This window comes from Telopea speciosissima, chromosome 4 (assembly GCF_018873765.1).
Source record: "Telopea speciosissima isolate NSW1024214 ecotype Mountain lineage chromosome 4, Tspe_v1, whole genome shotgun sequence".
Classification (NCBI taxonomy): Eukaryota; Viridiplantae; Streptophyta; class Magnoliopsida; order Proteales; family Proteaceae; genus Telopea; species Telopea speciosissima.
Window position 1 is genome coordinate 70,896,291 of NC_057919.1, and position 53,472 is coordinate 70,949,762.

Sequence of the window (53,472 nt, forward strand, 5' to 3'; positions counted from 1 at the left end):
GTTGATTGCATGTCTCCTAGACTAGTCGCCCTCATGTCTTCTCTTTAGCAAGGTGTTTCCGTGTTTGAGATTAGTTTAGTTTAAACTTTATAAAAGGTGGAGAATTGATTTCCTTAGAATTAATTAGAAATTAGAATAAAGTCCTCCCCCACCAATATCATGAACTCGACGAGAACCTCCAAAGACTTGGCTTTCTTTTCTAACTCCCAAGTTTCAAAATCAAAGGGGGGCCGGGGCCCCCAATCCAACTCCATCTTGTCTCCTCACTACATCCTCATTCCTCCCTTCAACAACCAAAACTAATATAAACATTTTTCATTGACATGAGTTTGTCCCGTTTGTAATTAAAAAATGGATTAATGACCAAAAGTATTTTATCCCATTCAATAATTAATTAATTGATTAACAAATCACGCTATAAGCAAGGTTAAGTTACCCCTTAATAATAATGCAATTATGTAAATTGGGGGTCCCCACTGCACTAATCACGATAGATATCCATAGTTGATACGTACATTGAACAATTCAACATTCCTAAGACATATATATGCTTGAGATATGGTACTGTACCACTTACTACTTCTATTACTACATTTAATGTGTGGTTTCACCATCTAACGATCTTGAATATCAACCATTATATGCATTTATTAAGCAGTTTCAATTTGATTTTGATACCCTTAACGACATACATCAATTACAAGGCTGGACATAGGAGGGTAAGAGAGTCTTTTTCAAAGGAGACCAATCTTAAAGTTGGACACAAGGGGTTAAGAGAGTCTTTTCCAAACAGGAGGAAAGAGGATGACACATGCTGAGCACCCTTGTGTACTCAGCCTTTTCCCAAAATGTAATTTAAAATATAAGAAAGAAAATGCTACCTGGTCGCATGTAGTGTGTGGCCCCTACACCTAGACACAACGCTGCGTGAAATGACCATCGTATCCTTAGGGATTTCCACCTTTCCATGAGGGTGCGGTGGTCATATCACACTGTGCCCTATCTAGGCGTAGGAGTTGCACGCCAACCAGGTTGCATCCTTTATTTCTTACAATAATTTTATTTTAAGGAGTGTGTTGCATAGAGGGTTTTTTTTTTTTTGTTCATTTGTTACACACTTTGAATTAATGCCCTTGAATTGGTCCAAACTCCAAAGACAGACTATAGATCCAAGTGGCCAAGTTACGGGTCCCTTCTTGAGTCCACACCAGGGGTGTCAAACGGTTGATTCAGCTCAGTTTTGGGAATGAGTGAACCAAAACCAAATCATTAAGGAACTTTGGTTTTCGGCTAGTTTTGGTTTCAGTTTATTTCAGTTTTTCAGTATCTGGTTAATACCGGTTTAGAACAGTTTGTTTTCAAGCTTGAACCACAATGAAATCTTAAATTCTTAACATATATTGTGTGAAAAGATTTGATAAAAAAATATTTTAAATCTTCTTCCCAAGACAAACAGGTGAACAACCATCTAGGAATAAGGAAATTGATTCAATATATATATATATATTTGGGTAAGAATTAATTCGATATGTTCATGCCATAACCAGAACAAAGAAGAATAAATTGTAAGGAGAAGATAACTAATAATATTGAAATGATAAATTGTAAGGAAAAGCTCGATAACTAATGCTGAGATCAATGAATAAATAGTGTCACAAATTAAATCCTTGTTTATCATTGTAAGGGGAAGATAAGTAATATGGATAACTAATTAACAAGAAGATAAGTAATATTGATATCACAAAAAGAACTTTATTATCATATCATTCAATTAACTGCCCGACTAATTTTATATAGTGAACAAGGAGATCAATAAAAGCATTGTAACAAATCAAAGGAATTGGGTGTGACTTTTAGACCGATTATTAAAGATATTAAACACATAGCTACTTACTTTGATGCTTGTGTGTTTCATTATATTCCAAGGGTTGCGAATGTTTTGGCAGATACCCTTGCCAGGAGGGCCCAATCCCTTAAAGATAGGATTGTTTGGCCTTTATCCGATCCTAGCTTTGCTACTCCTGAGGGATAAAAAGCTTGCTGTAATCCGTTATTTCATTTCTTTAATGGAATAATTTTCTATCAAAAACAAAAAAAAAAACAAATCAATTTTCCTATTAATAACCTCATACTCATATATTTATAACAATTCACCTTACAATCAGATCCCATCATACCCAGTCCAAAATCAGTCCGATAAGAATTGGTTTGGTTGGTCTGAGTTTTTCGATTCGGTAAAATCCATGGAACCGAAAAACCCAGACCGAAAAATAAAAATATAAAAGGGAAAGGGAATTAGGCAATTAGCTAAAGAGCAATTGTAACCGTGAAGCCAAGAGAGGCTAATTAAGGACACGTCATTTATGCCACATGTAAGTGTGGGCCACCATGATGATAATTCAAATCAACTCAACGAGTCGTTTCTATGCACTGTTAGTCGTTAAGAAGTCCATGTACTTACTTTTCTTTTTCTCTCTCTCAAACTTTGACGAGTCTCTCTGTCTTTTGGGTGCTAGAGGATCCGGTGGTAACTCGTTCCCTATTATTTAAGGCTTTAAGTGGCGGCAATCATTCTCTGTTTCGCTCTCTCTCTCTCTCTCTCTCTCTGTGATCGCAGCAACGATGGGGAAGGCGACCCATTCTTCGTCTTCGTCGATTGATAGCAGCAAACATCCAACGCTCTCATCTGCATCATCGTCTCTCTACCAGCAACCCAAGAGCACCGACAGAGACTTGAGCACCGATCTTCGCCTTGGACTCAACCTTTCAACTTCTACCTCTCTTCTTCTTCTTGACAACCTTTCCAGTTCCAGGTACAACAACAATGCAACTATGCTATGCTACCTCAAACCTTACTTCCTTTTCCTTCTTCTTCTTCATTTTCTTTTCTTTGCTTTTTCAAAAGAACATTCTTTCTCCATCCCCAAACCCCTTCTTTCCTCCTTTTTCTCAATTATAGATAGATAGATTCATTCAAGCCCCATTTGGTTTCTTTCACTTTTCCTCTATGTGATCGAATTTGTATAATTATACTAGAATAAGTACCCGCATTATTATTATTATTTTTAAAATTTCTTTGGTATGATGTTGAGACTTTGATCCACCCACAGAGTCCACAAGGCAATACCTTAATTACCTTTATTTTTCTTTCTTTCGATCGGGTGGAAAGGGGAAGGGGAAGGGAAGAGAAGAGGGGTTTGTTCATTCATTATCTCCACTGATCATTCCTTCTTATTTCGTAACCGATACACATTTTGGGTGTTCTTCTTCCCATTTGAGATATATATATATTTTTAATAGCTTCTTAATTTCCTTGTTGGAAAGAAAAAGATTGGTCGATGTAGCACATAACTGTTGCATTCTCTAGTTTGAATATCATCTCTGTCTCTCTTTCTGTTTTTTTAATCTTTATTTTTGTTTTGTTGTTGTTGTTGTTGTTGTTGTTGTTGGGTGGAAAAATCAGGAATCAAACATCATCGGATTGGCCACCGCTGAAGCCGCTGCTGAGGAGTAGCCTTGCAGAAAGAAGAAGAGAAAGTGAAAGAGAAAGAGAAAGAGAGAGAGGAAACAATAATGGAGAAAGAGCAAGAAGCTTCTTCGTGAAGGTATACATGGAAGGCATTCCAATTGGGCGGAAGTTGGACCTTTTTGCTCACCATGATTACGACGGCCTAATCGCCACTCTAGCCCACATGTTCAGGACCACCATTCTCTGTATGTTACAACAACAACTAATTAACTAACTGCCTACCTGCCTTAGTGCCTTGTGCTACAAGCATTTCTTTGTTTTTTAATTAATTAATTTGTTTCTTCTTTCTTAATTAGTAGGTAATGCGCGCCATCTCTGTTACTAATCTGAATTGCCATTAATTTCAACATGATTTTGAAAATTCTTTCTTTCTTTCTTACAGACCCTGATATGGATAGAAGAGTGCATTCTGAGAAAGATAACGATCATCATGTATTAACTTACGAAGACAAGGAAGGGGATTGGATGATGGTGGGGGACGTTCCTTGGGAGTAAGCTCTAATTAATGAATTAGCCTCTCACCTCTCGATCCATCCAAAATTGATTTAATTTTTCTTTTATTATCAATTATCACATTTAGAGTAGAGTGGTTGTAGTTTATTAAAATTCCCTACCTTTATTTCTTTGCTCTCTCTAGGATGTTCCTGACCACTGTGAAGAGACTCAAGATCACCGGAGCCGACAAATGCTAATATCTTAACCAACTGATGATCGTGCATGTTTCAACATTTTTCCTCTCTCTCTCTCTCTCTCTGTCTCTGCATTTTTGACTAGCTGGTTGGGTGATTCTTGATGGGAACCCAAAACAAACAGTACTAGCTAGCATGGAATTTGTTAAGTTACAGATGTACAGCCATACACCCAAGTGACACAGGCATAGGAATTTCAGGTTTTTTTTTTTTTTTTTTTTTTTTTTCTCTTTAAAATCCCTTTAGGCTACAAAGTTTCAGTATATTATGAACTTGGTGGAAACTCATATGACAATCAATGCATGAATGTGGAAAGAAAGAAAGTGCTCAAGCTATTGAAGATAAGTTAAATCCATTAAAAAGGGAAGGTGTGTGTGTGGGGGAAGAGAGTTGAAGATTTTCGAGAAGGTGGGTGTATGATATGAAAGCAATGGGCTTTCTCTGTCTCTCTCTATTTACTCTTTTCCTTTAATGAAACGTTAGCTTTATATTTTCTATGCTTGGTTGTTGTTGTTGTTGTTGTTGTTGTTGTTGTTGTTGATGAGTCACGAGTGAGTGGTCCTACTCCGCTCCGCTCCCTCTTCGTATCAGAAATTCAGAATAGCAGTACTACTGTGGCATTAACCCAACTTTCAGTCTTTGATGATTAATAAATGGGGACAACCACAACCACAGCCTAATTAAGGAAGCTACTCCCAATCGAGTCTCAGATGGTTGCATTACTGCTGTGACCCACTTTAATTCTCAGAATACTTACGTGGGGCTACTGGCTTGGCTTGGCTTTGCTAGCTTTCTAGCTTTAGGTAGCAGAGACAGCAAATGAACCCGGCCACAAGCGTGAATACACACACACACACACACACACACACAAATGTATGTAAAATTAATGAATGTACTTCAACATACTGTGTTTTGGTGATCGAGTAGCCCTTATGAATTTTTTTGGCTAATGGTCAGCAAGGTTTGTGTTAATAAAAAGAAAATATGATACAATCAAGAACCCTCTAGCTGGGCTCGCCTTTCATTACATTTACAAAAGACCAGTTCCACGGCTAAACAACCGTTGAAGGTGATAAACCTCTAGGTGAATCTGTAGTAAGGATGACTCATCGCTTCCCACGCTATTCTACTTGCAATGAAAGATGGGGTGTCGCTCCACTTGTCTGTTCTCTTTCTTCTTCGCTGCATGGTTGGCTAATGCATCCGCAACCAAGTTTCCTTCCCGATAGCAGTGTGTGATCCGCCAGTGAATGGTGTCTAGGTATTTTAATGTTGCCCACCAGTGTTGTCGAAAAATCCACAGCATATTTCCTGTGAGTACTGCGTTTACTACAGCTGTAGAGTCCGTTTCAATCCATAATTTCTGTATTTGCAGCTCTTGAGTTTCCTTAAGGCCTGTGAAGAACGCAGATAATTCTGCAAAGTAATTTGTTCCTATACCCTCATATGATGCGTAACACCTTACCACAGCTCCGAGATGGTTTTGGATGACTCCACTTGCGCCAGAATGTCCAGGATTTCCCAACGACGAGCCATCGATGTTGAGCTTCCACCATTCTGGTGGTGGTTTTCTCCATGAAACTTCCAATATTCCTTGTACTGGGGGTGGTCTGGTGTTAATTTGGAATCTTCTTGCCAACATGAGATCATTGATCCTCTTCACCTGGGCACCCTTTGAGTTGGAGCAGCTCCTGACTTCTTTGATGCAAAGCATTACTATTTGCGCCGCCGTTCTGCTCGAGTAATCGAATCGTCGTCGATTAAGTTCCAGCCATAGCTGCTGGCAGGCAATTACCAACAGGTCTTTCCATATATTCGAGTTGCCCTTATGAATGAATGAATGAATGAATGAATAAATGAATTGAGTGAGTGAATGAATAACGACAGTTAGTTTCTGTATCTCTTCAAGGACTGACTAAGGAGATAGACTATTATTAGTGCATATATCCATATCTTTTATCTATCACACAGACAAAAAAACAGATGCAAATAAAATTCATTGCATGTGAATTTGAATTGCCGCCATTATTTGCTTTAATTTGCATTCATTCATTTCGATGGTCGAATTAACACTTTAGCAGGGGAAAGAGTAGACCATTGACAGACTGGAGTACTACCACATTTTATTATTCAAAATTTCGAAATGAAGTATTTTTTTTGGTAAGAAAACATTCTATTCAAAATTTAGAAATGAAGTATTGAAGTGTATATGAATGAGAAAGGATCATACAAATTTATGTCATTAAACCAATATAATTCAGAATCCTGGCATGCTGCCGGGCTGCTCAGTTATGTGTCTGTCACTCTCCCCACCCTTTGGAAAAGACACCTGCTATTTGGGTCCTCTGTAGCGCGATTGGGAGTGTAGTGCACCATCCGACCGCCCACAGTGCATCTCTGGCAGTGGACTATGCTGATTTCTCTGCTAACATAGTCCCCCTTTAGTCTCCGAAAGGGAAACACTCAAGGCACACCATGGCAATCGCATGCTAGAGCATTGAGGTGGGCAATTGGGATGGTCTTCAACAATTACCAGTACACATCGAGCCCAAAATGTAAAAGACCAGAAGGGCGGGCTCAGTTCTTTTGTTTATGGTGGGCTTATATTTGACTATTGAAATCCAAGATATCTTGCTTTGGGGTTTGGATTGAAGCCTCCACAATTCGGATCTTTAACTCCTCCAGTTCCCCAGTCTCTCTAACAAGGTGCACAATGACCACCCTACCCCTATCCGGGTGGGGTCTCCCCCCCCCCCCCCCTCTTTATTAGAGGGATTGGGGAACTGGGCTGGACAGGGAAGGGAACTGTGAAGAACCTGATGAAAACTAAAACCTTTCATTATTTATTACGGAGTTAGAAACCAAGGGTCTTGGTGCTCAAGGAATTGCAAAAGGATTGAAGCATGGGTTCAAAGTGGTTGAGGTGTGGATGAGCTCGGTAAAATTGGCATCTTTGATTCCTAATTCCAAGAATGCTCCATGGCCATGAGAAAGTTTCAAAACTTTGTTCATCATTTCATGTATCAATAATATAATAAAAGTAGCTGAGTCACCAGTAATCCCCACAGGAGCAGAAACCACCAACAAACCGGTGAAACCTATTGATATCCCTGACAATAATTTCTCTTTTAAAAATCTCTGAGACATACTTCATAACCGTATGACAGTCTCCGCAAGTTCTTAGGTTCTTCTTTATTCGAATTGGGGCTCCCACGGGAAGGGTAAGAAGCCCAAACGCAAGGGCCAGTTTCTCACTGTGATACCACAACCTCTGCTCTTTGAACTCTTCTGCGTCATTAACCGCAAATTGGTTCTCAGCTACATATCCTTTCTCCTTTATCAATTCCGCCATCTTGCTTAACATTTTATAGATCTCATCTGTCCGAGAATGAGATCGATCATGCACTGTAAACACGTAAGTGATGTTTTTAATGTCAACCCAGCTGCACCCCGGTTCCTTTCTTACCCCATTCATTCCCATCAATCTTCTTATTTCATTTGCTTCTTCCAACCGTCCGTGACGCATATAGATGTTAGCAAGGAGCACATAATTCCCTGGGTTATTTGGCTCCACCTCAAAAAGCTTCTCTGCAACTTGTTTCCCCATCTCAAGATTCCCATGATTCCTGCAAGCTCCAAGCAAGGCTCCCCAGATTGATGGGTCTGGCATAACCGGCATCGATTCGATGAAGCTCTTTGCTTCATTCAACTGACCAGCTCGACCAAGCATGTCAACCATGCAAGCATAGTGTTCCGGTCCGGGTTTCATCGCATGCACTCTGCTCATGGAATTGAAATACCCGAAACCATCTTCCACACGCCCAGTATGGCTGCAAGCTGAAAGGACACTAACAAAGGTTATATGGTCAGGTTTGATCCGTTCTGCCAGCATCTCCTCAAATAGTTCAATCACCTGGTCTCCACGGCCATTTTGTTGGTAGGCCGTGATCATGGCTGTCCAACAGACCACAGTCCTGTTCTCGATCTCCTCGAACACTCGGAGCGCATCAAACAAACTCCCACATTTTGCATACATGGTGATGAGTGAGCTTTGAACGCACGTATTCCCCATGAACCCAGTTTTCAGTATCTGATCATGGATCGAAGTCCCTTGATCCAATGCTGCGAGACTTGCAGAGGCATAGAGGGCCGTCGAGAAAGATGCCTCATCGGCTGATATCCCTTCATTCCTCATGATCCAAAAATAATTGCAAGCTTCCTCAAAGCAATCGTTTTGGGCCCAACCCATGGCCATCACATTCCATGTCACAACATCTCTAGCTGCCATGGTCTCGAACAACTTGATTGCATCAGCAAAGGACCCGCTTTTACCATACATGTCCACAAGCGAGTTCTTGACGTAGGGTCGAAGTATGAGACCATGCTTAACCACAATCGCATGGACCTGTCTTCCAAGATCCAGGCTACCCATGTCTGCGCATGTGCTCAACATGCTTGAGAAGCTCACCTCATCAAGAGTCACCGAATTGTCCTTGAGAATCTCCATGAATATCCCAAGAGCCTGTTCATGATTCTTGTTCTGTGAAAACCCCACGATCATGACGTTCCACGAGACTAGGTTTCGCTGAGGCATTTCATCGAACGTTGTCTTTGCAGAGACCATGTTGCCACACTTGGCGTACATATCGATGATGGCACTACCAACGAAGATATCAGTTTCAAACCCATGTTTATGGATCAGTGAATGCATTTGTTCTCCGTGAGCAAGAATCGCAGTACTGGCGCAAGCGGAGAGGATCGCAGAGAAAGTGAACTGGTTTGGGGAGAGGCCCGAACTCCGCATTTGGTTGAAAAGACACAATGCTTCCAAGGGTTTGTGGCGACGAGAGAATTGGGTGATGAGAGATGTCCAAGTGATGATGTTCTTGGCATCATTGTGGGTGTGTGAGAATGTAAGAAGGCTTCGATGGAGATGTCCACACTTGGCGTAAGTGTTGAGGAGGTTGTTGAGGAGAAAGGCGAGGGAGGTGTAGTTGTTGGTGATGATCTGGGTATGGATTTGGGTTGCGTGTCGAATGTTTTGGATTTCACCGGTGGCGTTGAGGAGTGAGTTCAGATGAGTGGGAGAGGGGGTGGATGTTGTTGATGGGTGGTGAGATCTACGGAAAAATATGATGAGTGGTTGCAGCAAGCTCTGTTTTGAGGGAAGAATGTTCGAACTGGACCTCACTGTTCTACTACTTCTAGTGATACCAATGCTGCTGAAGAGAGCTTTCATAATATCATCAGCATCATCATAAATTAATATGGTTTATAAAGTGTAAGTAAGTAAGCAAGCTCGCTCGCCCCACCCCAAATTGGTTTTTCTTACAAAATAAACAACGAATGGAAGAGGTATACATACATAATACATTCAAGAGGATTTCCACAATAGTGCTCATCTGTTTCATACTTTTACACAAATGCCCCACATACATTTTGAGTTTCCCCTTCTCGCGCAGCCCAACATAAGGGTCATTTATCCCCAAGCCCAGCCTGACCCAACCATAGGTTGGGATCTTTGAGCTCGATTTTGGCCTATGCAAACTCGATAAAATCCCAGCCAGGCCCAAACCATTTGGAGAGAGAGAGAGAGAGAGAGAGAGAGGTTTTGATTCGGACAAGTCATCCGAGTTGAGTCAAAAAACATGAAATCAAGTCAGGTGTTATGAAGACTCATTCAAGTTTAAGAAATGATTAGACTAGATTCGAGTCAATTCGAGTTTTAATTGACTTGGTGTTTTTTATTGAGTCACGTGAAACTCACTGGGCTTGATTTTTTTTTTATTGTGCCGTATACTATTCATAGCCCCTTGTTTTTTTCTCCACCCCCCCCCCCCCCCCCGCGGGGGGTTTTTTTGGTGTATCATCCTTTTCATACTTGTTTTTGTTTATGTTGTTGAAGTTTCCCCATTGTTAACCATAGCCTGTCCCTTTTCACTTGGAGAAGGAGAAGGAAGATATTCAAAAAACAAGAAAAAAAAAAAAAAATGACTCCCAATCCACCAAAGTTTTAAAAAGGTGAGTTGAATAAAAAAACTTGATTTTCCAACTATAGTTAACACTTTACAATTTATAATGTAAAACATTTTAAAAGCCTTATAAAAATTATCCAAAAAATTTTAAAAATTTGTCACTTCGATTGAAGTAGATCAAAATAATACGAAAATTCTTGATATCACATATATGTATGTTATAACATGGCCAATCACTTGTTGGATAAAAAAAGTTTTCCCCATATCTTCCTCTTTTATGAAATTTAATGCCAAAAGATCCTAAGTGGCGTTCAGATTCTGAATCGATAACAAGGGGGGGGGGGGGGAATAAGGTTCAAATTTTGAATCACGGTACAAATAAGGAAGGTGGATCTTATGGTCAAACTAGTAGTAAATCAATTATTCAAAATTCAAATGTGCGGAGAACTAGGAATATTAGTTTTGATACACTTGGATAGTTGGAAGATTTAAATACCATAGATGGTGATGAATTGTTGATGGCTGACTCGGAAGAGATGAATGGGAATCATCCAATTGTAGGGGAAATTGCTGAAAATCTATTAGAAGTGAATCTGATTATTCATTTTGATTACAAATATGTATCTGATTTAGCATATGTTGGCAATCCTACTACTTTAAAAGATGCGGTTAGATTGGATAAGGTTTCGAATTCATCTTCAACAGATTTTGTTAGTCCAGTTAATGCTGAGGTGAAGATAGGAGCAAAGGAGGGACTTTTAGGAGGGATCTGACTCCTCTACTTCCGCCTGCCCGGTACTTTCGTGCGCCAAAACACACAAGGCGGGTGGAAAGTACCGCCTTACCCCCACTCGGGCAGGGGTAAGGCGGTACATTCCACCCGCCTTGTATGTGGGGCGCACAGAAGTACTGCCCGAGGCGGAAGTAGAGAAGTCTCATCCCTTTTAGGAGATATAAGTGAAGGTTTCTGCCTCAAAATGCAGGAATTGAGGACTCAAGATTGCTTGATGTAGTTCCGATTTTAAAGGAAAATGATTCTACAAAATTGACAAATATTCATAAACAACCTCTTTTGACATTGACTACAATAGATTCGCGGTTATTTGTCCAGCAAATGCTGAAGTTTAAGATTATATGATTTACTCACTAATTTTAATTTATTGTAAACAACAACCATAACCTTATCCCAACTAAATGGGGTCGGCTACATGGATCCGAAGAGATTGCGACAGTAATAGAAATAGGAGAAGTAGAAGGGAGTAAAAAGTAAGAAAAATTAGGAGTAAAAGGAAGTAAAAAGATAAAATAAAGTTACTAAAGGAAAAAGTCTAAGCAGCTAAGCAGCATCCCAGGAACATCCCTCTGTAAGGGGTCGGCTACACAGGTCCTTGTCCTCCAAACAACTCTATCCGCGGTCATACTAGGGTTAAGCCAAACCACATGCATATCCTTTCTTACCACTTCTCCAATAGTCATTTTAGGCCTACCCCTACCTCTTTTAGCTCCTTCAAATTGAATCTGGTCACTCCTCCTTACTGGTGCATCCATGGGTCTCCGTTGGACATGAGCATACCACCTAAAGCGGCTCTCACGGAGCTTGTCCTAGATTGGTGCAACTCCCAATTCGGTTCTAATACAATCATTCCTTACTTTTTTTCTCATTGTCTTGCCGCACATATTCAACATCCTCATCTCCGCTACACTCATCTTATCTATATCTTCTTAACAGCCTAACAGTCCGCCACATATATCATCGTTGGTCTTATTACTGTCCTATAGAATTTTCCCTTAAGCTTACTAGGCATGCGTTTGTCACATAAAACTCCTGATGCACCTCTCCACTTCATCCATCCTACTTTAATCCTATGTGAAACATCATCCTCTATATCACCTTAATTGTTAATGGTTGACCCCAGGTATCTAAAGTATTTATTTGGTAGTATCTCTTGCTCCTCAAGCTTTATCACATCAAGACCTCTCCTGGTTTGACTGAAATTACGCATCATATATTCTATCTTTGTTCTGCTTAACTTAAAACCTCTTGATTTCAAGCAAGATCTGCATAAATTTGGCTTTGCGTTAATCCTTTTCACTGTCTCGTCTATGAAAACAATATCATCAGCGAAAAGCATACACCAAGGGACCTCATCTTAGATATGCCTGGTTGAATCATCCATGATGAGTGCAAACAAATAAGGGCTAGAGTTGATCCTTGGTGTAATCCAATTGTAATTGGGAGTTCACTACTTTGGTCCTGTGCAGTTCTGACACTTATCACCACACCCTCATACATGTCCCTAATTATATCCACATAGCTACTTGAGTTCCTTCTCTTCTCTAATACATGCCAAATGAGCTCTCTAGAAACTCTATCATAGGCTTTTTCTAGGTCAATAAAGACCATATAGAGGTTCCTTTTGTAAACTCTAAAAATTTCCATAAGCCTCCTTAGAAGGTAAATAGCTACAGTTGTGGATCTCCCTGGCATAAAACCAAATTAGTTGTCCGATATATCAGTTTCTATTCTTAGGTGTGCTTCAATGATTTTTTTTCCCATAACTTCATGGTATGACTCATTAGTTTAATGCCTCTATAGTTATTACAATTCTTAGGTGACCTTCAATAATTTTAATTTGTTGTAAATCACTTTCAAATTATTTTGAATTTTTTTTTCTCTAAATTTTAAAAAACTTATAAGAATATTACTCTTATTGGTGAAGCCTGTTCTCACTCCAGAAAGTATTGTGGTGATTAATTGGCAGACCATTTTGCCTGTAGAGCTCGTCAAGATCTTCGATTTGATATGTATTTTGCCCTATGTTGGTTCAGGTATGAACCAGACCAGGTAGGTCTCTAGGAACAGTTTTGTACTTTTTGGGTTACGGTTTTCCTATGTATTTTTGTTATTTCTTTGAGAGATGAGAGAGTGAGAGGACTTGTATTTGCTTCACAGAAATAGTGGATTCGTACTATCGCTCGACCGTGGATGTAGTCTTCCTTCTTGGAGGTGAACCATATAAATCTTGTCTTGTGTGTGTGATTTCTCTTTCCCTTTGAATTTCATCCGCAAAATTTCGATTTTGGTGCGTTGTTTTTCTAACAATAGCATGGGACAATCAAAATAAGGTTATTCTAAATACACACCAAGAGAGATGTTTCATTCATATTGTGTACTATATATAACATGCAATGACGAAGGTGGAATAATCCCAATGTTACTCCTTGACATTCCGCCCCCTATCATTTTTCATGCACAAATGTACAGAGGACACTCGCAAAGTCACTTGCTCGCACAGAGAGAGAGAGAGAGAGAGAGAGAGAGAGAGAGAGAGAGAGAGAGAGAGAGGAAACTCACACAGTCACTTGCTGGATGCTCTTTCACAAGATAGGAGAGAGGAAACTCACACAGTCACTTGTTGGATGCTCTTTCACAAGATAGGTCCTCTATTGCCAAGTCCACAAAGGAAAAAAGCGAAGCAAAGGGGGGTCGGAGCACCACGACGATTAAGTACGAACTTGTTGGGGGGGGGGGGGAACCCCTTTCCACAACGATAATTAAATATGTTTAAAGCAATAACACATTGACCAAATCAACCTAATTACAAAAACACACACCAATTTTAACATAGAAAACCCTTTCCAAGGCAAAAGGGAAAAACCACTGGATCTCGTTTATGTAAAACTTACATTATAATCAATAATGGGATGAGATTACAATATCTTCTCTCAAACCAAGGTAGAGGTTAACAAACATTAAGAGAAAAATCTCTTCTCGTAATTCCAAAAAACACAAATGTGAATTCATAAGATTATTATACTCTCACATCAAAACCCGTCGCGGCAAATATGTAAAAATCAAAATACATCCCCTTATTCGCGTAACAGAAAAAATGCTGTCAAGCTGCAACCCAAAATGAAGAACACAAGAGATTACCTTTTTCTATTTCTAGAAATGAATAGATAAGAAAAGAAAAAAGTACAGATTTCGTACTATTTTCTTGGGTCTTGATATTTACTATGCGTTTGGATGGCTAAATGTTACGAGCAGATTATGTTTTCAAAATTTGGGAAGTATCTCGAATTTACTAACATTTTTATCGCCGTCAACAAAAAAAGTCTCATCTATGGGACGAGAAAACTCTGGTAAGATGAGAAAACTATACATTTTACGAGGCTGAGACATTGGGTTGCGGTAGATGAAGAATTTCTTGGTTATTGGATCAAGGGTTCTGCGGCTGGGGCTCCTTTTTTGGGTTGTATTGCAATGCAAGGGAGCAGTGATGATGGAGAGTAGTGGAGGCACAATCGTCTAATGGAGCTCAAGGGTTCAAGAAGCAGTAGCGCATGCGATGCCAAGTTAGATCCGTCTGGTGCCTTTCAACATCGATCTTAACGAGTTCTTTTTTTTTCCTCACTTGAATCGAACCCCCCCTGGGAAAATAATCCTCTTCAATTCTCAAAAGTGTGCAGTGCGACAGTGATAGATGAAGATATCGATATCTGGCAACTCGGACATCCACCGTTGGAAGTCATTAATATACCTGCTGTAGCTCTATTTTAGAGCTTATTTTCAGTCAAAGACGATCACAAGGAGACCATTCGACCAGGTTATTGAATAGATTTGACCACAGATCTAATTCTATCCAAAATATCTTAATTTCTGCATATTTTGATTCCAGATTTGATATTTGTTTAATTACTTTGAGTCCAATCATCAGATTTGAATGTAATTTGGGGTATGGTTGATCCTACCGAGGGTTAAGTTCGACGCCAATCCAACACTTGGATTTGATTTAATTTCAGCATTTCTATTTGCTTGGTTTGCTATTTCAGATTTGAAATTCTTCGATTAATCTTAAACTGTTTTGAATTTGAAATCGAAAACGGATTTACCTTCGTATGTCGTCCTCCCTCACAGGCCACCTCTCCCCTTCATAAAGAAACTGCAACAGAAAGAGAGAAAACTAAAGTCTGTTACGCGTTATAGTTGAAATATTACAAAAGATGCGAGAGATAATGACGTTCGAGGAGTGGAGGCCCCAACGAAAACTACTTTGGTCGACAATGTTGGGTCCATACCATTTTACCAGTCACTCGATCAGTCACACCCTCATGGCTTGGATTGTGAGTTTGGACTTTGGACCGACCGACAAGGCTGGTGTCGGAAAGCATCCATTACTTACTTAGGGTAGAAGTATTCTTCAGTCGTCGAGGCGGGTCAATACGACACAAGCCTAACTCCAGAACCAACGCCAATATTAACGCTACCAAATCCATGACCTCACACGTGATATCAGATTGGCTGTTTGGAATTTGAAATGATGAATATTATCGAGTGCGTGGTAACATGTTTTGTATTGATGTCGGTCGAGGCTTCCGGGGGTGGTGGTGTGGTTAGTATTTTTTTTTATGGGAGAAAAAACCTCTATTGGATCTTGTGGGTGGTATAGATTCTATAGAGTTAATCTTATGTTTATCGGATAAAATCATGTATTAATGACCATCAATGTATTTTAGATATTAAAAAAATACTTGATTTTGTCCCGAAAACATAAGATTGATCGAAATCGACCGAAAACAAATCGATCTAAATCGATAATAATTCGATATTGAAAAATCGAAATAAACTGAAATCGCACCGGATCGAAATCAAAACCGATCGAAAACCAAAGTTTCTTAATGATTTGATTTTGATCTCACCATTTCAAGACTGAAACCGAGCCGAACCGACCGTTTGACACCCTTAATTTTGAGGTCAATTAAACTTTTTGAACGTCTACAGTGAGGAATGGGGTTTGATCGTAGTAATCCCTTTTGTCTATTTTTTATTTATGGAAAAAAGTTATGTGTCCGGGAGTGTGGCCTATGCTAACATTTCCATGAGTCTATCTCTTTTTTTTTTCATGTGAAAAGACACCTCTGCCCCATTGTTTTAAGGAAGAGAGAGATAAACAAATAAGAGTGTAGGCCACACTCTCGTATAGAAAATTATTTTCTTTTATTTATTTATTATTTTTTTAAAAATTAAAAGAGCGAAAAAGCAAAAACTAGTTTCACTGTCACCAACACCTGAAAAGAAAGAATAAAGTTAACAAGCATTACCAAAAATAATAAAAAAATAAAAAGAAAGATGAAAGGCAGTTTTTCTACTTCTAACGGACGATTACCGTAACGAGGAATCGTGAGCACGTTCCAGATGCTCCTCCTAACTCTTTCTTTCTTTCTTTTAAAACCTATTACGTTACCGTTACTTACAGTTATGATATGAGAAGATAGGATGGGGTGTTGTTACAAAAAGACAACTTTCTTAGCTGTCTTGGATTCGAAATCCGGATTCATTCCAGACTCCTTTTGGGAGGGGGGCGCCCGAGACAGCGAAGATCGATGAGTCAGAATATTCCCCAATGCCTATCTGCCACGTGAGCAATCAATCCTTCTATAAAATGGACCGAAAATTTCCCCCATTCTCCTCAGTACTCATCAATTAATTGAATAGTCATCTTCATCTTCACTGTCTACTCGTCTCCCTTTGCTTCTGTTACTAAAACCCCTCTTCGAGCTCTCCCTCTCTTATTGGGTAGAAGAAGTAGAATAACCTGTCAGAGAAAATTAAAAATGACGGACGAAAAGACTGCAACCTTCATAGATATCCTTTTGGCTATAATCCTCCCTCCTCTTGGAGTTTTTCTTAAGTTTGGATGCAAGGTCAGTTCTAATCATCTACTCATTTTTTCAAATTCCTTTTTTTTCTTTTTCCTTTCTGTGTATTTTCTATTGATTGCTCCTTTTTCTCATTTCTTTACAATTTACTTTGGTTCTTTCTATATCAGTACTCCTCCTCCTCCTTATTTTTGTAAATTAATTAAAGCATTGGTGTATGAAAAGAAAGGGAATTTTTGGGGTGTCCTGTCTATCTACACATTACACTACTGAGTTTCTTTTCTGATTTTTCTTTTTAGTATTAAAAAAAAAAAAGGTGAATTTTGTTGGTGCAGGTGGAGTTCTGGATCTGTCTTCTGCTCACCTTTTTTGGATACATCCCTGGAATCATATACGCTGTTTACGCCATCACCAAATGAAAAAACCAAAATTATTAGTAAAAAAAGTAAGATTAATCATCTATTTCTCACTTGTTTCCTTCGTGTGCGTGGGTGTGCTCATGTGTGACTATGGTTTTCTGTCCCATCCACCTCCTCCCCTTTTCTCTCTCTCTCTCTTTCTCTCTGCCAAGAAGGAAAGGTGGAGGAAGAGGGAGGGGGGAAGAATACTGGATGAGATTTTGTTATCACTGACGATGAGAATTTTTTTTTTTTTTTTATTTATCAGTTGGAGATGTGGAAAACAAGGTCGATCGTTTAGTTCTTTTGCTTTTGATGACAGACCAGTTCGAGGTAGTTTCATGGATTAGAGTGTTGGTGGTAGGTGTGTTTTGCAGAAGGATTTTAGTGGGCTGTGATCGATAGATCGATGATGTTTCACCATCAATACTGTCACTTTTAGTGTAGGTGTGTGTGTGTGTGTGTGTGGGGTTGTGTGTCACTCTATGGTATGATTCTGTAATTGGATATTAAATGGTTACCTTCTTGTGAAGATGATTGATTGATAAATTGATTGGTATGGTTTTATTGTTTTCCTACTGGGAGAGTCTTTGATTTCATTTGTCATGTACATGGTATTCTCACATTATCTAGCTGATGTACTTTTAGTTTTTAGATAGATGTGGGTATCAATGCATTATTTTTCATATTAAGGTTGGGGGGGGGGGGGGGGTTGTAATTGGATAGTAATTTTACACCGTTGAGGTAGGGGGTTAACGATCTGACAAGGTTCTTTTTCTCAAATTTTTATTTCAATAGAATGACTTACTTCTATACCATGTCTGAATTCACTTCTCTATTGTTCTAGGAGTGACATTTGTTAAATCTAATAATTGGTCCAAAGAGAATGATTTTTTTTGGTAACGCAGAGACTGATTCAAAAGCATCAAAATTAGGCATTATTTTCTACATAAAATTAATCATACATACAACGTTCATATAAATTAGGAAAATCTTATTGTAACTAAAATACTGAACTAAAAACAATTGTAATTTTACTTTTTTCGCCCTCTTAAAGATAATACATTTTTTTTTTTTGGGTCCAATGAGAGCAATTCCTGACATTTCACATATATACTGCTTAAATAATTTTTTAGGTAAATTTCACGGACACCACTTTGCATTTAGGCCTAAATCCACAACCACACCAAAAACTTTCAAAATTTCAATCTTTCCCCTGCAGCCATTTAAAAGCTGAGGGAGGAGCAAGAGAACGTGTTCAGAGAGTGTTAGAAGCACTCAAACAAGCTTCTAAGGATATACGTATAGAATAAGCATAGTTCCTTCAACAACAACTGCAACCCATCCGGCCGCCATGAAATATATCTGTTGGAGCTCGAGACTAAAGCGGACAATATCATATCCAAAGTATATATATACTATCTTCAATAGTTCATCATAGACTATATATAATACTCTCCAGTGCTACAGCTTAATCGGTCTATACATACACGAATATAAAAGTAGCTAGCTAAGACCCCTGGAATACAGCCTAATGTTACCCTAGCTATAACCCTTGTTCATGATGATCATGAACTTTGGGATGATGATGCATGCACATGAATTCAAACCAGTTTTTCCAAGGCCATGAAGAATCATCAAATCTCATTTTCCCCATTTGATTGGGGTCCCCGACATTTCGGAATAATAGAAGCAAAAATGGCCTTAGTAGTGAGTCACTGCATTCTACAACGATTTCTTTAATTTGAACATTCTCCATCCTATGTTCGATCATGCTCCTTGCATTATAATAACTCTTCATCCACAGTACGTATGGTGCTCTCAAATCATATTACATAAACTGTAGAGTCATCTTCAAGGTCACCACTACTTGGTGATGTATCATTGGTAAATGTTTCCATTGTACAATTTTGATATTTTAATGTGTATTTTACCCAAATTTGCCATGCTTATAGATATTTGAAATATATTATTTTAATGAAAGAGAGAATGTATTTTAACAACGAGATCGGAGAGAAAACGTTACCTGATCGCGTGCGGCGTGTCCCCTGTGCCCAAACATAGGGCCGTGCAAAATGATCGTTGTGCCCCCATGGAAAGGAGAAAATCCCTAAACTGGCGTGGTCATTATCATTGAAACAATTTTGAAAATTTAATGTGTGTTCATACCAAATTTGCCATGCTTACATATATGCTTACATATATTTGAAATCTATTACTTTAATGAAAGGGATAATGTATTTTAACTAAGGGAGAAAGAACGCTACCTATCGTGTGCAGCGCGTGGCCCCTATGTCCGAACACAGGACCATGTGAAATGACCATCGTGCCCCGTGGAAAATCCCTATGGTGCAGCTGTCATTTCAGGCAGTCCTGTATCTAGGCGTAGGGTCGCACACCGCATGCAACCATATAGCATTCTGTGTCTCTTTAACTAATTACTGTTTTGGGAATAAGATGCAATTCATTCATTTTTTATTTTGAAAAAAAAAAAGGAAGAAAAAGAAATTAAATACCATCAAAGTATGTGTTTGAGAGTCCAAACCAAAACCTAAGGCAAGACGACTTTTCATCAAACTTGACGGTTAGAGGGTCCGACTCAAAACTTTTAAGGCATTAGGTGAAAAAAAGCTCATCATAAAAGCATTAAAGACTGAACTTAGTTCATATGGAACTATCCCACTGTAACTCCAAACATCTCAAAAGTATGGTAGCAATCACTCCCCTCTTTTCTATTTGGAAATTTTCACCCCACCAATTTGCTCAAATTGAAGTTTATTTTATTTTAAAAAATTCATAAGATGTTGGTCATATGTCAATCATGTTGCTGCATGGTAGTCATATTTTCATCATGATTGATGGCTTTTATTGGAAACATCACCTTCTCTCTCTCTCACCCTATTTGTATTATCGGAGTCTCTTCACAGGCTGTGGATTACACCAATGACTGTATATTCCATATATTCTCCCACCTATTTTCCTTGTATTTTTCCATCTAATTGATGTATATAAAGTTGCAATTAGTTGTAGATAAGATTGCATCCATGATTGGATCAATCACCTTACATCAAGGAAAATATTGCTCCTTCACAATTGTATATATGTACTGTGATATATCTTAATAAGATACAACGCAATTATCTCTATATTATCGGTTCTTTACATGGTATCAGTTTTTATTTTGAATTGATTATTCCATCTAACATTCTCTTTTGCTCTTTCTTCTTCAACGTTTCACCATGGTTCTCTCGGTTTCTAACACTACCCCCATTGATGCTGCCACTAGTGCTTCCAATACCAATGGAGTTGCAAACCCATTTTCTCTTCATTCTTCTGATAATCCAGGCACCACATTGGGTAGTCACCCTCTCACAGGTGATAATTATACAACTTGGCGACGGGCCATGATCATGGTTTTTTTGCCAAGAACAAAAAGGGAGTCATCGATGGAACCATTCCCAAACCCGCACCCACTGATCCACAATTTGATGCATGGACTCGCGCCAACAATATGGTTCTGTTGTGGCTCCTCAACTCCATTCACCGTGACTTAGCTTCCTCTGTTCTCTACGTTGTTTCCGCTGATGCTCTTTTAAAGGATCTCCATGATCGCTTCTCTCCTTCAAACGATCCTCATATTTTTGCAGTTGAACGTGCCATCTCCACCCTTCAACAGAATTCTGATTCTGTTGCTAAGTATTACAATACTTTGAAGGGACTTTGGGCGAATTAGCAACATATCATCCCCTCCCTTCTTGTGCATGTGACACGTCCAACAGTTTTGCCGCTTATCACCGCGCTCGTCAACTCATGCAATTTCTCATGGGTTTCAATGACGTGTATGCTCCCATTCGCAGTCAACTCCTTCTCATACACCCACTGCCCGCCCTTGGTCAAGCTTTCTCTCTGGTGCTTCAAGATAAGTCCCAACGACTCCTACAGTCTCCTCCTCAGCCGACTAGTTCTGCCTTATTTCAATTTCTTGTCCTTTTGTGTTAAGTCACTACAACATTTGGGGTCCTTATTCCTCCACCACCACTGGTGCTCGTTATTCTTTTACTATTGTTGATGAATTTTCGCGGTGTACTTAGACATTTTTAATGAAATTTAAGTCTAAAACTTTTCAGCTTCTATGCAATTTTTATGCTCATGTTAACACCCAATACAGTCATCTTATTAAGTGCATCCACACTGATAATGGCTTAGAATTTTTTTCTAAACCCACGCAATATTTTTGGCACAACAATGGTATTTCTTGCCATCACAGTAATGTCGCCACCCCACAACAAAATGGAGAACAAAAACACCGCCACCTCCTTGAAGATGCTCGTGCCCTTCACTTTAAGGCCCACCTCTCTAAAGTTTTTTTTGGGGGATTGCCTTCTTACTGCGACTTATTTAATTAATCGCCTTCCTACCCCTCTTCATGATGGTGTCACTCCCTACCAAGTTCTTCTTCCACAACCCCCAACCTATGACCACATCAAGGTATTCGGTTGCCTATGTTTCGCTTCCATCAGCCATTTACACCATGACAAGTTTGGACCGCTTCCGCGGCGATGTCTTTTTCTTGGCTATCCCCAAGGCCAAAAAGGCTACCGATTATTTGATCTCACCACCGAACAATATTTTTCAAGTCGGGATGTCATTTTTCACGAATCAATTTTTTCATATACCAGCTCCATTTCCCCAGCTCTTCCAAACGACTCCTAAGTCGTTCTTCCCATTTCCTTTCCTGATATTACCACACCCGACCCTCCAACCATACCAACCCCCCTTCTCGAGGTCTCTCCTTCCCCCGAATCCTCATCCAGCAGTCCTATTATCCCACCAAGTCCTTCCCCTACCCCCACCGAGGGCTCCACTCACCCTCCTACCACCCAATTTGTCAGCCCAACACTAGATTGAAGGGTTATTACTGCGGCCATGTGCACCTGCTCCCAACTCCTTCTCTATGACGTGCATCACACCCTTCAGGTTCACCATATCCTTTATCTGATTTTTTTATCATATTAACATTTTAACTCTTCCCATCATGCTTTCCTCTGTTCTCTTTCTCATGAACAAGAACTCACTTCTTTCACAATGCCGAACAAAGATTCCAAAGGGAAAGAGGCTATGACGGCCGAAATAAAGGCCTTAGAACTAAATCATACTTGGAGTATTACTGTTTGCCTCTAGGGAAGAAACCAATTGGGTGTAAATGGGTATATAAAATCAAGCACCGATTTGACGGGTCCATTGAGTGCTATAAAGCGCACCTTGTCACCAAGGGTTTTACCCAAACTAAGGGCATGGATTACAGTGCGTTGCTTACTTTCTATTGCGACTGTTCGCCAATGGCCCCTGCACCAAGTGGATATTAACAATGCCTTCCTTCAGGGTGATTTGGAAGAAGAGGTGCATATGACCATTCCACAGGGTTTGGCCAGACAGGGGGAGAATCGGGCTTGTCGATTACACAAATCATTGTATGGACTTAAGCAGTCCTCAAGGATTTGGTTTGCCAAGTTATCGACCGCTTTAACCCTGGCAGGTTTCACCCAATCCAAGGCCTACTACTCCTTGTTCACATGATGTCACCCTTCCTCCTTCACTGTCTTACTCGTCTATGTGGATGATATTATTATTACTAGGAATGATCCAACAACCATCACTCTTTTGAAGACATACCTTCATTCTCAATTTTAGATCAAGGATCTCGGCCCCTTGAAGTATTTCCTTGGCATCAGTTGCTCACGCCAAGCCAGAGATTCATCTTTCCCAGCGCAAATATGCTCTTAACATTCTCAATGATGTCGGTTTACTCAGGGGAAAACCATGTAATTTTCCTATGGATGCTACCATTATGCTTACCCCAGATGATGGAAATCTTCTTGAAGACCCTTTTCCTATGGATACTGACATTAAGCTTACCCCAGATGATGGAACTCTTCTTTAAGACCCAGCCTCTTATTGCCCGTTAATTGGTCTCCTATTGTACTTAACGGTAACCCGACTTGACATTTCTTATTCGGTTAATGTCCTTAGCCAGTTCATGAGCTCTCCACATGAACCACACTAGCAAAAAACTCTTCGTGTTGTTCGCTACATTAAATCATGTCCCGGGTCAGACATTCTTCTATCATCTTCTAGTGACTTACAATTGAAGGCCTGTTGTGACGTTGATTGGGGTTCTTGTACTTCCAACCACTCGCCGTTCCATTACTGGGTATTGTACATTTCTTGGTAACAACCCAGTCTCTTGGAAGTCTAAGATACAGCAGAAGGTCTCCCGTTCCCTCTGCTGAGGCGGAATACCATGCCATGGCTTTGGCTTCTTGTGAGATCACATGGATTCAATCTCTTCTACGTGACCTCAACATCCCATCTCATCTGGAAATTCTTTATTGTGACAATCAAGTGGCATTACATATTGTGTTACACCCACACTCGAGAGCCCATTTGTTTATTTATCCTCGTGGTGTGTAGACCGTGCTGCCTTGTTTGCCTGTGAGCGTTTCACCATGATGGTCAAAGGGTAAGTTATTAAACCTATTTTATTGCTTGTTTACTCCTCTCGAAGTCCTTGAGGTGTGGGACCCAGACCTTTTTGATACTTTATCTGCCCTTTCTATTGCATAGGATGCAGGGTCCTATGTGCATCCGACCTTGCATCCGATGCTGTTGTCGTGGCTATTTTGAGTGAGACCTTATCGAGGATGTTGTTGGTGCCTTGTCATCGTTGACTACTACCCTAGCCTCCCTTTTATTTTGGTGATCTCTTAAGTGGGTCCTTGGGGCCCAAGTCATACTTAAAATAGGTTAATATACTTTAGACATTAAAAGACCTTAGCCAAACAAGGCCCAAGATTTATTCTAAAATGAAGCCCATTGGGCTCAAGTTGTGTCAAAATGGTGTTTAATTGAGTTTAGGTGGGTAATGAGTTTAGATGGGTGATATGTTTGTGATTCATTAAGAGACTCTACCCAAACAACCCCTAAGTGGGCATTTAAACTACCCTACCCAAACAAGCCCTAGATTTATAGCTAAGAGGCCCTAGCCAAACAGGCCTTAGTAAGGCACATCTATAGATATGAGAGCTAGGGTTATTCCTTAGTCTTTCTCATTTTCTTTCCTAACCTAATCGTGAAAGGAGAGGAGAGCTTTGAAGAGAGGAGGCAACAAGGAGGAGAAGAAGGAGAAGAAGGTGGGATCGGCTGCTTGAGCTTGGATTTACGAGGACCTCTTGTGTATCTCAAATCTGGTAGGCCAAGAACACTCTTGTCTCTCTCCCTTCTCTTTTCTCTTTTCAGTTGAGCTTAGGAGGCCCTCCATGTTTTAGTTTTGAGCTTAGATGGCTCTCCTTGTTTCAGTCTTGAGTTTGGGTTTCCTCTTGGAACCAAATGGCTTAGCCTAAGCTGTGTTTTTGGGACCCCATTAATGTATTTCAGTCCTATAAAGACCTCCATTTTAACCTCCTACGGAACCTATTTTGATTCTAGAGTTTCAACCACCAAAGGAAGCCCCAACTCTGGATTTTGAGCATTTGATCCTTTAAATCCTTCAATCTTTTGATGATGGATACTTCTAAGACCTTAATAGACCATAGGACACCCCCTCCCTAGTCCCTTGGAACTTAAAGAACCAAATGGGGCAAATCTGGGCTATTAAGGACCTTAAAAAGCGCACCTGGGTTGCATCGGAGGCAAAGCTCTGCGTGAGTCCGATGTTGCCTTCGATGTGGCCAGAGCCTGCAGTGAATGTCGGACTCAAGGTCGAAGGTAGATCTCTGCTGAGTCCGACGTTGCCTCCGACGCAGTTTTTAAGGCTTATAACTTATGTAAACTGTGGGGTTTCTCTATGAGGCCTCCCCTACACTCTTTCTCACTCTTATTCACTTCCATAGGCGCCAACATATGTGCAATGGAGTGATTTTGAGAAGGAATCGTTGCCCTTATACAAATTCTATTTGCAGGAATTGGTGAGTGGGTTTAGGTGACTGTCTGAGCTTATTTACTATTGCTTATTCATGCATTTATGAATTATATTGTGACATTATCATTCAAGCATGATTGCATATATGCATTTATTCTTATTCGATGATGATGATGATGATGATTAGGATGATATGGATTTGTGTTGGGCTACGGTATTAGGAAGTACTGGCACCGGAACCCCCGGATTACGTGGAATTGTATATTGCATCTCACTATTACCTGTATGCGTCGTGTTCTGCTGGTACCCGGGTGTTAGATGGAATGGGACGTCGACACACATGGATGTACTTCTCAACACGATAGGATTCATATAGTATATCTGTGGTTAGGCTCAGTTCCCTATGCTACGACCCTTACCAACAGGGGTTTAGGTGTTGGGTAGCCAGAGCACCTGCTGCCTGTGGAGAGTTAGAGAGGCCAGGCCAGGAGTAGTAATGGTTATCGGGGTCTGCCTCTGGGTGGTGATGGCTACGATCGGCACGAGCCCCATAGTAATAATTGAGGTTGCATTATGGTGAGAATGGAAGGATCCACAGTGTCTCCCCAAGTTATTGCAGTAGCATATACCCATTGACTTAGCATTGTGTGTTAGGTGGTAAATGAATTAATAATGGCATGCACCATGGACTATTTGTGATTGTGTGATTGTGCATCCTCTATTCTCTATCACTAGCTCGGTGGAGCTAACCCCCGTGTACATATTCTTTTTAGATTTAGATGCAGATGATTACTGTGGAGCCAGAGACTGTGACTGAGGATCATGGCGATGGTTGCCCATGATGATTGTGCCTACGGGCTATACTGTTACTTGAGCTCGTTTCCGTTTTGTTATTTTTGAGAGCTTAGTGCTTTGTAACTTTTATGTTTTACCTTTTTGGTAGCTTCTTGATGGTCATAGGAATTTTGTAACTATGTTACTTATTATCATTAGCCAATGAACATCTTATAATTATTTCATTTACGCTTCCGCAAACTCTGACCTATCTTGGAATGTAATATTCCTTTGTCTTTCGCACTCTGATATTATTGTATTTTAATATTGATTTATGACTGTGAGTTGGCCACTGCATCAAAATCCTGGCGGTGAGGTGGGATGACGCGTGTCACCCCAATCATACCCTAATATTGTACTTTATCCCTTGTCGGGATAGGGGTGTGACATATTGCTTTCAATCCCGTCTGCCATGAGTGTACCAAGCATATCGAACTCGATTGTCATTTGATTAGGGACAAGATCCAATCAGGTACCTTATCCATGGCTCATGTTTCTTCAAAATTACAGATTGTAGGTGTTCTCATCAAACCTTTGGGCTACATCGATTTTTTCCCTCTAACTCGCAAGTTGAATTGTGACGTGCACTCTCCAACTTGAGGGGGATTATTATCGGTATCTCTTCACAGGCTGTAGATTACACCAATGACTGTATATTCCATATATTCTCCCACCTACTTTCCTTGTATTTCTCCATCTAATTGATGTACATAAGGTAGCAATTAGTTGTAGATAAGATTGCATTCATGATTGGATCAATCACCTTACATCAAAGAGGATATTATTGCTCCTTCACAATTTTATATATATACTGTGATATATCTCTATAAGGTACAACACAATTATCTTCATATTATTGGTTCTTTACACTTTGGGTGACTCTGAGTCTTTTAAGAAGCTCTAATCTTAGTAGTAGCAGTAGTGATCGATCGATGGGAGAATTTGGGTCGATATCAATTGTAATATTGGGTGTTTTGGTGGTGGCATGGGGGTGGAGGATATTGGATTGGATATGGTGGAGGCCCAAGAAGCTTGAGAGGCTTCTCAAGGAACAAGGCATCAAAGTCGCTCCATATAATATATTGTTTGGTAACCTGAAAGAGAACCAGAGGCTGTTCAATCAAGCTAGGTCCAAGCCCATGAACCTATCCCATGATATTGTGCCGCGTGTTGCTCCCTTTGATCATCAAACCATCCAGGCCTATAGTATGAGATACTGTTACCCAATTTATTTTAAATTTTTTGTTTTTTGGTTTGAACTATTACTCCGTTTCCATTCAGATGTTTAGATTTACCAAGTTTGTATGGCATGTGACAATATTTTTAAGGGTTAATTTCAAATGCCCTTCTGAATTTTCACTAATGCAACATACCCCCTGTTTTCCAAACTAAGTACTAATATAGTCCCTCCCGTTAGTCTGAGACGTTAAGTGATAACAGAACTTAGTTTTTGAAAATTTATGGACCATTCTGCCCCTTGATAGGATAGAATGACAAAAATACCCTTATTTGAAAAAAAAACCAAAAAAAAAAAAAAATCCCTACAACCCATCTTCCCCAAATCGATTAGGGTTTGGGGAAGATGAATTTTTGAATTTGAAATAGAACAATTTCCTGCACACTCATCTTCCCCAACAAAAAGAAACGAAACTATCTACTTGGAAGAAGCAAAGAAATGGAGAAACAATGAAGAAATAGCAGAGTATACTATAGACGGAAGAGGAGAGCAGTACACATAGGGTTCTGTTACCAGCCACAAATCACCCTTAGAGCCGCAATGGTTCAACGATTCTCGCAATCTCGCCTTCAGACTTCAGATTCTGAGTTTTTTTTTTTTTATCTTTCGATTTGGGGATGAGTTGAAGGAAACGGCACAGAATGGGAAGGCCGAAGAGAAAGAGAAGGGGCTTAGGGACTTCAGATCTCCTTGAGTCTTCAACTGGTTTTTTTTTTTTTTTTTTTTTTTTTTGATTTGGGGATGAGTTTAAGGAAACGGCACAGAATGGGAAGGCCGAAGAAAAAGAGAAGGGGCTTAGGGACTTCAGATCTCCTTGAGTCTTCAACTAGTTTTTTTTTTTTTTTTTTTTTTTTTTTTTTTTTGATTTGGGGATGATTTACAGGAAATGCAGGAAACGGCGCAGCAGACTTAGTTCCTAATTTTGAGTTGCTTAATCAACTTGGCCGATTTCTGCAACCAGAGCATCTATTGAGTTGTTGTTTTGGAACTCCATTCCCCTGCACCAGAGCTTCCTTAGATCCTTAAGAGGGCCTGATCTGAGTCTTGTTTTTGAGGAATCAGAAATCTTAAGTTCAACACCTACGGTTCTCTGTTTCTTCATTGTTGCACTTCAACTCATTATATCTCAGCAGCCTTGCATCCATCAAGGTTCATATTTGGAGTCTTCCTTCCTACAACCAGGACCTTCCTTCGATCCAAGTTTGACATCAAAATCAGAAGCGTTGAGGCTACTATAATCGGATGGGTAGAAATGGAGTCGGATCCAATGGCGATGTTTTGAGGAAATCTACGGCACAGAATGGGAAGGCCGAAGACAAAGAGAAGGGGCTTAGGGACTTCAGATCTCCTTGAGTCTTCAACTGGTTTTTTTATTTTTATTTTTTTTATTTGGGGATGATTTGCAGGAAATGCAGGAAAGGGCGCAGAGTGGGCAGAGTGGATAGAGGAAGAAGATGGAATCTGCAGACCCAGTCTCGTTTCTCCATTGTGAATCTCTTTGATTTTGAAAATAGGGTTTTGCCCTTCAAACTCCAATTTCTCCGACATCTGATTCAAGAACTCATCTTCTCCAAATCTTTTTTCCCCAAACACTAAAGGATTTGGGGAAGATGAGTTGCAGGTTTTTTTTATGTTTTTTTGTTTTTTTTTTTTTTCAGGTAAGGCCATTTTGGTCATTTTACCCATAAGGACAGAATGGTCTATCAAAGTTCAAAAATTGAGATCCGTTATGTTGTAACATCTCAGACTAATGGGAAGGACTATATTGGTACTTAGTTTAGAAAGCAAGGGGGCACGTTACATTAGTGAAAATTCAGGGGAGCAACCATACGCTTGGCCATTTTCAGGGGGCCATTTGGAATTAACCCAATTTTTAATTGCCCTTTTGGGAGAGAGGGAGGGGGGGGCATCAAATCCAAGGTTTAAGAATTGGATTGGAATCAGCTGATTCAAATTGAATTGATCGACTTGCATTTCTTGTTATCAGAAATTTCTAAGTCCATCTTTAGAATTAGGCAAATGAAGGTGAAGGTGAAGGTGAAGGTGAAGGTGAAGGTGAAAGAGGAATCCCCTCACTATTGTCATCGATCAGTTCCGTTCGATTGAATTAGAGAGGGATTCTCTTGACCCTATGCAATAGGGGGTGAGAGTTTATGATGACACATGCATGAATCTAATCATAAGGTCAAATAAATAATTATTAATATGAGGGAATTCTTCCATATATAGGTAAAGGAATTAATACTATAATTTAAATTGTTTATTTGTAATATTATGGTTTGTAAGGATTTATTTATATATATGTCCTCCGATCCTCCAATAATCCAGAACTTCTATTATTTCCCCTATGTGGCTATGTACTAGTACTTGAAATGGAAGGAAGTAAAGTCGGCTTGTGAAAAACAAGTACGTGTATATATATATATATATATATATATATATATACACTTGAAGAAATAAAATTAAAAATACTTGAAGTAACTTGGTGTAAGAACTTGAAGAGTCGAGCTACAAGCATGTGCGTGCTTTCTATTTTTCTCTTCAGAGATTCTCCTCCTTCTCTATGGAGAAGAAGAGGGGTCTTATAGAGCTTTGAGGCTTTGATCGCTTTACTTTTCCACCGAAAGCAAACCTTATCTTGAAGGCATCTTTGGTAGAGCGTAGAAGCATGTGGGCGTGGGCCCGCAGTCTTGACTTTGGAGCGGGGCGCAAAGGTTTTGGTCCGTAGTGCCACAAGAAAAGTCAATTTTACTATTCACCACTTTGTTGGTAGAACTTGGAATCTTTGAAAAGCTTCAAAAACCGCACCGAGGCATTCCACGTGTCGAAACACTGCTTTTCCTCATTGGTTTGGTTTAGATGGTTCACCGTATTTGAATGGGCCCAGTGGTGGCTTGACTATCTAGGACCGAGAGATAGTGACGGACACGACTTTTGATACAGCCACGTGTCATTTGGTCGAGCCATTTTTATGATGTCGTCATGGCGACGATTCTCCAATATCGTGGTTTGGAGACTAACCCATGGGCTTAAAGGCCCACTCTTTTTGATGTTTGGCTTACGGACCTTTCCGGTGGACCTTGTTGAAGAGAACTGTTGGTCGATGAGGTCCACCATCATTTGGATCTTGGGCATATTGACCTTCATGGAGGTGGGGGTCAATGGACCCAACACTTGAACCGGTTTCTTCTTTTTCTTCTTCAAGATCGAGGGCAGCCACTGGGCCTCGATCTCACCTTGTTTGGCTTTTAGCTTGAGGCGTCTTCATCAGCATCGGATTTGTCCGATCCTTCATGAGGGCCGCTTGAGTTTTGGCTTTTGTGAGGGATTGAGTAAGGGCCTCAGGGGTACACCTTCTCGCATCACACTTGTCCCACCACTTGACTCTCAAGTTTCTTTGTAGAAAAGGGGTAGAGCAATCGGGGCCTTCGGATTGTCCAATTGCATACTCCCAATAAACGATCCAAGCCGACGGCAATGGATGAAGAACCTCGGAGATCTCGGTTGTTCGGAATTTGTTCGTGTCGGCAATAAATGCTTAAAGCATCGAACACTTGATCCGGCAAAATGTCACTAATTGGCCCAAAGGCGGCCCACCAACGAGGGAACCAATTTGGAATTGGGTCGAGAACTTGAAGTCGAAACAAAAGAACCGGGAATGTTGGTTCTTGCTATTTTGAAACAGAAAGCATGGTGCCAAGCATCCATGTAGTCAAAATAGTGGTATTCCCGGGCTGGTAGTTTTGAGAGAACCTCTTTGTAGAGAGGGGATGTGTACCCCAATCTTTTGAACTCGATAATTTGTAAAATGGTTATCAAGTATGGGTAACCGGACTAGGATCAATTTTGTCGAAATTTTGTTTGATACGTATAGAATCCGTATCAACTAGGATGAACTCATAGAATTCTTGACTTTTTGAACTATTTGGGGAATAGAAATCCCAACCTTGGAAAAAGCCCTTCTTGCTACTTCCACAGGGCGTGTTGCGGCCTTTAGTGAACCGGTCATCAAGGGCAAAAATGTCTTGATGGGCTTGTTTGAGGATATACTGACTCTTGGGTAAGTTTTGGGAAGAAACTGGTTTGGACACCTTGTGGAGGAGCTTGGTCTAGAGAGTGCTGAGATGACCTTGTGTTAGGAACTATTTGAGTGGACTGACTAGCCACGACTTGGGTGAAGGGAACACTTTCAACTACTGTTTTGGAAGGGGACATTTTGATTAGTTGATTTGAAGAAGTAGGTTTGGCATAGGAACCCTTTGATTTTATGCTTGGTTTGGGGGCTCCTTTGGAGCCATGATAATAGAAATCGTTTTAGGACCCGCAAGAATTCACGGGTCAAGAAATCAGAATAGAATTCATTTCTCCTTTTATGTAAGTTATGTCAAAATCAAAACTCGATAAAAGGGCTTGCCATCTTGCAAAAATCTGTTTTGAAGCAATATTTTGAACATCATTTTTCAAAACTTGTTTTGCCGCACCGCAATCAACTCTTACTAAAAATTTCTTGTTTAGAAGATCGCTTGAAATTTTTGGATGCAAAGAACTACCGAAAGGATTTCTTTTTAATGGTACTATAATTTTGTGGGCCGGGTTCCAAACTCCTCAAGCAAATCGACTAATTGTTCTTTATCATCTTGGACTTGTTTAAGGATACCTCCGTACCCAAGTTCGAGGCATCGCCTCAACTATCTTGAAAAGTGCAGATCTGCAAGTTTTAGACAAGGGATTTCCTTGACTAATTTTTTTAATATCTTGAACGCTTTTGTATGGTTTGAAGTCCATGGGCTTGGTTTTTCTTGAGCCTAGAGTAAAGATCTTTACATAATTGGCTAATTTGAGGGATGAAATCTCGACGTAATTTAGGCTTCCTAGGAACCTCTGTAATTGTTTTTTGTCTAGGATTTGATCAGTGGAATTTATCTCGCAAAAGCTATAGATCTTTCTATAGGGATGACTTGGTTTTGGTAAATGTAATGCCCTAAGAATCTAACCTTGGTTTGGAATAACTCCATCTTTTTCTCGGGAAAGAACTAAACCACTTGTTTTTCATGGTGTGGAAGAAACTCCTAAGATGTTTGAAGTGTTGTTCAATGGATTTGGAAAAGACTAGAACATCATCAATATAGACTATTATGAACTGGCCGTATGGGTTTAGGATGTCGCTCATAATGTTTTGGAATTCACTAGGGGCATTTTTAAACCAAAAGGCATTACGCTCCATTCATAATGCCCAAATGGTGTGGTGAAAGCCGTTTTGTAACGGTCTTCTTTGTGGATTTGGATTTGCCAATATCCGCATTTGAGGTCAAACTTTGAGAAGATTGTGGCTTGGTAAAGTCTTTGAAGTAATTCTTTTTTATTTGGTATAGGATATCTAATCCATTGTAATGCTTCATTTAGAGGTTTGTAGTTTATGACAAGTCCTGGGTGTTCCTCTTTCTATTTCATTTTTATTAACGTAGAAAGCCGCATGACTCCAAGGTGACTTGCTTTTACCGATTAGATTTTTATTAAGGAGGTCTTGAATTTCTTTTTACAAACTTCTTGTAGTTCTTGGGTCATTTGAATAGGTCTGGCTTTTGTAGGGATATCCTTATCTGAAAAGCTTGGTTCATAGGGAAGATGAACAATGTGCCTATGTCTCAGGTTGCAAAGGCATCAGAAACTCGAACGAGTTCCTTCTCAATTTGGGCCTTGGTATTAGAAATTTGTTTTTGAACCGTTCTTTCTTGGAGTTTTTGTTCAATAGTCCTATGGTTGACTTCTTGTTTTAGATATTGTAGATGTTTTTGTTTACTTTGAATTTGACTTATAGTTGTTCCGCTTCCTGAAATGGCTAATGTTTTGAGCAGGTCTATTTCTTTTGTTCGCTTGTTCAAAGAACTGGAAATGGACTTGTTTACCTAGGATAGTTGTTGTAATTCCTTGATCCAAAAAAGTGAAAGGTTTTATGAGTTCTAGGAAAGGTTGTCCTAGAATAACTTCGAGTGTTAAGGTCTTTTACTAATATGAAAACTTGTTTTAAGCAAACTCCTTGGTTGCGGATGTGAACGCCTCGATAATTTATAATTTACGTTTAGTCTTGAGCCATTTGCTCCTGTTAATTTTTGAGTTGTCTTTTCAAAATATTGGGTTGGGACTAACCCTTCTTGTATGCAGTTCATTTGTGCTCCCGAGTCAACCAGGGCTATAGTGCGATCTTATGGGCTGATGATATGACAATAGTAATATTGACATACATCACGTTGGCATTTGATTTTGTTAATAATATCAACAAAATCTTCATTCTGCTTGGTAAAGTTTGTATATCGTTGTCTTCTTCTTCTTCTAATTCGATTTTTTTGAAACTTCTTTAAACTTGCTATGTCTCGCTTTTATATTTTTATTTCAGTCTTTAGATCATTTGTAGTAGCTTCTAAACCGGCAATTTTAACTTGATCCGGATTTTGAGAAGAAGTAGGAGTTTTGTCAAACTTCTTATAAATATTCTTTATGTTATAAGGGGTTGCCTTAGTTTGGGGTTTTGTTGATGAGACTCGTTGTAAGAGTTCTTGGGCATGTTGGAGGTATAAAGTCTTGGTATGTTTATCTTTGATTTGATCAACAAAGTTGAGAAATTCTTCCGGTTTGTTAAAGGTTTTAAGTCCCGAACTTGATTGTATCATGTTTATAGATTTTGATGATTCGAATCATCACAATTTTTGCGAGTAAAACTCCTTGGCTACAATTACAAGGAGAAGCCTGTTCATCACTATCACCGTTTGACTCAATTTGGTTTAACTCATTTTCTTGGGTTTCGCTTTCACTCTGAACTGTTTTGACCCAAATCGGCTAAGAGTTGGATTTTGGTATCATCGGGCATTATGAGTGAGTTGATCTTTTTGCTAGTCTACGATTTGGCTATGTGGCCTGGTTTACCACAATTGTAACAACCATCTTGGTGTTTTGAGTTGGTCTTGATTTTTGGAAAGTTCTTTTGTAAGGTCTCTGTTTCTTTGGGCTAGATTTATTTTCTAAATTTTTATCCGGTTCTTTTCTTGTCTTGTACTTACTTGAATATCTATTTTTCCCTGTTATGCCTATGGCTTTTATGTTTCTTTTGAGCAAGTGATTTTTGAATCGAAACCAAACCTTCACGTAATCCCCTAATTCTTGTTTGTAGGATTTTGATTCTTTTCTAATTTGTTTTCTAAGTTTGATATCTGTACATAAGGCTAATCCTTCCTTGTGTACTAGGCTTATGAGATCACCATAGGTGAGGGTTTGATAGGGTATTTCCCATTGTTTTCTTCTCTTAATTTTTGTTTGAGTTTTTCCGAAAATAAACCGGGTAACCCAAGAAGGAATTTTTCTTTCCAACAGGGGAGATTTGCATCTTCCCTAGTCGGGACCTTGGTCATGAATGTGTCTTTATACCATTTGAAATCGTGTAATTTTTTACATTTGAGGTTTGATAATTGTTCGTAAGACCTATCCTTGAGTCTTGTGGGATCTCCTAAAAATACTTGGTTATACTAAAAATTAGAGTGTTTACAAGATCTTCAATCTGGTTGGTCTCCTATCATAATTGGTAGACCTTGTTCATTAGTTTGAATGGCATTTAGTATGGATTCTTTTTCGCCAATGAGAACATTATCCCACCAACCTTTAAGTTGACTCGTAAACCCGGAAATGATTATTTTCGCTATGGCTTGATCAGGTATGTTCTTGATCCGATGAGCATTGCTCACCATGGTCATTTCTTGGAGTTTGTTAGCCGATTATAATCCGACATACCATCTATGTTCCATTCATATATGGTACCACTTTGGTAATTTGCTTGGGAAAATTCCTTCTTTGTTCAATTTGAAGGTCCGGGTAAGTAGGTCTAGGATAATAATTATTGTTCATATATGGGCTAGTAATAGCATTTACTTGTTCCTGCTCCTCCTCATCACTGGATGATTCAGAGGAATCCATTTGTTGGATGTTCGCCACATTGGAAGCAGAGCTTCCTTGTGTTTCCTTTTGAGGTGTATCAGGGACAATCAAATTTTGCAATCTTGTGGAAATTTGGCTTACTAGATCTCTGTTTTCTTGAGTATTTAAGTTTTTTAAACTCTTGTTCGAAATCGTGAAAGGTTTGAACAGAGTTGTTGTTGTTGTTGAGGAAGTACTAGCTTGATTTAGAGACGTTGGTTCAATAGGAGTGTCTTTTTGAACTAAGTTTTCTATTCTAATTAGTTGACTTCCTATGGTTTGTAAATACTGGTTTGTGTAATTTGTTTGTTCAATAATTTTCTTGGACCCATCAGAAACACCTTCAATGGATCTAAAGGGTGTTGCCAAGATTTCTGTGTTGTTAATTTTTAATTTAACATTTGAACCAGGAGGGTGTATTGTCTCTATGATCTTGTCATCGCCAATTTCAGTGTGGTACACCTTCTTTCGGCATTGATGTTTGAAAAGGGATAAGGAATGTTGTTATTACTTGTATAGATGTCTAAATATGTAAAGAACATAACATCTACCTTGATGGTTCTCATTTTGTCATACCGAGAGGTTCTTGATTTCTTGTTGTTTTTCTTTCGAGAAGTAGCTAAAAACCATTCTCTTTTTTCAGCGTTCTGGGTGAATTGAAATCTATTCTCGAGTTTGGGTTTGTCTATCTCATAGTCTTCTATCATATGACAAAGAACCTTGCTTCGTGTTGCATGTCATTTGAGTTGGTGAAGTGGTTCATTTGAAGGAGAAGACTTGTTAGACTCATTGTTCATAAATTCCTTGGGTGACATTATCGTTAATTTGAGTTTGTAATCCTAGAATATGTAAGGACCTTATTTGTTCTTGTAACCTTTGATTTTCTAAGTGGAGACTTGTTAGAGAACTAGAGGTTGAAGCTCTACTTGGGACTTGGCCGAGTTTTTCAAACTCTTCAGATTTGGTTTTATTTGTTTATCTTTCCTCCGGAATGTTATAGTAACCATTCCGCCCTGATCTTGGTTTATAGATTCAACGCCATGTTGGGTTCAACAAGTGACTCGGGCAAGGTGCCTGGAGACACCATTTTGTCGGAAACTTAATGTCTTTCCACTCACTGCTTTAGGGTGAATCGTTTCTGAATGGACAAAGTCCGCTTTCTATGAACGTGGTTTGTCCTTTGATAGTTCTTCTTAGAGCCTTGGGTCTTAAAGTTCTCATGGCCTTGTATCGATTCTATGGATTATAGCAATTGGTATAGAACCTTGTTTCATCTTGTAACCACTTGTAAGGATGTTAACTTTTAAGGTATCCGTAAGATTTGCATCATTTAAGGATAAGTTTATGTCCGGGTAACAATTGAAATAAACTGGCCTTGTGAAGACTAGTTTCTATCATCCCTAGAAGGGAATCATCAAATTGCAGAACCTTTGATCCTCGAGAGCAAGCGGGAGGGCTACGTTGAGCCCTTCCTGTGCGGGGGTTTGATGGCTACTTGTATAAGTCCTATATGGATATAATTAAAATCCTTTTTTAATTTGTTAAGATTTGAAGGGTCTAAGAGTTGGATCTCTTCCATATCCGGAGAGTAATTGATAGTTTGTTCTACGGTCTTGATAGTTTCGTGAAACTATACCATTCTTGTTTGTAAACTTCTTTGGTTGGGACCTTAGGTAAGGTCCAGCTTTTGAAGGGACGATCAAGGTCACTTGTTAGAACTTCATTACTAATTATTTGACTTGGCGAACTGAAGTCGCCGACTAGTCTCGAAGACATGGTTCTACTAAGTCTACTCATAGTTATCGGAACATATCCCCTAACTAAGGTATACTTCCATCCACCAAAGGGTGAAGGAGATCTTAGTTGCTAATTAACCGCAAACCGGGTCTTACCTCTTGCCCAACGGCCCTAAAAGCCAACTAATACTCGCAACGCAACTCCCTGAGGACTGCCGGAAAGTAAAATAGAAAAGGAGAGAAGATCTTAGAACTAAGGGTAGCCTAAATAGAGTTAGGCCGAGTTCTAGGAAAGGTTGTCCTAGAATAACTTCAGTGTTAAGGTCTTTTACTAATATGAAAACTTGTTTTAAGCAAACTCCTTGGTTGCGGATGTGAACGTCGATAATTTATAATTTACGTTTAGTCTTGAGCCATTTGCCTGTTAATTTTTGAGTTGTCTTTTCAAAATATTGGGTTGGGACTAACCCTTCTTGTATGCGTTCATTTGTGCTCCCGAGTCAACCAGGGCTATAGTGTCGATCTTATGGGCTGATGATATGACAATAGTAATATTGACATACCACTGTTGGCATTTGATTTTGTTAATAATATCAACAAAATCTTCATTACTGTTTGGTAAAGTTTGTATACTATATATATATATATATATATATATATATATATATTAAGGCAACTGTTAATAATTGAGAATTGTAGGTAAGAAGAAGGTGTCGGGTTACTGGTTTGGAACAACTCCCAGGTTGCTCATTTTGGATCCCAATCTTATGAGTTCCATTTTTTCGAACAAGTCTGGTCACATTATGAAGCCCAAAGCGAACCCACTATTGAAGCTGTTATCACATGCATGGCCTTTTTAATCATGAGGGAGACAAATGGGCTAAACACAGAAGGATTATGAACCCAGCCTTTGTAATTTCTCGATCTCCTGCTTCTTATATGTAGTCCATGTTGTTGGGTAATTGTATTACAATTCTTTACAAATAATTGAAACAATACGAATTGCAATACAATAGATTAAGCAGTAGAAACTAGGCTTGACCTTTGGCTGAAATGAGAAGACCAAAGCTTGGATTTGATGTAGAACCACACCCGCAACAACTTGAACAAGCTTGAGGTTGAGTCACACTTATGGTGCTGCCTTTAAGGTAATTGATGCCTCCTACTGCCAAAGAGTGTTCTGCACCACTACCCCAAGATAAAACAACCTCCAACTAGAAGATGAAGCAGTCTTTCTAGTCCCTTGAAGGTGCCAAGAGCTTCAACACAGCAACCCTCTAACACACTTAGAAGAAAAGAGAGAGAGAGAGAATAATACTCTTAGTGATTGCTAAGTATGGGTATGAACATGTATCAAAAGATGTCTATTACAAAGCAATTGGTTGGGTTTATATAGGCCCAAGACCAATCCTTGCACTCCCTTGGAATTCCCAAGAATAACCATCCACTTATGACCAAATTGAAGAATAAGATTTATGGACATGAATATGAACATGAATTGGAGGTTAATTCTAAATTCATGGTCATTCCCCACTAAGGGTCATGAATGACCTTAAAATTCATTCATTCTCCACTAAGACCATAAAGGCCTTAAAACCCTATAAGGGGTCATTCTCCACTAAGGACCATAAAAGCCTTAATATCCCATAAAGGGAGAGACATCACCTATGACCATGAATTGAGAAATCAATCTTATTCAATAACCTTAACCCACCTTCCCATTCATGATAGTGACCATGAATAGACTTTAGGGTACCCATAGAATGTTACAACCTTTGGAATTACTTCTTTGATCACATGGGTCCCACACCATAATAAAGCAATCAAAACATTTTGAAACTTAAAATAAAATAAAATATATATTAAATATATTTAAATCTAACAATCCCCCACAAGTTTTAAAACGACACGAGACACACATGCTGTGACTGAATTAGACACTATAGGACACATCGTTGTAGGTGTCTTCCGGACTTGAACCTACACTAGGTCTAATGAACCGCGTTACAGAGTAGAGGTGGAGTCAGACTCCTTGAACCTTTTCTCATTAGTGTAGCTGACCGTCCCATCAACCATATCCCATAGGTCGACTCTTGCGCTACACATCATAAAATCACTTTGGACTTTTGAACCGGCCATATCCCTTATCTTGAACTCATGAATGTTTTAGAGAACTCGCCTATAAGTTCTCATCGGCGGCGGCCACACCCCCTACATTCACTTAGGTTAGTCACTGGTGTGCACCACAACTGACACACCCCCACATTTCCTGGGATTAGACTAATTAAGAGCTTTACCGCTCAACCTCTTTCTTTGTGGTAGTACTACTTTCACCATCTACAGCTTGGAATGAATATTTATACAAGTAGTAGTACAAAATCGGTCAACCGATGATTTTGTTTGTACCCCTTGAACCTAATTCAGGCATTTAGCCTCTTCACATAGGTAGGGTGTCCATCACATGACCTATGGATTAGGCATTAACCCCATTCCTGTAGATGCACTACACAAGTTCTTGACAGACATAGGCTTTGTGAACATGTCAGCTTGGTTACTTTCTGACTTCACATAATCGATAGCTATCATTCCTTCATCTATGTACTGTCTCACAAGGTTGTGTCTGAGACGTATGTGCCTCCTTTTACCATTGTATATCGGGTTCTTGGCTAGATGTATAGCCGCTTGGTTATCACAATGTAGTGATACCGATGGCGCCGATTTTTGCCACAATGGAATACCCGCCATTAAGTTTCTGAGCCATTCGACTTCTGTTCCTGCCTTTTCCAAGGCTATGAACTCAGCTTCCATGGTAGAGCCTGTCCCACAAGATTGCTTTGTAGACTTCCATGAGATTGCACCGCCTGCTAGTGTAAACACATATCCACTAGTAGCTAAGGACTCGTTTGTATCCGAAATCCAATTTGCATCACAATACCCTTTCAAAACTGCTGGTTTACCACTATAGTGTAAACTATAGTTTATAGTGCCTTTTAGGTACCTTAATAACCTATCAACCGCGCTCCAATGTTCCTTACTTAGATTATGAGTATGTTGACTCAACTTTCCTACCGCAAGGGCAATATCTGGACGCGTACAATTCATTAGATATGTGACCGAACCAATAATTTGAGCATATCTTTTTTGATTCACTGGTTCACCTAGGTTCCTTTTCAAGTGACACCCCATATCAAAAGGTGTTTTAACCGCTGAAACTTCATGGTGCCCATACTTTTTAAGTATATTTTCTGCATAACGGGCCTTGGATAATGAAATATAATTTCCTTGCTTGGTGATTTTGATCCCAAGGATCATATCAGCCTCTCCTAAGTCTTTTGTGTCGAAACTAGACATCAAAAGTTTCTTAGCTTGATTAACCATTTCCAAGTTTGTTTCCATTATGAGCATATCATCTACATATAGTAGTATGAATACACCCTTACCACCATGAAACCTACTATATAAGCATCTTTCAGCGTCGTTTACAACGAACCCATTTGAAATTAGAACCTTGTCCAATTTTTCATGCCATTGCTTCGGTGCTTGCTTCAATCCATATAAGGATTTCCGAAGTTTGCAAACCTTTCGCTCTTGGCCAATTACAACACAACCTTCTGGTTGCTTTATGTAAATTTTCTCCTCTAAGTCCCCATTAAGAAATATCGTTTTCACATCCATTTGATAGATGACCAGGTTATATATTGACGCCATTGCCAACATAACCCTTATCGTGGTAATTCTAGACACCGGGGCAAATGTGTCAAAGTAATCAATATTAGGCTTTTGCCTAAAACCTTTGACAACAAGTCTGGCCTTGAAACGATCAAGTGACCCATCACTTTTTAATTTCTTTCGAAATATCCACTTGGTTTCCAAAGTTCTGGACCCGAATGGTAAATCCACCAATTCTCAAGTGTTATTCGCCAAGATTGAATCTAGTTCACTCTTGATTGCCTCTTTCCAAAAGACAGCATCCAGTGATGTAATAGCCTCTTTGTATGTAAGAGGATCCTTGTCTACTAAATAGACAAGCCACTCATCATCTGTATATTTGGGTCTTTTGAGTCGCTTGCTCATCCTAGGCCGACTTTCGTCATCATTACTCAATTCTTGATTGGTAACCCTTTCATTTGACTCAATTTCCCCATTAGTCAATTGACTATCCTTACTTATAGGTAAGATGGACTTAAAGGGAAATAATTTTTTAAAAAACTCAACTTCTCTTGATTCTATGATTCTATTTGGTTCAATAATATCATCCATGGCTTTGATCACCATGAACCGGTATGCCGTACTATTTGTAGCATAACCCAAAAACACACAATCACATATTTTTTGTCCCAATTTTTTTTTCTTGGAATCCGGTAACAACACCTTAGCCAAACAACCCCAAACCCGTAGATATTTTAGACTTGGTTTCCTACCAAACCATTTCTCAAATGGAACCATACCAGTCTTGCTATGTGGGATTCTATTTGATAGATAACATGCTGATAGCATGGCTTCCCCCCACATATCAAGTGGTACACCTGAACTCAATAACATAGAGTTCATCATCTCTTTAAGAGACCTATTTTTCCTTTCGGCAACCCCATTTGATTCCGGTTGGTATGGAGCGGTTGTTTCATGGATAATTCCATTTTCCTCACAAAACTTATCAAGGTTAAAGTACTCAGCCCCTCTATCAGTTCTAAGTCTTTTAACCTTCTTACCAAGTTGATTTTCAACTTCCATTTTGTAAGATATGAACGCCTTTTCGGCCTCATCCTTTGATTTGAGTAAATACACCATGGTATATCTAGAGTGGTCATCTATGAAAGTTATGACATAGTTGTTTCCACCCCTAGACTCATATGACTTGTAGTTACATAAGTCACTATGGATTAATTCCAAGAGATTACTCTTCCTATCCATAGTCTTGTGAGGTTTTTTGGTTAACTTTGCCTCTATACAAGTTATGCACTTGTTTACGGGGGATTCCACCTTATTGGTGATCATGCCTAATTTGCATAGTTTGGTGATATATTTCACACTACTATGATCCAACCTACCATGTCACAAATAAAAAAAAAGTTAGAAGAGACAATCATGTAAGCAGAAGAAGTACTAGTTTTCTCAATTATAATATTTTCAACACTTAGTACAAACAACCCCTCACTAAGGTATCCCTTCCCCACAAAAACATTATTTTTAGTGATAACCGCCTTATCACTTTCAAAAGCCAATTTCATTCCAACTTTATTAAGCAAAGGAACTGAAATTAAATTGCGCCTAATATCCGGCACATGAAGAACATTGGTGAGAACCATAGTCTTCCCTGAAGTGAGTTTCAAAGTCACTTTTTCTTTTCCCATAACAGGAGCACTTTGGGAATTCCCCATAAATACCTTTTCATCCTCTGTATTCATGGAATAAGAGGAAAACATCTTCAGATCACCACAAATATGTCTTGTGACATCGGTATCCAATACCCAATCTTTTGGTTTTTCAACCAAATTTGTTTCCGTGACCATAGCAATAAAGACGTTATCTTCAACTAGGTTCACCTTTTCCAAATTTTTCTTCCTGAACCGACAATCTTTATTGAAGTGTCCTAGCTTACCACACACAAAACAAGTAAGTTTCTTCTTCTTGAAAGAAGGTTCATCATTGTCTTGGCGATTCTTCCTTTTCTTGCTTTGTTTGTTGGTCTCTACCAAGTTCGCTTTTAGGCGTCTTTCCCCAAGGTCTTTTTCACCCTTGTCCTTGTGCCGGTTCTTTTCCTCAATTTTGATCCTTACAATCATTTGGTCTAGAGTCAACTCCATCTTCTTGTGTTTCATAGACGCCTTAAAGGCATCCCAAGAAGATGGAAGCTTTTCAATCAAGGCATCGGTCACAAATTCTTCTGGTAGAACCATCTTTTCCTTTGCTAGCTTTTCAACCAAAATTTGAAATTGATCAATTTGGTTTAAGACGGTGTCACTATCTTTCATAGCAAAGCTTAGAAAGTTAGCCACCAAGTACTTCCTTAAACCAGCATCCTCAAGAGAGTACTTCTTTACCAACGCATTCCAAATCGAACATGCATACTCCAAAGAACTATACACATGGTATAGGTCATTTGATAATGCATTCAAAATTCGATTCTTGCACTGGTAATCCGCTTGAACCCAAGCCACCCTTTTGCCCTCCTTTTCAGGATCATTACATTTTTTCGACATGGGTTCAGTCAAGGCAAATACCACCCCAATTTGGGCTAATGCAAACAATATCATTTGCCTCCATCGTTTGAAGTTTTAACCTCCAAATTGTTCGATCTTGTCAAATTCAGAAATAATCCTCATCTTACCCAAATCTGGGATAAGCTCCGTCACCGACGGGATAACATTGGTGGGAATTGAGTCAATGGTAGGAAAAAGAGGAATCTCTTTACCATTGCGGCTAACAGGAACTCCGCCTTCTTGGTTGTTGATTGCTCCTTCAATACTTGTGTTTGAAGGATTTTCTTCATTGACAGCTCCATCAGCGGTATTGTTGTTCGAAGCATCACCCTTGTTGCTTACAACTCCAAGATCAGCCATGAGATCTTATAATATCAATTACCTTAAACTTGTTGGGTAATTGTATTACAATTACTTACAAATAATTGAAACAACACGAATTGCAATACAATAGATTAAGCAGTAGAAACTAGGCTTGACCTTTAGCTGAAATGAGAAGACCAAAGCTTGGATTTGATGTAGAACCACACCCTCAACAACTTGAACAAGCTTGAGGTTGAGTCACACTTGTGGTGCTGCCTTTAAGGTAATTGATGCCTCCTACTGCCAAGGAGTGTTCTGCACCGCTACCCCAAGATAAAACAACCTCCAACTAGAAGATGAAGCAGTCCTTCTAGTCCCTTGAAGGAGCCAAGAGCTTCAACACAGCAACCCTCTAACACACTTAGAAGAAAAGAGAGAGAGAGAGAATAATACTCTTAGTGATTGCTAAGTATGGGTATGAACATGTATCCAAAGATGTCTCTTACAAAGCAATTGGTTGGGTTTATATAGGCCCAAGACCAATCCTTGCACTCCCTTGAAATTTTCAAGAATAACCATCCACTTATGACCAAATTGGAGAATAAGATTTATGGACATGAATATGGACATGAATTGGAGGTTAATTCCAAATTCATGGTCATTCCCCACTAAGGGTCATGAATGACTTTAAAATTCATTCATTCTCCACTAAGACCATAAAGGCCTTAAAACCCCATAAGGGGTCATTCTCCACTAAGGACCATAAAAGCCTTAATACCCCATAAAGGGAGAGACATCACCTATGGTCATGAATTGAGAAATCAATCTCATTCAATAACCTTGACCTACCTTCCCACTCATGATAGTGACCATGAATAGACTTTAGGGTACCCATAGAATGTTACAACCTTTGGAATTACTTCTTTGATCACATGGGTCCCACACCATAACAAAGCAATCAAAACATTTTGAAACTTAAAATAAAATAAAATATATATTAAATATATTTAAATCTAACACATGTTTCCAGCATTTTGTGCAAGTTGTACTGAGTTGGGGAGCAGCAGATGGGAGAAGTTGGTTATATCAAAGCTGGGATCTTGTGAACTGGATGTTTGGCCTCAACTCCAAACTTTAATTGCTGATATCATCTCCCGGACTGCATTTGGAAGCAGCTATGAGGAAGGGAGACGGATTTTCTACTTGCAAGATGAGCAGGCCGGCCTCGCAATGCAGGTTCTTCAGTCTCTATACATCCCAGCTGGCTTTAGGTATTTAACTCACCCACCTACATTTCTTATCTATCTACGAAACCCATCCAAAATTTTTATTTTTTACAAAATATATAAGAAGCAAATTAGAATGCAGAGAGAGTTTCATGATATATATTTGAATCAATTAAGGAGCTAGCTCCTCAGATGTTCCTTATTTATGATGAACAGGTTTTTACCCACCAAAAGGAACAAAAGAATGAAAGAAAATGCAAGAGAAGTCCTACAAGTCTTCGGGAACCAACAACCAGATTTTGATGGATTAAACCACCTTAAAATTGTAAGGAATCTTTGTTTTCGATCTACCTACCTTTGTTTTACTTTCAACTACATCTATAGGTGTATTTAGAATATGAGACTGTCTTTTAATTTCTGATCCCTCCTTTGTCTTATTCTCAAAAGAATTTTAAGATGAGACTATATATATAAAAAGGGTTTTCAATGAGTTGAAAGTGAAACATCATTATATCATTATCAAAAGGCGTCATTGTCATGCATATTTTTTTAAATATTCTAAAATATATAAATTGGATGCAGGTTACCATGGTTTTGAATGAAGTGCTTAGATTATATCCACAGGTAGTATTTCTTACTCGGTATACTTAAAAGAACATGAAACACCCGGGGTGGAACTCATAATACCAATTATGCTTGCTGATCATGATCGTGAACTTTGGGGTGAAGATGCAGATGAGTTCAAGCCAGAGAGATTCTCGGAAGGGGTTGCGAAAGCCACAAAGAATCAAGTTTCATTCTTCCCGGCCATTTGGTTGGGGCCATAGAATATGCATTGGACAAGAGTTTGCAATGATTGAAGCAAAGATGGCTCTGGCAATGATTCTACAACATTTTTCATTTCAGCTTTCTCCATCTTATATGCTCATGCTCCTTTCAATAATTTTACCCTTCATGCACAGTATGGTGCTCAAATCGTCTTACATAAACTGTAGTCTACACCATCATATATTTTATCAATAACCATGCATGCATGCATTGGAATTAAAACCTACTATTATCATTTTCAATAAATTAATTTTCATCATATATAATGTGATAGGTATGTATTCTATCAAATCTTGTATGCTATGCTCCGAAAAGTATAGATGGGAATAGGAAAATTAACATGCATGTATTCTCACATCGCTGACACAGTCTCTCCTCTTTGACCATGTTATTAATAATTCCTATGTCTTGATTGATGTGGTGTGGGAGATTCATTAATTCTCCCACACACTCATGGCGTCAAAAACCTTTTCTACTCCTAAAGTATTTAGAAATTCAAGTTGCATTTGATATGCGTTCTAGGTCAATGCATGATGCATTCCAAGAAATCATATCAAACACAGTAGAGTTCTATATATGGAGCTACCAATATAAAAACCAGAAGATTCTAATGAAAATTGAAGTGGGAAAAGTACAAACACATGGGGAATTGAAAAAAAATCTCTATCATTTTGTTCATCCAGCTCTCACGTTGTGCTCTAGTTTGTTGCTTTTTACTGTTTGGTTTTTCCTCATTTTTTCAGTTCTACTAAGGTCCAGAGGTAAGGTCCCTAGATCTAATCTTTAATATTGGTTGAAATTGTGATCAGAAGGCCTCGAGGCAAGTCAAACATGGTTATAATCATTGTCGATCAACCCTACACATGCTTAGAACCTTAATTGGATGTTAAGAAATGGTTTAATCAAGAGAAGCAAGTTAAACGTGGCTAAAATAACTCTCAATATTTCTCATGCGTTGCAACAACTTTGATTGTAAAGAATGGATTAACCAAGAAAAGCAAGTCAAAAACAAAATAACAATTATTCTCAATCCTTCACATTCTTTGCTTTGGATTGTTAAAAAACGGTTTAATCAAGAGAAGAGAATCATCTGTTGCACACGGAATTTCTATTCACACACAACTTTTCCCTTTCCATTAGGAAACCCTTCAATGGCTTTGCAATGAACCCTATAAACATGGCCCGGATTATTCTCTTTGATCCCATTTTTTGTGCAAGACCCTTTTTTTAATCTAATTATAATCCTTGATAATTTCGATCATTCTTCCATATATGCTCATGCTCTATAGCCGCCGTTGAATAGATTTTGGAAGAATAAGATACACCAAAACTGACCTGAAAAAAGGCTAAATAACCACAATCTATTGAAAAATCCTAATCCATGAAAGTATAAAACTACCCCCAAAAATCCATTCGGTCTAATCTGAACCAACATAGGACGAAATACATATCAAATACCACAATGTATGTACTTTTTGGCCTTTTACGAGCGTTTTGAAGGCAGAACAACACGCCGAAGATTCACCACATTACTTTCTGGATTAGAACTGAGATCAGGCTTCACCAATAACAATAATAACATCATCATTATTCTCTTCAGCCCTGACCCTAATTGAAGTTGCAAAAGAGGAGGGACGGTGACGATTAGGATATTCTAAGAAATCACAACCTATTGATGGTTGTTGTACTCGGTGTGGTTGTAAAGAGACTATCTCTCATATCTTATTGGGATGCTCTTTCGCTTAAGCAACATGGTTTGGTTGTGCACTTGAATTGTGGTTTCGCTTGGAGATGATCCTTCTTTACATCAGTGGATTCAACAATAGGATTCCACATATAACCATTTTTTATCGAAAAGTTTTTGCTACATGAGTGTGGTTTGTGTTGGCTTGTACCAACACGGGGGCCAATGAGGGGGCGCGTAGAGGAATATATCCAACATGAGGGGTGGGTTGGTTATTTTGCCGCTCTTGTATGTGGGCGCAAGGGAATGCAGCAACGTTCTTTTTGCCCTTTTTATATATTAAGCTTGATAAGTTCTTCAAATGCTAAATACACTATGGAAAAAATAAGAAGGTTATCTGGTTGAATGTCTCTACACCCGAGTACGCAAAAGTACTGTCCTTCCCCTCATGAAATAAAAAAATCGCATCTATGTTGATGTCCCTACATATTCTTATTGACCCTGTGCTAATACAAATGTAACACGACTGGACAACGATCTCATACCCACTATACTGTTTGGAGCCATAAGCCATTATGTGTTTCTCATTGTGAACTCTAATCTTATATTGGTAATTTTATTTGAAATCATGCATAGATAAATAGAATAGAAGATGGTATATATGTGATCGATAAAATAGGATCAGATACCAGACTGACGAAGAATATGGTGTGTAATTGGACGAGATAGCGTTGATTTGGTTTAAATAATTAACCATCCGGCTCATCTATAGCCGTAGCCAGTTTGTTGGCGTAAAAAAAAACATAGTCCCAAAAGGGAGAGAGAGAGAGAGAGAGAGAGAGAGAAATTAATTAAGCAAAGGATTTCTGATAGGAGCAATCCAAGTTCGGACCAGTGTCGACGTTGAAGAGCTTGACGTATCGCTGGAAATAACCAATGCGGTCGTTGACGCGTGCATCGTCTGGCCTACCGCACTCAAGTCCACCATTGATTATATTAGTGACGAGGCCGAAGCCCACCGTACGATTGGCATCCAAGTCAACGGAGGTTAGGACATAACGTCCGACCATGACATCGTGGCAAGAGGGCTTTGGTGGCTGGGCCGTCATCCAGAACCAGAGAGCCGTCTTGAAAGCCGTCAGGGAGTTGTTTGATACTAACTCCGGGTTCCTCAGACCGTCGAAGCCCAACGCCTTCCCCGCCGGTCCATAGTTGTAATTCCTTCATTCATTCATATACTACGTATGCATTAATTAAAGTTATAATTAATTAATTAATTAAGTAGACGTACCAGGAGAGCTGAATGGGTCCTCGGCCTTTGTAAGATTTGGCAGGATAGCAAGGCCATTCCTTGTTGGTAGAGTCACAGTAATCGCTCTGTGGGCTCACTTCCTCCTTAAAGCACAAGCCCCACGCATATGGCCCATCAGGTGCTGTGGCCCATCCTCCTGCATATTAATTTAGTTACTTGTCTTTCCCTTGATCGAGGAGGAGGAGGAGGAGGAGGAAGAAGAAAGAAGAAGAAGAAGAAGAAGAAGAAGAATGATGGATTTAATTACCTGTGGTCTCATGTGAGATTTGAGCGAGAAAAGCAGCGATTTCACGCTTTCGAGTAGATAAACAGGCAGCGTTGCCGAAGCTAGGGAAGCAGGCGGTGGCTTGGATAAAAGAGTGGTAAGTGTAGAAGTCCTTGGCAGGGCAGGCATTGTTATCCTTGTGGAGAAAGATGGCGTTGAACATCTGTTCCGTCACCAGAGAAGAAACCCCAATATTCCCAAAGCTTGGTCGTGCTTCCGTATTCGTTGTCATTAATAATAATGGATACCACCATAACAACAACAACCACCACGAGAATAAGATGGAAAACAGAGGAGGAGAAGGGGAGAAGGCCATGGCGGCCATTATTCTCATCCAATCCAAATCCTTCCTCGAAACAGATCAAACGTTTGTTATATATTCCCTTTTCTTAAATTTCTTGGGGAATAACAAGGAACAAACTAGCTATGAATTGGGCTCTCTCTCTCTCTCTCTCTCTCTCTCTCTCTCTCTCTCTCTCTGTCTGTGTTATATATTTATACAGATTTACCGATGCATGTGTACATTGAATCTTGGCTTCAAATTGTCTTCTCCTCTTTGCGATTATTATCAAGGAAGGAATAAAGTATGAAGAAAGAGAGAAAGTGGGCAGCACTTGAAGCGATATATCCACGAAGGTGTGGTAAAACCCAATATGAATGACCTGGATGGATTGGATTGGATGGATGAAGTTGGAGGTCAAAACCAAATGAACTTGAAAAAAATGATAATGGTATATGACAATATGTACCACAGAAACAGAAACCCTAGCTTCCACAGTTCCAGACGTTTATCGTGTTTAATTGTGTATGTTATTAAACAAAGTAAATTAGTGAAAATGTCGACACCCACCACATTCTCACCAATAGCTCCGATGACGATGAAGATGATGATGAGGTAGCAAAGCGCGCGCACCTCCATTGATGGATGAAGGAGATCGACCATCCATCACCATCTTTCTTCTTTATCTTTTTTGTTGCTTATCATCTTCTGATCTGTTGGGGTTGGGGATGCCCTAGACGCCTAACTAAGAACCCTAAAAAACGAACATCACCATGATTAATTATTGTCCACCCGATTATTGTTTATCCAATTACACTCCTTCTGTCTCCTCTTATTACCAAAAAATAAATAAATTACACTCCTTCTTTGCTCTACAAATTGCAATAGGTGCTTCCTTTTATCAATCATTTCCATTTCATCCTATCGGGTTTAAATTTTTTATTGGAGTACGTATTTAAAATATAGGAGAGGGTTCCTGAGAGGCAGCGTGGCTCAACCCCAATGTGGGGGCAGATGGGAGCATTCGTGCAAGCATCAACAGGCAATAGGAATGAGATTTCTACCTTTCATGGGGTGAAACTGTAATTTTACGCCACTCTATGTTTGGAAAAAGGGGCCGCACTACCTTTTGGAGCTCTTTTCCCTTAAATATATTGCAAAGGGGGTAGTGCAGCTCAAGTTCACATACTAGAATCATCTCGTACGCCCTGAGCCGACATTAGGGGTGTCAATAAAGCCCGGCTGACCCGAACCCGCCCGAACCCGATCCGAGCCCGCCGGCCCGACCTCGATTTTTTGACCCGAGGGCGGGTTTGGGTTTAGTTATAGTCCGACTGCAGGTCGGGTCGGGTCGTGGTTTAGATCCGGCCTAGCCTGCCCGGCCCGACCCGACTCGTATTAATTATAGGTATATAATATTACATATATATATATTATATACTTAATATAAGTATTTTTTGACAAAAAAAAAATAGAAGATAATTGTACATAGATAACTACTAGCTTTGTCATCATCATGAAGTGGGAACCCATAAAAAGAGTAAATCATCTACTATTTTGATCAGACCATAAAAAGAGTCACCGACATGATTGTTATTTAGTTGTAGCCCTATAAGCTTCCGTGCCTATTAAGGGGACATCGTTACAATTGTAGAGTTTATACACACGCCATTTTTTCAACATATTTATTAGTCATTCCATAGGTTGAGATCCTATGTTACAAAACATGTTCTAATGAGACACGTGGACGGTGCCATAATTCAGACCAACCGAGCCTACCCGACCGACCGGCGGTGGTCGGGTCGTGGTTGAGAGTTTTTGACCCCGACAGGTGGGGTCGTGGTCGTGGTCGGGGTTAAGGCCTCTAGGGTCGGGTCAGGGTTTAGGCAGGCCCGGCCCAACCCGACCCATTGACACCCCTAGCCGACATGATGGAACCCACAAATTGCACTCCAGGGTGTACGAGATGGTTCTCGTAGGTAGGGGGGTCAATCTGTTGGGTTTGATCGGTCTCGGTTGGGCCTAATCAGGCTTCACCAATCTCAGTACCTACACCATGACTGCCCGTTTATCTAATCGGGCCGGGCTTGGACGAGCTCGATTGGTCTTGGACTATAATCTGGTTACTAGAATCGGGAATTAACTAGGCCTCAATCGGGCTATGGGCCTGTTTAATTCTAACGGCATTTTTTAACGGTTAGGGTACGACCTGTTTAATTCTCATCCTCCTCCCCTCTAAGTCTCCATAATATCAACCCAATCCCCAAGTTTTGAAAAATGATGATACCCGCCCCTACTTTTTAAAGATTCTATCAACCGAACCCTAACCGTTAAAAAACGCCATTAAGTGATGATGTGGCATGTACAAATTTCTAAAACCCCAAATTACCCTTAATATCATTTTATTCCAATTTTGCCCTCCCCTACTTTCCCTTTTACTTCTTCTTCTCCCATTTCCTCTTCTCACCACTGTTGCCTCCGATCCTCTTCCACCGTCAGGACACCCACCACCACCGAAACCCCTCTGCGAAACCCCTCTTAGGAGAGATTGCTCCAAAGCATTTAGAGAGTTGTATGAGAGATTAAAATACATTAAACTAGTTTGTATGTTTCAGGTTTCTTTCTTTTTATCTTCTGCAAGGAGGATACAAATATGACCAGGCATTCATTTAATAGACAGGTTTCAGTTACAGAACAAACACCAAAGCAATTCAGATTTGAGTAGTTGAGCTTGAGGACCACCTACCAGAAAAATTCCAAACCCAACGGCTAGAAAAGGATCGCCCGCCCAAAAAATTCCAATTTTTATTTTCAAAACACTGATCTTAAAACGAAATCTATTCTTATCACCGATTGAAGAACGAGAATTACAGCTTTTAAAAATGACCTGAGGATCTATTCTCCTCCTCCACTGGTGAGCATGGCATGGGTTTTAATGCCTTATTGCAGGTCTGCTACTGCCAGAGAAGAACCATCAGTTCTGCAACTCAGTCCTCATCTCTTTTTGGTTGGTAGCGGAGAAGAGCCAATCAACGCCCACACTTGGCAATCCTACCATGTGCTGTTCCTGCTTCCCATACCAATTATGAAACCCATTTTGGCAATCATTAATATGGGTCAATTAACTACTCAGATGGGTTTTCCTCTTTTTGGGTAGACCCGAAGTTCTGATTCAGAAGAACCAGATGATATATCCTGTAGGACAACCCCAGATTATCTAATAGAATATAGAGACAGAAGAGAAGGAGAAGACATGGATTCCGAGAGAAAAAAACGATAACAGTAGATGGGATTTTAACACCAAGTAATTTGCAATTTTACTCCTTTCCTCCACTCAAACCCAAATCCCAGACCACAACATCACCGGCGAGAGCAGTGACGATGATGGTGGTGAAGAAGAAGAAATCGTACAGAGGAAGAAGGGGAGATGGGAGAAGAAGTAAAAGGAAAAATACGGGTATTTTGGGATTTTAGAAATTTGTACATATCACATCATCATTTAACGGCGTTTTTAAGGGTTAAGATACGGTTGATAGAATCTTTAATAAATAGAAGAGTATTATCATTTTTCAAAACTTAGGGATTGAATTGATATTAACGAAACTTAGAGTGGAGGGGGGGTGATATTTCCCCTTTCTTTATTTATTATGTTCTTCCTCCTATCTCCCTCTTAAATCATTGTAGAGAATAAAATCAAATGCTTATTGTGAGCCCACAAGAGAACCAATTAGTGGAAGCCAACACACTTCAAAAGTAGAATCCAGGTCGTCTAGGGCCTGCCTGCCAGTAGCAGTCATAGCAACGCACTAATGAGACGCGATGCAATGATCGCCTTACCCCTACCCGAACGCCTTGCCCAAGCAGAGGTAAGACAGTCATTGCACCGAGCCTCATTAGTGCGCTGCAATGGTTGCTACGGGCACCAGGCCGTAGACGATCACGATCCTCAAAAGTTACCAATAAAACCCATCCACCTCATAACCCAATGACCATATATTAAATAAAAACATAAGAAATTGTAAGTTTCAAGTTTCAACAGGTAAAGAACCAATCCCACTTGTGCATGATTCAAGGTATTGGTATTGGTATTGTGTTGACCGTATCAATATCATAAATTGGTTAAAAATATATATATATATATATATATATATATATATATATATATTAGTATTTTAATAAGTAAAATAATCCCATCCAACCTGATATGATGGATCTATATTGATATTGTTAACAAATAATATCAATACAAAAAGTTAAAAGGTTTTGGGTTAAACCCTCTAAAAAGTAAAAAACCATGTTAATGTCTAAACTAATATCAGTTCAAACTATTAGGTGGAAACAAGATTAAATAAAATACTACACGATACAAAGGATTTTGTTTACAATCTTAGCCAATAATAACTATATTAATGTGATCCATATGAGTCCAGCCTGCT

The 53,472-nt window shown here is 39.4% G+C and overlaps 4 protein-coding genes and 1 pseudogene across 4 annotated transcripts; 3 read left to right on the forward strand and 2 right to left on the reverse strand.

The window, feature by feature from the left end:
* Nucleotides 1-3,566: 3,566 nt before the first annotated feature.
* LOC122658024 (auxin-responsive protein IAA31-like) lies at nt 3,567-4,452 on the forward strand. Its single transcript, XM_043852875.1, has 3 exons — nt 3,567-3,714; nt 3,912-4,020; nt 4,167-4,452. Exons 1-3 carry the CDS (start codon nt 3,612-3,614, stop codon nt 4,219-4,221), a joined length of 267 nt encoding a protein of 88 aa, XP_043708810.1. The 5' UTR covers nt 3,567-3,611; the 3' UTR covers nt 4,222-4,452.
* Nucleotides 4,453-7,235: 2,783 nt separating this feature from the next.
* LOC122659623 (putative pentatricopeptide repeat-containing protein At3g13770, mitochondrial) lies at nt 7,236-9,457 on the reverse strand. The gene has a single exon (XM_043854719.1). It carries the CDS (start codon nt 9,455-9,457, stop codon nt 7,268-7,270), a length of 2,190 nt encoding a protein of 729 aa, XP_043710654.1. The 3' UTR covers nt 7,236-7,267.
* A 7,320-nt stretch (nt 9,458-16,777) lies between these two features.
* On the forward strand, nt 16,778-17,321 carry LOC122658025 (hydrophobic protein RCI2B). Its single transcript, XM_043852876.1, has 2 exons — nt 16,778-16,898; nt 17,189-17,321. Exons 1-2 carry the CDS (start codon nt 16,809-16,811, stop codon nt 17,270-17,272), a joined length of 174 nt encoding a protein of 57 aa, XP_043708811.1. The 5' UTR covers nt 16,778-16,808; the 3' UTR covers nt 17,273-17,321.
* A 9,614-nt stretch (nt 17,322-26,935) lies between these two features.
* On the forward strand, nt 26,936-45,662 carry LOC122657744 (annotated as a pseudogene).
* Nucleotides 45,663-48,023: 2,361 nt separating this feature from the next.
* Nucleotides 48,024-49,061, reverse strand: LOC122657743 (chitinase 10-like). Its single transcript, XM_043852534.1, has 3 exons — nt 48,739-49,061; nt 48,471-48,627; nt 48,024-48,400 (listed from the first exon to the last, which is right to left on the reverse strand). The coding sequence occupies exons 1-3, from the start codon at nt 48,986-48,988 to the stop codon at nt 48,031-48,033; spliced, it is 777 nt and encodes a 258-aa protein (XP_043708469.1). The 5' UTR covers nt 48,989-49,061; the 3' UTR covers nt 48,024-48,030.
* Nucleotides 49,062-53,472: the final 4,411 nt, after the last annotated feature.

Excerpts from the sequence above, each read along its gene's own strand:
- LOC122659623 (XM_043854719.1), bottom strand. The coding sequence starts at position 9,457 with ATGAAAGCTCTCTTCAGCAGCATTGGTATCACTAGAAGTAGTAGAACA.
- LOC122658024 (XM_043852875.1), top strand. The coding sequence starts at position 3,612 with ATGGAAGGCATTCCAATTGGGCGGAAGTTGGACCTTTTTGCTCACCAT. Across the intron at positions 3,715-3,911 it reads GTTCAGGACCACCATTCTCT|ACCCTGATATGGATAGAAGA; the intron begins GTATGTTACAAC and ends TCTTTCTTACAG. Across the intron at positions 4,021-4,166 it reads GTGGGGGACGTTCCTTGGGA|GATGTTCCTGACCACTGTGA; the intron begins GTAAGCTCTAAT and ends TGCTCTCTCTAG.
- LOC122658025 (XM_043852876.1), top strand. The coding sequence starts at position 16,809 with ATGACGGACGAAAAGACTGCAACCTTCATAGATATCCTTTTGGCTATA. Across the intron at positions 16,899-17,188 it reads TTCTTAAGTTTGGATGCAAG|GTGGAGTTCTGGATCTGTCT; the intron begins GTCAGTTCTAAT and ends TTGTTGGTGCAG.
- LOC122657743 (XM_043852534.1), bottom strand. The coding sequence starts at position 48,988 with ATGACAACGAATACGGAAGCACGACCAAGCTTTGGGAATATTGGGGTT. Across the intron at positions 48,628-48,738 it reads AATCTCACATGAGACCACAG|GAGGATGGGCCACAGCACCT; the intron begins GTAATTAAATCC and ends ATTAATATGCAG. Across the intron at positions 48,401-48,470 it reads GGACCCATTCAGCTCTCCTG|GAATTACAACTATGGACCGG; the intron begins GTACGTCTACTT and ends GAATGAATGAAG.